The 55,557-nt window shown below is 46.6% G+C and overlaps 2 protein-coding genes across 3 annotated transcripts; one reads left to right on the top strand and one right to left on the bottom strand.

Annotated features, from left to right (window-relative positions):
* Positions 1-9,910: 9,910 nt before the first annotated feature.
* TTYH1 (tweety family member 1) lies at positions 9,911-17,602 on the bottom strand. Of its 2 annotated transcripts, XM_072607507.1 has the most exons (14): positions 17,339-17,602; positions 15,852-16,039; positions 14,708-14,819; positions 14,168-14,388; positions 13,894-13,989; positions 13,273-13,345; positions 13,077-13,152; positions 12,873-12,928; positions 12,317-12,409; positions 12,121-12,213; positions 11,276-11,418; positions 10,923-10,968; positions 10,610-10,687; positions 9,911-10,256 (listed from the first exon to the last, which is right to left on the bottom strand). In XM_072607507.1, the coding sequence occupies exons 1-13, from the start codon at positions 17,465-17,467 to the stop codon at positions 10,649-10,651; spliced, it is 1,365 nt and encodes a 454-aa protein (XP_072463608.1). In that variant the 5' UTR covers positions 17,468-17,602; the 3' UTR covers positions 9,911-10,256; positions 10,610-10,648. The 2 variants fall into 2 exon arrangements, with proteins under 2 accessions (XP_072463608.1, XP_072463607.1); XM_072607506.1 differs by lacking the exon at positions 10,923-10,968.
* A 12,893-nt stretch (positions 17,603-30,495) lies between these two features.
* On the top strand, positions 30,496-46,933 carry LOC140507336 (leukocyte immunoglobulin-like receptor subfamily A member 2). The gene is made up of 16 exons (XM_072615449.1): positions 30,496-30,613; positions 30,986-31,021; positions 31,201-31,473; positions 33,250-33,534; positions 34,550-34,597; positions 34,940-35,059; positions 35,138-35,180; positions 35,274-35,311; positions 35,427-35,479; positions 38,656-38,777; positions 39,715-39,718; positions 44,190-44,295; positions 44,914-44,949; positions 45,133-45,408; positions 45,707-45,991; positions 46,626-46,933. Exons 1-16 carry the CDS (start codon positions 30,580-30,582, stop codon positions 46,814-46,816), a joined length of 1,950 nt encoding a protein of 649 aa, XP_072471550.1. The 5' UTR covers positions 30,496-30,579; the 3' UTR covers positions 46,817-46,933.
* Positions 46,934-55,557: the final 8,624 nt, after the last annotated feature.

The following is a 55,557-nucleotide window of genomic DNA, read 5'->3' as shown; positions in this document are numbered from 1 at the left end:
ACAGACAAGGATTTTGTTGTGGGTTTTTTTTGGGGGGGGAGGGGTATTTACACTACATCAGAAAAAAATTTGAAAAACTTTTGTGTCACTGAGTTAAAAGCAAGACTGCCTTGAGAGGGAGTCAATTGACCATCAGCAGAGGTCTTCAAGTCAAGTCTGGATGAGGTCAGGGCCACCAAGTGTGTTTCAATATCTGAGACTCTCTGACCTCAGTAAGTAATACTACACCTGCATATGCAGGGACAATCTACAGTGGTATCCAGGGAATATCAGCTCCCCATATGCCTGCCAGGACTCTTCCTCTCTGCAGAAACAAAGCAGCTCGTGACTTCTGGCCTTCTTCATTTTCATTTCATCCTTCATGAAGGGAGCAAATTATTGAGGGAGCCTCCATTCTGCTCCAAGTCTCACCACAGTGCAGGAAATGGTCATTGGGTTGGGAAAGATGGGTACTTTTCAGGGAGATGAGTGCTCCTCCTCTTAATTTGTTAGAAAAGGAGAGGAAAGTGAGACAGTCTGAAAGACACCTTTGATTTAGGGAGGAGGTTTTTAGTGGTCCTGGGAAATGATAAGGTCTCCAGAACTAAAACTCATGTGTGGTTAGATTAGCATGGATGGGTGGGAAGGTCTTCAGAATGAAATTCCACCAAGACAAACCATCACAGGGAGGAGGAAAAGGGAGGTATTTTCTAAATATACTAACTAATCTGGCTTCAGAAAGAATTTACTAACCAATGTGGATTTAAAAAAAAATGCATGGAAGGTCAAGGATGGAAGATGAATATAACAGTGGGTAGGGGCTGATAAGAATGTCAGGGTGGTCAAAATTCAGAATGAGGAAAGCTAAGCAGTATAAGAAAAATCAGTCTGGAGTTTTGTCTTTGATTGTCATGGGGTGGGGGAAAAGGGAAATCAAAGGATGGACAGGTGGAAGATAGAGTGAAGGAAGAGCTCCTCAGTTGTTCTTTTTATCTGGGGTTATGTTTCTCCCAAGAAAAAAGATCTGTGGACAAGAAAGGACAGACCTAGAGAGTGCCCTTGTTAACTTCAAGTCATCAGGGCAGATGACATAAATCCTAGGATCCTGAAAGTATTGGTAGCTATTTTTGAAAGATGATAGAGAATGGGGATGATCCTGAAGGAACAAAGAAAAAAATGGTCCAGTTTCCAAGAAAGAAAAAACAAACCTGCGTCTGTAATTGGACTTTGATTTCTGGTCAGATGCTGGAATGGATTATTAGGAAAGAGCCCTTAGTAAGGAAATGGCAACTACAGTGATTCAGGATGGCTTCTCTTCAGAACAGGTCTGACCAGCCTGCCAGACTATCAGGGGAATGCTGAAGAGAGGGTTGGCCTGCATTTGGCAAAGGATCATTCACAGTCTCTCAGCTGTTATTGTGGATAAGATGGAGAGACATGACTTAGCCACTGGTTGATCAGCCAGACTCAGAGTAGCAATAAGGGCTCAATGCCAACTCGGGAAAAGGTCTCTTAGGGTGCCTGGAACCTGGGCTGGTCCATATACTGTTGAGAATTGTGGTCAGTGATTGGGTTAACATGCCTAGCCTGGCACAGTTGCCATGTTTGCTAATCATGTGTAGGAGGGAAAGCCCACTGAATCTGTGAATCCATGTCTGGTGAGAAGGCAGAGCTGAATCTGCTCGGATGAAATGTAAAAGGAATTGATGTAAATTCTGATGCTTTAGTTAAAAATAAAACTTCACCAGAAGGGGGAGGCATGACGAGACAGCATTCTACCCGGTAAACATCTTTGGTGGGCTAGAGGGGACTACAAGCCCATGAGGGGTCAATAGTGTGATATGACAACCCTGAAGCTAGTGTCCTCTTAAGCTGTTAGATGAGGCTTGGAGACATTCCATTATTTATTGTGACAAGGTGTGACAAGGCCTCCTCCGTGGTCCGACTACCTCTGGATTGATATGCCCATGTCCTGGGTACCACACTTCAGGAAGGACATTGATGGTTGGATGAGCTTAGAGGAAAGCCATCAAGACAGTGAGGAAGGGCTCCAGGCTCAAACCGATTAAAAGATCAGACCATAAAAAGATTTGAAGTGTCTGGGAATGGATGACCCAGAAAAGAAAAGGGAGGGGGCAACCTGAGAAATAGGGAGTCAGCTTTTTTGCTTGGCCTCTGGGTTCAAAAGAATCTAAGTAGGTGGAAATGTGGAGACACATTTAGGTTTAGTGTGATGAAATATTTCTTAACTATCTGGGGAGAACTGCCCCAAAGAAGAATGGGCTGCTCCAGGAGGTGGAGACTTCTTTCTTACTGGGAGTCAGCTTATTTCTGGTTCAGATAAAGCCTGGGCCAGGTGCACTGAGGTCCCTTTCAGATGCTAGGACCTAAAGGCATCAGGAGGAAGCCTGATGCTGGCTGTGGATGAGTGAGCAAGGTTATAACTCTCTGGCTCTAGCCTGGAGCTGGGAGGGGAAAAAGACCAGGCCCTTGATGCACTAGCTGCACAATCCAAAGTCTGCTGAACTGGCCAAATTGCTGTTCCCACTAGTTCTTGCCTTCCATCCCTTGCTAGGTGCAATGTGTCTTGAGGAAAGGGTTTTAGGGACCAGACCAAGCATCTTCCATCTGCCCCAAAGCAACCACTTCCATCTCTGCCAGCACAAGGGACCTTCTACCTCCCGCTCCAGTCCAGTCTCTCAAGTGGCATGTGGGGAACCTTCAGCACAAAGAAGAGCAGCCTTCCTTTGTCTCCAATTCTCCCATCTCCTTTGAGGATAGAGAAGCAATACTCTCCATTCAGTGAGGAACATTCTCATACCTGGTCATACCTTTAACATGCCAGTGTCTTTTATCTCCTGTAGATCATCATTGAAACTCCATTCCTCACCCCCTACCAGCTTCCATTCTCATCCTCCTTAATCCTTCCACCCCAAAGTTTCATCCTAACTTCACCCATTGTACACTCTGGAATGCCTGTTCCATAAGCAACAAACTTCCCCTTCATCTTGAATCTGTTTGTCTCCCATTCTTTCCAAGTACTAGCTCTTGCTGAAACTTAGCTCTTCCTCGAAGGCAAAGCCTCCCTAGTCACTCTTAGGCAGGGGAGTTGGAATACTTCTTACCCCTCACTGGCACTTCCAGATTCTTTGCTTTCCTCCTTCATGCAGTAACCTCTCTTCTTTGAGATTCACGCTATTCACACTCAATCAAAATTCTGGTAACTGTTGTCCGACTCCCAGGTCATTCCCCTCCCTTCCTCAATGAATTCAATACCTGGCCTGCAGTTTTTTCTTCCTCCCCAACTCCTTCCCTCATACTAAGGGACTTCAAGACACATAATGATTCTCTTTCAAATACCCTAACCAGTCAACTCCTCAACCTGCTCATTTCGCCTGACCTACCCCTCCACCCCACCTCAGCTGCACATAAAAATAGTCACACCTTTGATCTTGCCATAACCACAAATGTACCAAATCCATGTACAGGAATTCTGAAATCCATTTATCCAAACATCATCTATTTAGCTTTTCACCTCTTCTTTGCTTTCCTATATATAACCCTACTTTTCATCTTCACTGCAACCTCCAATCCCTTGACCCTTCAATTTTCTCCTAGGACATCTTCCCTGTGTTAGTCATTCTCTCTCCTCCCCATCTTGACTTCTTCATGTACCAATTAGACTCTATACCCTTCCCCTTAATTCCCTACCCTTCTTATATTTTGATTATGTCCAGCCTTGGTCACTCTCACCATGCATTGCCTTCACGACTACATACATGCTGCTGAATGTAAGTGAAGAAAATCTGACTGGGTCCACTACAGATTTATGTTGCATAACCTCAAATGAGCCCTCCTTGCTTCCAGGCAATTCTACTATACTGCCCCTATCAACTCACTCTCCCACTCTTCACTGCAGCTCTTAGAAAACTTTCAGATCTTCCACACACTCTCTCAGCTGAGAACTTTGTCTCATATTTTACAGAAGAAAATTGAGACCATTCATCATGAACTCCCTCTTCTCCCTTCTTCCTCATCAATCACTCAGTTACCTTCTACCCCTCTCTCTTCCTTGATCCCTATCTCACATGATAAACTAGCCTTACCCTCTACTTCTTCGAGTAATCCCATTCCATCCCATCTCCACCAGCTTTTCCCTTGTCATACCTATTTTTTTCACTTATTCTCCTTCTCTACTGACTCATTTCCTGCTGCCTAGAAAAATGCCCATCCCCATCCTGAAAAAACCCCTCACTTAATCCTCCCATACCCCCTAACTATTGTACTATATCTCTTCTGCCCTTTGTGGCCAAACTCCTTGAACAGACAGCTAAAATAGGGCCCTCCGCTTTCTCTTCTCTCACTAAACTAACTTGGATCAGAGGAAAAGTGTAATCCTTTGCATGTTTTCAGCATAGCATTTGACCCTGTCTATCCTTCTGAATATGATGGAGATCCAAGCTAAATTACAGTAGAGTTAGGTGGATTTAGATTGGATGAATAATCAAAATCATAGAGTTGTCATTAATTGCCTCCCTTCAGAGTTACTAATGATCCCTTAATTATTAACTCCAATGGCCTTTTCTCAGTCTCATTCTTGACCTCCCTGCAGTCTTTCACATTGCTGATCACTCTCTCCTCATTAATACTTTTCTCTCTAGGTTTTGAGGACATGCCTTTCTCTCCCCTGGTTCTCCTCCTACCTCTCTGACCGCTCCTTTTCTGTCTCCTTCACTGGATCTTCTTCCAGATTACACCTTCTAATCATAGGTGTCCCTTAGGATTCTGTCCTGGGCCCTCTTCTCTTCTCTATACAATACTACTTCACTTGGGAATCTCTTCAGGTCCCATGCATTTTCTTTTTTTTAAAAAAATGTTTATTTATTTTTAATTTTCAACATTTCCACAAATTTTGAGTTCCAAATTTTCTCCCTATCTCTCCCCTCCCTCCACCCCCTAACACTTTACATTCTGATTATCCCTTCCCTCAATATGCCCTCCCTTCTATCACACCCCTCTCTTCCCTTATCCCCATCTTCTCTCTTTTCTTGTAGGGCAAGGTAGATTTTTATATCCCATTACCTGTATTTCTTATTTCCTAATTGCATGCAAAAAACAATTCTCAACATTCGGTGAGTTTCAACTTCTCTCACTTCCTCCCTCCCCACCCATCCCCACTAAGAAGGCAAGCAATTAAACATGAGCTATATATGTGTAGTTTTCAAATGACTTCCATAATAGTCATGTTGTGTAAGACTAACTATATTTTTCTCCATCCTATCCTGCCCCCCATTTGTTCTGTTCTCTCTTTTGACCTTGTCTCTCCCCAAAAGTGTTTACTTCTAATTACTCCCTCCTCCCATTTGCCCTCCCTTCTATCATCCCCTTTTCCCCTACTTTCCTGTAAGCTAGATTTTCATAACAAATTGAGTGAGCATGTTATTCCTTCCTTAAGCCAAATGTGATGAGAGTAAGCTTCACTTTTTCCCTCTCACCTCCTCCCTTTTCTCCTCCATTGAAAAAACTTTTTCTTGCCTCTTTTGTGAGATTTAATTTGCCCCGTCCCATTTCTCCCTTTCTCCTCCCAATGTATTCCTTTCACCCCTTAATTTTATTTTTTTAGATATCATTCCTTCCTATTCAACTCACCCTGTGCTCTCTGTCTATATGTGTGTGTGTGTGTGTGTGTGTGTGTGTGTGTGTGTATAATCCCTTCAAATACAGAAAAAAGTCTCAAGAGTTACAAATATTATCTTTACATGTAGGAATGTAAACAGTTCAACTTTACAAAGTCCCTTATGATTTCTCTTTCCTGTTTACTTTTTCGTGTTTCTCTTGATTCTTGTGCTTGAAAGTCAGATTTTCTCTTCAGTTCTGATCTTTTCATCAAGAATGCTTGAAAGTCCTTTATTTCATTGAATGACCATTTTTTCCCCTGAAGTATTATACTCAGTTTTGCTGGGTAGGTGATTCTTGGTTTTAATCCTAGTTCCTTTGACTTCTGGAATATCCTATTCCAGGCCCTTCGATCCCTTAATGTAGAAGCGCTATATTTTGTGTTATCCTGATTATATTTCCACAGTACTCAAATTGTTTCTTTCTAGCTGCTTCCAATATTTTCTCCTTGACCTGGGAACTCTGGGATTTGACTACAATATTCCGAGGAGTTTCTATTTTTAGATCTCTTCCAGGAGGTGATTGGTGGATTCTTTCAATATTTATTTTGCCCTCTGGTTCTAGAATATTAGGGCAGTTTTCTTTGATAATTTCATGAAAGATGATGTCTAGGCTCTCTTTTTGATCATGTCTTTCAGGTAGTCCCATAATTTTTAAATTGTCTCTCCTGGATCTATTTTCCAGGTCAGTTGTTTTTCCAGTGAGATATTTCACATTATCTTCCATTTTTTCATTCTTTTGGTTCTGTTTTGTAATTTCTTGGTTTCTCATAAAGTCATTAGTTTCCATCTGTTCCATTCTAATTTTGAAAGAACTATTTTCTTCAGTGAGCTTTTGAACCTCCTTTTCCATTTGGCTAATTCTGCTTTTGAAAGCATTCTTCTCCTCGTTGGCTTTTTGGACCTCTCTCTTTTGCTAACTGAGTTAGCCTATTTTTCAAGGTGTTATTTTCTTCAGCATTTTTTTGAGTCTTATTTAGCAAGCTGTTGACTCACTGTTCATGATTTTCTTGCATCATTCTCATTTCTCTTCCCAGTTTTTCCTCCACTTCTCTTACTGGATTTTCAAAATCTTTTGTGAGCTCTTCCATGGCCTGAGACCATTGCATATTTATTTTGAAGGTTTTGGATGCAGAAGCCTTGACTTGCTCTGACAGTCTGCATTGTTCTTCCTCATCTGAAAGGATGGAAGAAAATACCTATTCACCAAGAAAGTAACCTTCTATAGTCTTATTTTTTTCCCCTTTTTTGGGCATTTTCCCAGCCAGTTACTTGACTTTTGAGTCCTTTGTCAAAAGGAAAGTATACTCTGGGGACCTGTAAGTTCTCAGTTCCTCCAAGGTGGCACAATCAAGGGAGAGGAGTTTACTCTCCTCCTGGCCTGCACACTGTTCTGGCAGCAAGCAAAAAACCCAGAATCTGCCAGTAGAATTCCTTCTCCACAACCACCTCCCTCTCTATCATACCAGGGCTCCTCCTCACCCCAGTGCGTCTCTCAGGGCTGAGATTCATATCAGTGGCTCAATTCCCCCAGGGGCTTTAGGTGGAGGTCCCCAAAAATGGATGCTGCCACTGCAGTGGCAGCTGCCAGGGGTCGAGAGCACAGTTCCCTACTCCTGGGTGAAGGAACTTTCTCACTGACCTTTGAAACTGTCTTTGGCATTTGTGGGTTGGGCAGTCTGGGAATTGCTGCTGCTGGTGACTCCCAGAAGTCCTATCCCTGTCCTGCCCCTGGGCTGCAGTCCTCGCCTGGTATGATAGACCATTCCTGTTGGCCCTCCAGGCTGTCTTGGGCTGGAAATCTCTTTCACTCTGTTGTTTTGTGGCTTCTGCTGCTCTAAAATTTGTTTAGTCATTTTTACAGATATTTTATGGGCTATGTGGGGGAGCTTCTACAGGCCCATGTTTCTAGTGCACCATCTTTGCTCTGCCCACTCCCATGGATTTTCATTGCCATCTTTATGCTAATGATTCTAAAATCTATCCCTCCTGCCCCAGTGTCTCTGCTGACTTCCAATCTTGTGTCTCCAACTACCTTTCAGACATCTTGAATTGGATGTCTAATAAACATCATGTCCAAAACAGAGCTTGTTATCTTTCCCCCTAAACCCTTCCTCCCTCCTACATTTCCTGTGACTGTAGAGGGCAACACTATCCTCCCAGTCCCTCAGATTCACAACCTAGGAATCATTCAGAACTCATATTCTCATCCCTCATACCCAATCTTCTGCCAAGGCCTGTAAATTCTATCTTTGTAACAACTCTCTCCTCTGACACTGCCCTGAAGACCCCCATCCCTTCATACTTGATTTTTGCACTAACCTATGCAGGAGTCTTTCCTCCTCAAGTCTCTCTCCACTTCAGTCTATCCTCCATTCAAACCACTAAAGTGTTTTCCCTAAAATGCAGATATGATCATGTCATCCCCCCACCCCCTGAAATAAACTCCAATGGCTTCCTTTTGACTCCAGAAGTAAATATAAAATGCTCTGTATTGTATTCAAGGCCCTTTTCAGTACTTTTGGATCCAGTGACTCTGGCCTATCTTGGTTCCAGGTATTCTCTCTGACTGTCTCCTATGCCTAGAATGTTTTCCCTCTGCTCCGACCACTATCTCCCTGGCTTCCTTTAAGTCCCAATGAAAAACACCACCTTCCCTAGAAAACCATCTCCAAGTCCTCTGAATCCCGGTTCCTTCCCTCGCATCATTTCCTTCTATCCTGCATATACTTTGCATGTTGTCTGCCTCATTAGCCTGGCATACAGTAGGTGCTTAATAAAGGATTGTTGCTTAATTGATTTCATATGTTTCTACCTGCACAGGCTGTTCCCCCCATGCCTTTTGGAACCTTCCTTTCCTCCGAGGCTTGGCTCCTGTGTAAAGTCCCTCCTGGTCCCTCTGGGGGCTCATGCTGTCTTCCTCAAATTTTCCTGAAACACTTAGCCTGGTTATGGGCCGTGTCCCCCAGAAAAAGGTAAGCTCCTTGGGGACAGGGACTGTTTGTCCTGCTGTCTTCAATCCTCAATCATAGTACAGTGCCTTTAAAAGAGTAGATATTTTGAAGTATCCCAATCAGTTAATCAGTAAAACATTAAATACCAATTCTTTGCCAGGCACTGCTCTGAGTGCCGAAAATATTTCCTTTTGATAATATCTCTGGAGCTGGTGGGTGCTACATAGGCCATATTGTCTAACCCCTCATTTTACAAATAAAGAGACTCTGAAGTGAAGTGAAATGACTTCCCAGAGATCACACTAGTAGTGCCAGAATGACTAGAACCTGCGGTTGTACTGACTTCAGAGCCAGAGCTCCAAGCTGCTTCCAAGCCCTGGGCCTCCTTGAGGGGAGAATCAGTCAACAACTGGGCATGTAGGTGCTGAAGACAAATACAAATCTAAAGCACTTCCTGTGGGGAATGGGCAGAAATTCTACTAAGGCCATGCTGGGCCCTTTGTGTCTCCCAATTAGAGCAATGGACCTGATGGGGAACAGCCGAAGGAGACCCAGACCCTGTTTTTTTGTCCTAAGGTGAGGAGGAAATGGATTTGGAGATCTGGATCCAGTCCTGGGCATGAAAAAGACAGAGAAAGAGAACCCAGCACCATGACAGGAACTTAAGAGGGACAGAAAGAAATGAGGCTTGGCCCAATGTGTGCAGTGCAGTGGAGAAGAAGAGAAAGAAAGAGTCAGATTCTTCCCCAGGCACAGAGAGTGGGGTGGGAGAGAAGGAAGGAAATGGAAATCTGCTGGGCTCTGCGGGCACAGAGAGATTCATGCCTGGGGCTGAGCTGGATACCAAAGGGGGAAAGGCTGAGGGACCAAGATTTGCCCCCTTGGGAGCCACCCACAGGGTACAAGCTAGCTGTAGGAGTTGATTTTGAAGACCTAGATGGGGTGAGTAGAAGTGGCCACTGGTGATGACACCTCAAAAGGCCAACACTCTCATTTTACAAGTGGAGAAACTGAGACCTAGTGTATTTCAGTGGTTTGCCTAGGCTCAAAAAATTAGCAGCAGATCCAGCACTGAACCCCATGCCCTCTGCCTCCAAATCCAGTTGTCTTTACCCCAGAGCACACTGAAGAATCCCATTACCTTGTATAGTCCCTGCCAGTGGAGGGCGTGAGAGCCACTTGACGGTGAAACTGCTTCTGGTAGGGACAGTGTTTCTCAATAGATGGGCTCCCTGGAGGAGGGGGAATTGGGGTTGAGCCTTGATGGTTGGACAAAACCCAAAGAATAGCTCCAGACACATGTAAAATAAAGTCTTCTCTTTTATTTCAAATCTGAGTTAGTGGTGCTGGTTCTAAGCACAAGGAGCCCTGGGCCCAGGGGCTGGAAGGAATGGGCCAGGGGGAGGTTCTCCAGGGTAGCTGCTCCCAGGAGGGCCCTGAGCTCCCTGGCTCTCATCCTGGCTGGGATCCCTGGGCTCAAGCCTTGAATGTTGGTTAGGGAGGACAGGGAATTATCTTCTGGTCACTTCCTGGGGCAGAAAGAAGGACTTAGACTCTCCTGAGCCAGGCAGAGTATGGCAGTGTTAGTCATCATAGCTAGAAGAATCCTGGCAAGGAAGGGGAAATTTCTCTGGTGGGTGGGCGGTTCCTAGGGATGAAGAGAGACACAGAGAGGGTAAGAGCTCAGACAATGATAAGGATGGTGGACAGTTAACTCAAGAGACAGAAGAATGGGAGGGAAGGCCAAGATACCGAGCAATGGACAGACAGAGACAGTAATGGAAAGAGAAACTAAGGGTCAGTCAGAATGGCTAGAGAGACAGAGAGAAGAGTGGGTAAGGAAGCTGATGGAGAAAGGAGATGCGGTTTAGGAATGGAAGAGAGAGGCTAAGGGACAGAAGGATGGACAGAGAGACTGGGGCACACAGAGACCCATTAGAAGCAATCCAGGGTGAAATGGGACATGAGGCTTAGGGCAAGGAAAGGAAAGCTGTGGCTCACCAGAGGTGGGGGTAGCAGACCCAGCCCAAGGAGGGAGTCTCAGATGGACGACTGCCACTGGACAAAGCGTTTTGATTCCTGTTGGCCCAGAGAGGGAGAGAAAGAGTAAATAAAGCATTTCAGGAGATGTTCTCCCCTACCCCATAGTAAGAAGTCCAGCCCCTAGCCCCTGCCCCATAGGGACTCAAGCAGGGATGTAGCCCTCAGTCTCTGCCCCCTCAGAAACACAGACATGCATCTGATTTCCATCTTCCCCTTCTCCCCCACAGTGCATGCCCGCCTGGGAACCCAGGTGTCCAAGTGCCCCACATGCCTGAGGGTTGAAGGGATCATCATCTTCTGGGTCGCCATAGTCGTCGCTGGGGGGAGCGGGGCACAGAGCTGGGAAGGTGGCAGGAGGGGAAGTTCCCTCCCCTTCTGATAGATGGGCACCCCCAGAATACTGTGTTTCCTTCCCAGACCCCTGTGCACCCTCCACCTCACTGCCTGGCAATCTGAGGAGTCCTATACACCCCTAATCTCCCCCTCCTGTTTTAGGGGAACCTCCCACAACAGGCCCCTTTAGCACCTTATAGGGAATGGCTGGGGCTCTGTCCATGGTCCTACACTTGGAGACTCTACCCAACTCAGCCACCCTCTCCCAGTCTCCCACTTCCAGCTGCTTACCTGGGTGGGAAGTGGGCCCAGGCACCGGGCAGGCTGCACAAAGCCGTGGCCAGAGCCAGAGCGGAGAGCAGGGAGAAGAGGAGCAGGAAGAGGAGGCCCTCCATGGAGTCCTCACATAAGCCCCGCAATGCAGCCCCATAGTCCTGGGGGCAGGGGGCCAGAGCAAGCATCAGCAGGGTTGATTCCTCCCCACCCCCACCCCCACCCCCACTGTTCAATTAGCTGCTTGATTTCTCCCACCCCAGCAAAGGAGTCAGGCAGAAAAACAGTTCTGGGCTGTTAACTGAGAGACCCACATTTGAGTCCCTATCTGACTCGACTCACTGTTTGACCTTGTTGAGGCCCTGCCCTGCAATTGGCCTCAGTTTCCTCATTTGTACAATGAGGTTCTCCAAGGGTTCATCTGACATTTTAGGATTCCCAGTATTTACTGAGTCCAGGAGAAGTCAGAGTAGGGGAGAGATCACATACATCTCATTGCAGAAGTCCAGGAAGGCTTCCTAGGGAGTGGGTCACCTGAATTGGGCAGGGGAAGATTTGGAGCTGAAGGGAGGGGAGGGAAACAGTCACAAGGAAGTAGAAGGGGTGGCCAATCCAAATGGAGAAGAAGGGGGCTTCATAGAAAAAGATGGAGGGGAAAGCAGGGGCTAGACTGAGGTGACCTCAAAGGATGGGTCAAGGAGGCAGAAGTGATTCCTGTTTGGGGGAGAGGGGAGAGAGATGTAGGAAGCAGCTCTGGGCCTAGGACAAGAGAGATGGGTATGGGGGAGACTGAACCCAGGGGCTTTCAGAGAAGACAGGAGGGGGAGTAACTGGGAAAGAAATGAGGCGGAAGGTTTGGTCACCTTGTGCAGCCCTCGGCAGTGCAGCAGCGCCACCAGCTGGTGGAAGTTCCCCTCTGTCACATTCAGCATCTCTTCCAGGGCCAACAGTGGCTTCTGTTTCCAGTCCAGAAGGAGTTAATGACTAATCTAGAGAACCTTGCCCTCTCCCATAGATCCCTCCCTATTAGGCCCTTTCCCCGGAAGGGTCCCCACTGACCTGGGCTGCTGGGAACTGGGGAACTGCCTCACGTTCCAGCCCTTGGAGCTGGGAGTAGATGCTGGCCAGAGACCGCTGGGACAAGGTCAGCCTCTAGGGGAGGTGGTGAGTGTGGGGAAAGAGAAGGAGGGAGGGAAGCCAACCCCTGGGTCCTCTCACCCACTCAGAAGGCCTCAGTTTCAAGACCCAGAAATTCCAGTCCCAGTCCCCCACTCTCAGAGACAACATTAGGAACTTGGAAATCTGCATCCTTATCCCCTTTACTCTGGGGACCCAGGTGTCCAGGCCCCACTGCCTTATAGCTCTAGACACCCAAAGAAATTATAGACATTTCAGCAATTACAACTTTTATGAGGCCCTGGGGCAGAGGAGCTTCATCCAACTCAGACCCACCATAGCCAAGTCACCTCAGGGGCTTCTAAGGGATTCATTTGTCACTTTCCAAATTGGGGGAGACAGAGGGGAAACACAGGAAGGAAAAGAGAAATGAGGGTCTCCTAATCTTGCTCCTCTTAGAGGCTTCAGACCCCCCACACACTTTGACCTGGAGACTCACCTCTTGGAAGGGATTGGAAACCACCTGGTTGCAGAGGAAGTAATAGTGAAGGATTTCTGTAGAGGAGGAAGAGGAAGAGGGAGGAAGAAGAAAGACAGAGACAAAAACAGAAATAGAGAGGTAGAGACAGAGAACACCCAGTGAGCCTAGGGGCAGGCTGCTCTCAGCAGCTGGCACTCAACCCTAAGGTTGCGCTCTTCTTACCTGGATTTAGGCCAGTTTCTTCCCTAGTCAGATTCAAGACATAAGGATCAGGACTGGAGCAAAAATCACTGAGGCCCTGAAAAGGGGCGGGGAAAGAAGAGAAGGGAATCTCTTGGACTCAAACTCAAGAGGCTTTACTCTGAGCCCCACTCTCTTTCTGGACCCAGAAATCCCAGTCCCCCAGTCTCATACTCACCACAGCAGCAGCTGCCTCTAGCCCCATGGATCCCCAGCTCAGCACGAGAACCAGCAGGCTCATGACAGTCATGCTAGTGCAGAAAGGGAATATTCATCACTATTTTCCTGCCATTCTCCTTCCTTGCCCCAAAGTCCTGGTGAAATTCTCTCCAAAACTAGATCCTCCCCAGTTCACCACCAAGTATCCTCTGAGCTGGACAGCTCCATGGTGCTGAATGCTTTATCCCGTAAGCCCTCCCTCCCTGCAGCAAAGAGCCTTTCCCATCTCAGAAGAGGCAAAAGAACCTCAGTACTGAGTACAGTGTCTGGCACATAGTAGGTGGTTAATAAATGTTTACTGACATTGACTTTAAGGAACCTTTCCCAAGGTCCTTGCCAGTGAGTTCCCTGGACTCAAGCCCTACCTGGGTTAGGGTTAGCTCCCTGGTGCTGAAAGTATTGTTTCAGGGGGTTGGTGAGATATTCCCTAAGGTCCCTCCTGTGTAACATCGGGGATTTAGGGCCCCAGTCTGTGGAGAGCTTAAAGGTGATAAAGGGGTCGGTACCCCTCAGGTAACGGGAGACCCCAAGTTCTGCATCTGGAGATAGCTGATGAAGTGAGGGGACCTGGCAAACTTACACAATCACAAGCCATTTGCTTTGCTTAGCCAGCCCAAGGAGAGTAAAGAGGCAGACAAGGAGATCGAGGAGCAGGAGGAGAATGTAGGCCAACCACCTAAAAAGGAGGACATGGGAGGGAAAAATCAGGACAAGTCTGGGTTTGAATCCCAGATTTGTCCCAACTTCCTGTGTGACTTGGGGTGAATCACTTCCCCTCTCTGGGAATTATGCTTCCCATAAATCTAATGGATGTCTCCCACCTGTGACCCTGCTGACCCCACCTTGGCCCACACCTGTACTCCTCCACAAAGGAGACACTTTCAGCCACCCGAATTGGGCTCAGGGGCACACCCCTCCAGAAAGCCAGTTCCCCAAGCTGCTGGGCCACAGCCTCAGCCTGCCTCCGGGCACCCCGGGCAGCTGCCACCAGCTCTGTCCTTGGGGCCATCACTTCCTCTAGAGTGGTCAGCTCAGATCTAACTGCTGAGCCCAGGCGTTCCACTGTTTCTGAAACCTGGAGCACAGAAAACAAAGTCAGGAGAGAGTATTGGTGTCTGGGTATCAGGAAGAACAGAAAGGACAGCTATTTGTGATAACTGCAGATGTCTGGGGATGAGCAGAGTCCTTGACTAATTTAAATGACCCCTCTAGAAGGCTCTGAGGAGAAGCAGATTGGTCCGATGGCTAGCTTGGGTAGAAACACAGGCTGTGACTGGATATTTCAGCCCCTTTGGCTGGGTCTGGGGAGGAGTTGAGGCCCTGAGTGAGGACAGCCTCTGTGGCTGGTTCTGGGGTCCCCCCCAACACATATGTCAGGATGAGGATGCCCTCACCAGCCGGTCGATAGAGCTGAGCGTATGGTTGGCATGCAGGAGGGAGAAGCTGAGCTGGGACACCCCATCGCTGGTCTCACTGTTGCCATAGAAACCGAGCCCGATACCAGCACTGGGAGGGGAGGGATTGGGTAGAGGACGGTTCAGCTCATCTCCCATGGCCTCCCCATCCTCTCCACCCCCTCTTCTCTAGTTCCAATGGAACAGCCCGTGGGAACCTGCCTCCCTCGGCCTGGGTTGCTGAGGCAACAGGAAGGGCTCACTCCCCCTGCCAGGGCTGTGGAGGAGAGGAAGGAGAGGTGGGAACACGATGAACTCATTGTGATGCAAATGAAGGGGTTAACCCCTTGCAGCCCAGCAAGCCTCCAACAGCTCCTGTCCTGAAGCCCCGCCCCTCAGGGAGCAGGCCTGGCATGACAGCCCTGCCCCCTGCAGACCCAGGCATGACCTCTGCTCCAGCTTCCTCCTTCTAGAGGACCCAGGCTGGGCCTTGCCCAGAGGCCCAGACCCCTTAGGGGACCCAGGCGGCTGGATCCCCCAGTCAGAGAGAGACACAGCCCTCATTGTGAACTGGACTCCTTCCCTCCTTTCCCAGGGTCCAGCCCCCTTCAGTTCCCCAGAGTCCATTGTCCTCGTCCTATTCCATACAAAGGTCCCTTGTTCATTTTCATCCCCCCCACCCCAGGCTGTGCCACTTCCCTCAGGGGTCTTTGTCCCCCTGGTCCCCGCCCCTTCCAAAGGATGGGACTCTGGTATCTGGGGCCCCTAGCACATCCCCTGCCCACCTCTGAGCAGAGGGGGCTGAAGAAGAACTTGAAGACCCTGCCCAGGGACCCTGGGAAGCCCTTCAGTGCTTAATGATGGGCATAGAAGTCTTCAACATTGTCATGGGCCTGGGGGAATCCTCCAAGGCTCTGGTATGGAGGGGGCCAGGAGGTCTTCAAGGCCTTCCTCTAAGGCTCTATTGGGGAGATGAGGAAGGCCCTTGAGACTCTCTTGTGGAGGCTGGCAGACAAAGGCTGTTATAGGGAGAGGAGAAAGCTTCCAAGCTCTGCTGGGGTCAGGGGGCAGGGGGCTGGGAGAGCCCTTTAGGGCCCCATTCTAGGAGTCCTCAGCCCCTCCCCACTCATGGGGTCCCAGGTACCAGCCAAGGAGAAGGGCAGCCACACAGCTCCAGGTGACACAGCCTCCTCCATCTGGAGAGCCTGAGGCCTCAGGGGGACCAGCCTTGGGCCTGCGGCAACGACAGCACGATCGGAGTAGGTACAGTCCCAGAACAAGCAGGTTCACCGCCAAGCCCAGCCCAGCCAAAGCTGCCACCAGCAGCAAGGCCTGAGAAGAGGGAGGAGGGAGGAGAGAGGGTCTACAGAGCTCACTGATGGAGCTATGGCAGACCAGTACACTATCCCCATCTGGGAAATGGGGGCGGTGACTTCATGGAAGTAGGAACCTGAACCTGGATTTTGCGTCTGTGTCCCTGGTACCCTGGGACATCAGGCAGTGAAGAGCCAGGTATGAGAGTGAAAAGCAGCTCCCAAAATAAAGAGAGCCCCAACTCTGCCCCTGAGTGTGTGTGAGCTCCAGGGAGTTTCGGCCAACCTCAGTATCCTCGTCTGTCAAATAGGGTTAGATGTCACTGATCTCCGCTTGGCCAGTTAGTTACAGGGACAGGTGTGGTATCTTCTACTGTGTAACTGAGCTTTAGAATGGGAGGACTGGGGAAAGCACAGGTTTATGTCTGGTTGTTTCAAACTGTGAGTTGCCTTGATTCACTGGCTCTGTGTGTATCTCCATGTGTGAGTGTGAAACTGAGTGTAATCACATATATGACTGTGTGTGTGGCTGGGAGACTATATCTGTGTGTGTCCAGGTGGTGTGTGTGTGTGTGTGTGTGTGTGTGTGTATGTGTGTGTGGCGCTATGATCATGATCATTGCTGGCTGGGAGCCTGTTCCTGTGAAGATCTCTCCGTGTGTGTCCAGGTGTGAAGTGTGTGTGTGTATATGTGTGTGGCTATAATCATGATCACTGCTGGCTGGGAGCTGTCCTTGTGAAGATCTCTCTGTGTGTGGCTGTGTCTATGTGTGTCTGCATGCAAGTAAGTGTGTGACAGCCTGGTGGGGTGGAGGGGGGCCTCCTTCATTTCTTTCACTGTGACCTAAATAGTTCAGCATTTACTGCCTGGCTCCCCCATCCCTCGAGCCCCTGGGGGCCCTTGAGTCAACCAGACTAGCCTCAATCACCCTCCCAATTAGCCTGCACTAATGAACTAGCCTCAGAGGACCCACTAGCCCCTGCTATCATGACCCTCCTCCAGCTCCCCCCAGACACAAATCCAGATCTCCCACATCCACCCAGAAAAATCCCAGTGCTTCCATTTCTACTTTCCCTCCCCCAAGAGACCCAGCTTTTTCTATGCCACGAGGGACCTAGATGCCTGATCTCCCAGTTCCCTTGTCTCAGGGACCAAAATGCCCCCGCCCCTAGCCTCAGCCCCCTCTGGGACTAGGCATGCCCTCCCTCCCTCCCTCCCTCGGGGACCCAGATGTCCCCTCACAGTTCCTCCCCCCTTCACAAAGACCCCACAGGTCCCCCAGTCCTGCCCCCTCCAGGACCCCTGTGTCCTCCACACCTGCTGGTAGTCCTGTTCCTGGGGGGCAAAGGTGCTGGCCACAGGTCGGAGCTGAAAGTTGGTGTGGGGTACCTGGTGGAGCAAGTGTACCCAGCCTGAGGGCCGGAAGCCTGGGGGTGGCCCCCCCATGGCCTCCTGGCCCCCAGAACTGCTCCGGGCGGGATGTGCTGTGGAGCTGAGGAGATGGCCCTGGTGGAGAAGGCAGAGAAGCAGAGGAGGAGGAGGAGGAGGAGGAGAAAACAGCAAGGGTTGGGGGGAGATTTGGGGAGTGGGAGGTGCCAGATCTTGGGTGGGAGGGGCCAGGGCTCCCCCTCGTGGCCATTGGAGGTTTCACACCTAGCTGGAATGACCAACTGGGAACTAGGGACTTCTGGCTCCCCAAAGATTCTAGGGGAGAGATGGAGATTGGGGCAGGGGAAATCATACAAGCAGAGGAGAGATGTGAGGCCTCGGAAGGGACTCTGTCTTGAGGTAGAGGGAGATTAGGCAGAGACAGGTGGTCCCTTCCAACAATACCGCATTTACAGGATGATAGACTCTTGGGGTGGGGTGGGGGTGGGGGGCGTTACTGCCCTTAGTGGAGTGGAGACCGAGCTTCAGGGGGGAACTTCCGCCCCCTGGAGAAGGGAAAAGGGAGAAAGCAGCTAGGGTTTTAGGGGAGATCCCACCCAGGGAGGGTCTGCAAGCCTGGGGGAGACCTTCCAGGCTCTGTTATGGGCCAACTGGGAGAGACTTCCAAGTCCTCCTTCAAGACTCTGTTATGAGGATGGGCAAGGCCTTCAGTGCTCCTGCCCTGGGGAGGACGGCCAGCCCAGTTCCCCGCCAGCCCCCTCCCCTTTTCCCCTTCCTCCACAGACTCCAGATCATTGTTTTTGGGGGGCGGTGAGTGTGTATAACAGAGTACTGAGAAAGAAAGAGGGCCTTTGACACCCCGAGGGCGGAGCTCAGTGGGGGTGGGAGTGGGAGACCCTGGTGGGAGTGGGAGGGCTGGAGCCGCGACTGAGGCAGGAGGATGAGGGGCGGACTAGAGAATTCCTCCTCCTAGCTCCCTTCCCTGCCCACGCCGGAGGATGCGCCCGCCAATGCACGTGGGCATCTCGGTGACGTCATCCATCACCAGGAAGGCTCGCTCGCTGCGCGGAGCGGGGAGGACCAGTTTGATAAAAGTGGGGGGAGGTGTTCCATCCGGACCCTCGCCCTCCCCGTCTTCCCGCTAGCCACCTCTCTCTCCAAGGGTCGGCAATTGAGAGACAGAAAAGACCTCAGAGATAACTAAGGACTGAGAGAGACATAGAGGGAGAGAAAGAAACCAAGACAGAGATAAGGACCCAAAGAGACAGGGGTCTAGAGACACATGGGCGGGGACAGAGAGAATACACCCAGGGGAAAGGGCAGACCCCCCTCCCAGCCCCCAGTCTCCCCCAACACACACACGTGCGCACACACACACACACACACACACACACACACACACACACACACACACACACACACACACACACACTGTCTGCTTAGAGCCTACCCAGGCCATGTTGGGGAGGAGAACCAGGGCTGGGGTTGTGAGGCAGGTCAAGCCCTGGGTTTGCTTTGGCCAGTCCTGATGCCATGAGGGTTTTAAAGAGACTAATTTCCTCCCGTAACACAGAGAAGTTGAGGCCCACAGTAGCGCAGGGTTTCCTGCCAAAGGAATTGGAGCTCAAATTGGGGTCTGAATTGTCCCTCAGGAGCCAGGATACTTGCCTAGTTTGGGTCAATGATTCTCCCCCATGCCCCTCTGCTCACCACCACACTCACCCACCCTCTCTAACTCTCTCCCTCCCCTGAGTGCTGGTGAAATGCAACTGGCTTGGACCCCTCTAGGGAGGCTGAGGCTAATTAGACACATCCCATGCTTCTGATTTTCTGAGTAACCAATCAGCTATCTTCCCCAGGGTCTGGGACCACCATGACTCCCACTCTCAATGCCCTGCTGTACCTTAGTGAATCCTGGGCAGGGGAAAGTTGGCAACACCCTATTTGGGACTCTCAAAGCCGAAATGGACCTTAGAGGCTAGCAAGTTCAGCCCAAGATCCTGGCTCCCCCTCTACTAAGCCCAGTGAAAGGAAATGACCTGTCCAAGGACACAGCCAGACCTTGAACCCTGGTGCTGTGGTGCCTAACCAGCCTTCTCAGATTAAGCTCCAGGTCAGGCCTCTGGGCATTTTGGAATTTGGTGAGGACACAAGGACCTGTATAGCTGTCCAGCCAATGTGGGGGACTGAGGACAGGGGAGCCTAGCCTGGTTTGAGGAGGATGACCCCAGAGTCCACTGAGGCAACAGGTGATAGGGACAGGGGGGAGCTAGGACTTCAGCCTGTGAGTCTTCCAAAACCAGTCCCCAGAATGACCCTCTGGCTCCAGTGTGGGGGTGGGACATACCCACCCAAGGGGGTTAGTGAGGAGAAGTAACAGGGAGAGGTTGAGGGATACATGGCAGACCAAGGAGGTGACACCCTTTCTCACCTCCAAACCTGCCAAAGGGGATTCTCCCCCTTAACACACTCACTGCTCACACTCTTCTTGGAACCTCTCTTCCCTTCACTCATTGTATCCCAGGTAGACAAAAGAGACCTCTGCACAAGAGTGAGGCTCCTCAATCCAGGAACTCAGGGTAACTACAGAATGTCTGCAGCTCCCCTTGGCATGTTTGTCAGACATCCTTACCTGCTCAAACCTGGTCCAAATGGAAAAAGAGACCCAAGAGAGGGGACACATAGAGAGTCCAAGAGACAGGGGAAGGGAGGCTTGGGGGGGGGGGAGTCACTAGAAAAAATATGAGTGGGATGGGAGACAAAACCCCAGCTCTTCAGTTTTCCCAGCTCTTGATTCACAGGGGACCCCGTGAGACCCCTGCCACTCACCAATATAGCCAGTCTAGCTGGCCTGAGCCCCAGGGGGTCTGAATGCCTCTCCCAGGAGTGAACTGAGGGGGTTGTCTCAGCTGTTCTCATCTCAGCTGTGTGACCCTTCCCAAGGAATATTTCTTCTTGCCCCCTAATCCAGCTTCTGACCAAACTTAGTGACTTAGGGCTCTGTCTCCAAGCAAAGAGAGAAACTCAAATCTTGGGCAGCTCTGTGGCACAGTGGAGAGTGTTCCCAGACATGGAGTCAGGAGGACCTGAGTTCAAATCTTAATCCTGGGCAAGTCACTTCACCTGGTTTCCCTCAGTTTCCTCATCTGTAAAATGAGCTGGAGAAGGAAATGGCAAACCCCTCCAGTATCTTCACCAAGAAAACCCCCAAAGTGGTAACAGATACAACTGAAACACCTCAACAGCAAAATGTGCCAAGCACTGTGCTAATCATTTTAATAAATATCCTCTCACAACTCTAGGAAGGATGATCTCCATTTTACAGCTAAGGTTTAAAAGAGCAATTCCCAGTGACTTCTTTCAGGAGGTATGAACACTACTCCGACAAGTCAAGAAAGGAAAGAAATGATCCATAGAGCAAACAAATTAGCCACATCCCCGGGGGCTTGAAAACGTTAAGCTGCAAAGAAATTTGAAGTTGTCAGTAGAAGAAATGCCTTCAGTAACAAGAAGAGATTTCCCTGTCTCCTCCTGCCTCCTCCCAGTCATGTAGCTTTGAAGGGTGGCAGCCATGCACAGAGGGCCAGTAGTAGAATCAGGAAGACTCATCTTCCTGAGTTCAAATCTAGCCTCAGAGACCTAGTAGCTGTGTGACACTAGGCAAGTCACTCTACCCTGTTTGCCTCAGTTTCTTCATCTGTAAAATGAGCTGAAGAAGGAAATGGTAAACCACTCCTGTACCTTTGCCAAGAAAAAGTCACTCATGAAGAGTCAGACATGACTGAACAACAATGCCCTCAGGAAAAGAAGCACATACACTTCTCCACCATTTATCATTCTCCTTTTCTATCATATTAGCCAATGTGATAGGTGAGGTGGTACTTCAGAGTTGTTTTGATTTGCATCTCTCTAATCAATAATGATTTTGAACTTTTTAAATATGACTATAGATAGATTTAATTCCTTCATTTGAAAACCGTTTAGTCATATCTTTTTACCATGTATCAATTGGGGAAGGATTTATATTCTTATAAATTTGATTCAGTTATCTATATTTGAAAGAAATGCTGCCTTTAGCAGCAATACTTGTTGTAAAAATTGTTTCCCAGCTTTCAGCTTTCTTTCTAACTTTGGCTGCATTTGTTTTGTTTGTGCAAAACCTTTTCAATTTAATATAATCAAAATTACCCATTTTGCATTTCATAATGTTCTTTATCTCTTATTTGGTCATGAATTCTTCTTTTCTCTATAGGTCTGACAGGTAAACTATTCCTTGCTCTCCTAATTTGCTTATGGTATCACACTTTATGTCTAAAACATGTACCCATTTTGACTTTACCTTGGTATATGGTGTGAGATGTTGGTCCATGTTTAGTTTCTGCCATCTTATTTTCCAGTTTTCCCAGCAATTTCTGTCAAATAGTGAGTTCTTATCCCAGAAACTGAAGTGTTTGGGTTTATCCAACAGTAGATTACTATAATCATTGAATACTGTCTCGTGTATCTAACCTATTCCACTGATCTACCACTCTATTTCTTAGCACCAAATAGTATTGACGATTGCTGCTTTATAATATAGTTTTATATCTGGTATGGCTAAGCCATCTTCCTTTGCATTTTTTCCTATTAATTCCCATTATATTCTTGATCTTTTGTTCTTCCAGATGAATTCTTTCTGGCTCTGTAAAATAATTTTTGGTAGTTTGGTATGGCACTGAATTAAGTACATTAGTTTGGGTAGAATTGTCATTTTTATTTTATTAGCTCAGCCTACCCATGAGCAGTTAATATTTTTCCAATTGTTTATATCTGACTTTACTTGTGTGAAAAGTAAAAACTTTTCTTTTTATGCAGGATGGCTCTTCAGGAAGGGACACGGGAAGATTTAAGCAGCATAAGAACTCAAGACATCAATTTCTGAAAAATCAAATTGACAGATTTCTAGCCAGAGTTCACCTGGTGGGTCAGCATGCTTCTGTCTGATGTCTAACAAATCTAATCAAAAGGGTGGTTGGGGGTGGGGGGGGAGGGGACACACAGAAGGAGAGAGAACACCTGAGGAGTCCACACATCCCAAGATAAAACCCAAGAAAGGAGTCAGCAGTCAAAGTGTACACAAGTTGTACATGGCCTCAAATGTACACAAATGCCTGATGTTTAGAGAACAGCCAGCCCAGACTAGAGGCTGTAATGCAAAGAGGAAAGTTGGCCCTCCCAAATGGCCCTGAGATCTGGTGGGAGGAAGCCAGTGACCACCCTTGGCTCAGGTGGGTCTACTTTGCTCAAAAGAAACAGGGTTGATGGTTTGGTACATTAGGAAAGCGCACACAGGTGAGGACAGCCAGGGGCCTGAGACAGGTGGAATGATGGGGCATGTTTGGGAGGAAGTCAAAATAAGGGGGCAAAGGAAGTGATGTTATCATTGGATTTTACCTCGGAATACCTGGAGAGAGAAAGGAAATAAATGAGAAAGCAAATCGTAGGCCTGGAACCGAGACTTGTTAGAGTAGTGAAAGCTAGATATTCAGCAGATAGAACCCCAGGGTCTACATCTGAGGTCTAATCCAGCCTCAGGCATTCTCTAGCTGCATGACCTTTGTCTGCCTCAGTGTTCTCATCTGTAAATTGGGAATGATAATAGTACCCCCCTCCCAGGGTTTTTGTGAGGATCAAATATTTGTTAAGTATTTTATAAACCTTAAAGTGCTTTAACAATGATAGCTATTAGTGATGGGGGGGTTTTCAATTCTCCAGGCTTTAGATGGAGTATTCTCTCTCTCTCTCTCTCTCTCTCTCTCTCTCTCTCTCTCTCTCTCTCTCTCTCTCTCTCTCTCCCTCCCTCCCTTCTCACTTTCACCTCTCTTTTTCTTTCATTACCTCTGCCTCCCCCCTCCTCTGTCTCTCTCTTCCTCCCTTCTTTTCTCCCTCTTTCATTTTCACCCCTCCTCTCCCTCCTTCCCCCTTTCCCCTTCTCTTTCTCACTCTCTGTCTTCCATCTCTCTCTGTCTCTCTCTACTCTTCCCTCCTTCCCTCTCTCACTTTCTTCTCTTCCCCTCCCCCTCCCCAAAGCAGAAAAGGTAATAACGTGCTGATTTATTTCAGGGATTATTTTGTCCAAAGATGGAGGAACCAATAAAGGGATACTGTCTGCCTTTTCTCTGGCTATTCTCCATGCCTGGAATGCTCTCCCTCCTCATCTCCATATCTTAGCCTATTCCTTGGCTACCTTCAAGTCCCACATAAAATCCCATCATCTGTGAGAGACATTCCCAAGCCTCTTTATGCTAGTGCCTTTGCTCTGATTGACTATTAAAAGCATCCATCTTATAATAATTAATTTATTTTAAGCCTAGGAGATGACATCAGAGTTCCTAAGATCAACTAGGTTCCCTTCTCTTTGGATTTATGGAGGGTTTTTTAGATAAAAGGTTCTTAATTCAGTCACAATTGCTTTGGGTCCCCAGTTAGAAAAAAAATTCTAACATCTACCCAGTAACCTCACATTTATACCCATCTCACCTGGCCTCTTTGTGGTTGAGGCAAAGTTCAGTTTGCTTGAAATATCTGTATATAAATAGCAGATTATATTATGGGATCTGCTAATAGAAATCAAGAGGGAAAGCTGAGGAAAGAGGTGATCTTTTCTTGGGACTTCTCTCCTCTTGGTCCTACCTTTGAGGTGGGCACCATTGAGCCAAGCACTCCCTCAGATCACCCTTCTTTGCCATGGCTCCGAGCTCCCCTTTCTCCTTGAAAGTGGGCCCGAAATGCTACTGAAACAACCTTCCAGACTTCCTTCTCTCAGAATATCTCCCCTTGGGAAGTGGCTTCTTCCTTTGTACAAATGGCTCCAGGCATGTCCCAGGTCCCAGTCTCTCTCTCTCTCAGTGGTTTTGATTGATTCAAGGAGGTGTATAGGATTTATCCACACTCAGTTCACACCCAGAGTTAACCAAAAAGTACTTTTTGCCTGGTTGAAGTATCAGAGCTGAAATGGGGTAATTTCAACTTCACCTTTACACTGATTCTCACTGAGAGGAATTGGTTTCTGGGGTAAAAAATGATAAGAAATCTGAGTGGAAGTGGCCTAGAGTTTGTGACAGAAGAGAGAAAATCTAGGAATGATCTGACTTGTACCTTCAATTTGGGGAAAATGGATTTCAAAGAGTTCAGATAAAAAAGACTGGTGTTGCATCTGACTCTTCATGACTCCATATGGAGTTTTCATGGCAGAGATACTAGAATGGTTTTCCATTTCCTTCTCCAGCTCATTTTATAGATGAGAAAACTGAAGCCAACAGAGTTCAGTGACTCGCCCAGGGTCATACAAATAATAAGTATCTAAGGCTAGATTTGAATTCAGGTAGATGAGTCTTCCTGACTGAAGGTCCAAGGCTCTATCCACTGCACCACCTAGTCTCCATCCCCATAGCCCCTCCCAAAAAGATAGGTAGGATCCCACAGACTAAAATACTCCAGAGGAAGTCAGTCCAGGAAGTATGGAAGATGATTAGGAATGAAATCTGCAGGCACAAAGAGAAATAGTTCCAGTGAAGAGGAAACATGGGATTTGTCTGAAGAGACCAATGGATACGCAGAGAACTCACCATGTAAACCAATTTTTAAAAGAACCATCCAGAAGAAGGAAACAATAAATGGGGGGAGGGAGGTGAATGGGAGAAAAAGAAGGCAGAACAGCCTTGTTAAAACAATGGCAGGAATGCCAAAGCTCAGAAGGAATTGAGACTGGCCTAGGGAGGAAGGACCAACCAGAACATCCTATCTATGGGGAGGATGAGAAGCATCAGAGGATGATGTTTGTTAGGGGGAGGGGGAGTCAGGACAACGACCAAGGACAACAGAAATGGACAGGGGCTCATTTTTCTTTTTGTTTCCATTTTCTTGACCAAGAACAACAACTGACCTTCTGACTGGAAACACCTGAACAGCTAACAGAAATTTAATAGTCAAGATAAATTTATCTGACTATAAGAGAAACCCTTGATGCCCTGGATGAACTCAAATCACGTAACCCAAATCAGTTCTATCGTTGGATCCTGCAAGAACTTGCTGACTGCAGAGCCCAAGTATGTGGTACTGGAAAGATCCCAGAAAAATGGGAGAGGACCCCACAGAAGACCGGAGAGGGACAAATCGAGTGATTTTCAGCAAAGGAAAGAGAATGGTGCCTGCCAGCACTAGGGCAGTGGAAGGGTTAGTTAGCCTCGACAGAGAGAAGAATCACTTCATTGTCAAGGCCTGAAGGAAAGGGAGGGGAGGAGATAGAGAGATGAGAGAGACAGAGACAGAAATTTAGAGGGGCATAGAGGCGGGTGGGGGAGGATGGTCAGATACGATATTTAGGAAGATTATTTTGACAGCCAACTGGACTATAGGCTAGAATGAGGAGACACTTGAAACAGGCAGACCCAGCAGCAAGTCAATGAAGTAATTAAGGTGTGAGGTGATGACAGCCTGCACCAGAGAGGTGGCAGAGGGCATATAAAAGAAATATTGTGAAGGTAGAATTCACAGGACTTGTCAACAATTGGATGGGGGTGGGGAGAGAGAGAGAGGAGTCAAGGATGACACTGAGTTGTGAGTCCAAGTAACTGGGAAGATGGTGGTGTCGTTGATACGATAATAGAGACATTAGAAAGAGAGAGGGCTTAGGAGGAAAGAGAAAGAATTCAGCCTTCAGCTTGTTCAGTTTCAGATGAGGACAGAACAACCATCTTGAGATAGTAAGGAGAGAAAGATAAGAGACTGGATGTCAACAGACAGTTTAAGGCAGGAAAGGTTGACTTGAGAATCACCAGCCTAGAGATGGTCATTGAATCCATGATGAGATCCCCAAGGGAAGTAGTCTAGAAGGAGAAGACCCAAGACAGACCTTTGGGAGACATCCACCCATCAATAAGAACTTAAATCAGATCCTGCTTCTGAAACACATTGATTGTACCACTTTGGGCAAGTCACTTAAATCCTCAGCACCTCAGGCTACTTTCCAAGAGTGTAAGCTGAAGTAGAGTGTAGAGTGCTTTAGAGCGTAGAGTATAGGTGCTGATTTGTACTGCTGGAAGCAATTTCCTCACTTAGGGAGGTTCTCTATGCCAAAAAAAGAACCCAGGTGTGCTCCTTATATCTGTTGATACAATTATAGAATTTTAAAAATGACTAAGATGGTTAATTATGTTGATAGTTTTCACAGTATTGAAACAATCCTGCATTTCTGGAACAAACCCAACCTGATCAAAGTGCGTAGTCTAAGAATGCTGCTATAGCCTCTTGGCTCACATTGTTTTCAATATTTGTATCAATAGGGACTAGAGATTTCTTTTTCTATTTTATCTCTTCATGGTTTAGATATCAGGATCAAATTTGTCTTCTAGGAAGATTTTAATGGAAACTCTTCTGTGGTAGGAGCAGTATCTGCTATGTAAGGTAAGCCAATTTTATATTTTCAAAGATATCGAAGCCATTATACAATGGATAAGTGGTCAAGGTATATGAAGATGAAGTTTTCAAAGGAAGATATCTGAGATACTTATAGATAGGGGAAAGATACTCTAAATCGTGAATAATTAGAGAAATAAAAATTAAAGCAACCTTGAAGTTCTACCTCCAAAGATCAGCCATGAAAATGGAGGGTCTTCAGGGAAACAGGTACACTAATGCATTATTGGTGGAACTGTATATTGTCTCAATTCTGACCAAAAAGCTACTAAACTATGAATACTCTTTAACTCAGTCAAACCACTACTAGGCTTATTCTCCAAAGAGAGCAAAGAAGGACAGAATGGACCTCTTTGTACAAAACTGTCTTTTCATGGTAGAAAAATATCAGAAATTAAAGAGGTGCACCTAGGTGGCGCCATAATGCACAAAATACTATACTTTGAGTCCGGAAGACCTGAATTCAAATTTGATCTCAGACACTCATTATCTGTGCAACTCTGGGCAAGTCACTGCCTCAGTTCCCTCATTTACAAAATGGGGACAATACTAGCACCAACCTCAGGTAGGTCAGGACCAAATGAGATAACAACCAGTACCTCTTCTTCCTTTCCTCTCTTTATAGTTGGGCTTCTGACATCATCATTCAACCGAAAATACTTTCTCTAAGCTATCAGTGAGTTGACAAATCTAAGGACTTTTCCTCATTCCTCATCCCTCTCTGGGGCCTGTGACACTGTCAATCACCCTTTGACTGATAATTGATCATTTTTCTTTTCTGTTTTCTAGACACTGCTCTCTTCTGGTTCTCCTACCTAGGTGGAATGTTAATTAGAGAGTTAAAAATCTTCCACATCCATTGATGGATCTGCCCATTAAGGGAAGTCTAATTAGGAGAGGTCCACACACCCTCCCCCTGGCTTTGAAAACCCAGATGTTGGTGCTTCTCTCTCTGGTAACTATGTATGTATGATGAGACAGTTGGATCTGTCTCTTGATCTGTGATATATGTATTGCTTATGATCAGGCTACTAGAAGCCCTGTCTGTTGATCTTTATTTCTCTGTATTTTCTTTGAAGTTCAGGTGCTGAATTTTCCCCCTGAACTAAGTGAATAATGTGTATCTGCTTGATTAAAGTGTTTGTTGCCACCTCAAAAGTTGCCTTTATTTTTAAAAAAGTAGATTTAAGAACCTGTACATGAGACTCTCCTGTGTATGTCGGGGTCCTTGCTGATACACTATATGACCTAATCTTCTCAAACTGGTTCTCCATCCAGGTCAGACCCACTCAATGTGGGAGTCCTGAGCCCCTGAGCCTGGGGCCTCCTTTGTCCTAGGCTCTCTTCTCCCTTTAGATTATTTCCCTTTGTGTACATTCTCTTTTATCATCTCTATGCAGGTGACTCAGATCTATTTGGCCAGCCCTAATCTTTCTCTCATCCTGTGTTCTTACATTACCTTCCCCACCTGCCCATCACCCAGATTGGAAATCTAGTGCTCCCACTCTAACTCTCCACCCCACCCCTGTGGATTTTACCTTTATAACATCTCTTAGGTATGCCCTTTCTCTCATTCGAGCTGTGCCCACTCTAGTGCAGGCTGCGTCATTCCCAGCATGGACTATAGCAATGCCTGGGGGTGGCCGAGGATCTGCCTGCCCACTCCCTACTACAGGCAACCTCCATTCAGCTACCAAAAGGATCCTCCCAAATCACATGTTCCTGTGTCCCTCCCAACCCCACCATGTGGTAAATGTATGCAGTAAATTCCAGTGGTTTCCTATTCACTCCAAGATAAAGCCCACTTTTTGACTTACACCAGTCCCATCCTCCCTTTCCAGTCTTGCTCCTTAGTCCCACCAGCCACATGCTCCTTGCTCCAGGGACAATGGCCTCTTTGCTATCCTTTGCCCAAGACACTCCATCTCCCAAAGCCCTTTCATCAGTATCCCACATGCCCTAACAGTCCTCCCTGCTCATCTGTACCCCTTGGATTCCTGGCTCCTTCAAGGTCAGGTTAAAATTCCACCTTCTACAGGATGTCTTTCCTTGCTGACTCCTCTTTGTCCTAGCACCTTCCTTCTCTTCATTAATTGCCAGTTTGGACTCTGGAGCTGGTATGAGCACATTGGTTTGCTGGTTCTCTCCTCCTGAGGGCAGAGGCTGTCTTTTGCCTCTCTCTGTGTCCCAGGCTTAGCATAGTTCCTGACACACAGTAGGTGCTTCATAAATACCTATTGCTCTTGACCTGAGCCTTTGCTAAAGTCTCCTTGGGGCCCCTCCCCCACCCCCACAAACTGCCTTGTTGGATTTGCTCTGTAATCCTTGTTTCTAAGAGTGTTCATTGCCGCCTCCCATAATCTTCCCTCTTCTTCCTCCCTCCCAGTTTTTAGAAAGAAGAAAGTGAGTGAAAGAAAAGACTTTGGGAACACAGATCAATGTTGGCATCTATCTCCTCTCACTGCCCCGTCCCTGTTCTTGGGGTCCCCCTGATTCTTATACTTCTGTCCTTTCTCTCCTTTTAATCAGCCTTAAAGATCAGACCCACTAAGGTCAACTTTATATGGCCTATGACCACTCCTTTCCCAAGGCTAATGAGTGCCATGGGTGCACAGAGAGCTGGGCCTAGAGTCAGGAAGACACATCTTCCTGAGTTCAAATCTGGCCTCCAGCACTTACTAGCTATTCAAGACCCTGGACAAGTCATTTATGCCTCAGTCTGACCTCAGTTTCCTCATCTGTAAAATGAGCTGGAGAAGGAAATGGCAAATTACTCCAGGATCTTTGCCAAGAAAACCTCAAATGGGATCACAGAGAGTCAGAAATGATCCAAATGACTAAACAACGCCTTGCCCAACTCTCCCCTCTCCTCTTAAACTCCCTCGTGCTGACCCCCTTCCTGATCTGCTTCTGCTCATTTGAGCCTCACTAAGGGTCAGAGCCTAAACTAATCAACCAGAAAATAGTTCCTTCTTTGTTGTAATTCCGAGAATGCCTCTTTCTGTGTCAACAAGGCCACATGGAGCTAACTAAGAGCATTTTCCTCTGTTTATAGTCACTAAGGATGAGGCACCTTAACCCAAGACACTATTTTGAATAACGGGATTTTTCTTATCTTAATATTTTATGGACATACACTATGCTATGTCATGTTAATGCTACAGGAGACGCAGAGATTCTGAGTTGTAATTTCAGTTGACGCTTGGTCAACTCTCCTATCTTATTATGTTTACCCTCTATTCAGTTAAGAAAATTCCTTTCTCATTCTATGATTAACATATATGGAGATCATAAATTTGAGTGACATAGAGATCCTGAGTTGGGATTGTTCTAAATTAAGCCTTTACATTCTTTTTATCAGACAGTCAGCTTTTATTTGGCTCCATGTGTTCATGCATTCTGCTAGCTTTAAGGGAATAAAACAATATGAATTTATATATCTCTTAGCCTGTTTACCTCTCTTAACCAAATTTTCAGGTTGACAATTTTGACCCCAGAATCTGTGCACCTGCATGTCCCTGGGCCTCCTTCATACATCTGACTATCCCCTCCCCCAATACTCACCCTCCTTCAAACTGGAGGTCACAAGAAAGAAGAAGCTGCTAGTTCCCTTTCTTAGAATGGTTTGGGATTAGGAAACATTGCTGGGCTGGCCCCAGTAGGATTCTCTGCCGCTGCCTCTGCCTGGCGTTTTCTCCAGAGCTGGAGCCACCATGGGCCCCACAGCCATTGCCCTACTGTGCTTTGGTGAGTCCTGGTGAGGGAGATCCAAGAACTTCAGGGATAGGGGCTCCTGTAGCTTTTACAGTGGTCTTACAGGGAGATCCAAGAAGGCTCCAGGGACAGGAGCTCTTGTAGCTTTTATAGTGTTGTTACAGGTCACAGTGGCCATTCCCCAGTCCATGGACATCTTTTACAAAGGGAGAAACTGAGATTCAGGGGAGAACTGATTTTCCAGAGGTCCCAGTGAGTGGGGGGCAGGATCCAGGTCTCCTACAGTCCCCCTAACCCCCTCAGTCTGGTCTCTGGGTCCCGACTCTGGTTTCCTTTTTCTTTCATCTCTAGAGCTAGATAGGAAGGAAGTGGGAAGCCATATCTAATGGGGGTCTTCTCCAACAGGACTGTGCATGAGCCAAAGGATCAAGGCACAGGAAGGTGAGCCCCTCCCCCCATCCCAAGCCCTTCTGCATTTGATCCCTATTTGGCACAGGCTGGCTGGCTGGGGAGGGAGGATGTGGGAGCCCAGGTGAGGCTAGTGGGGGTGTCTGTGGGAGGAGAGACTGGGGTTAGGGAGGGAGGACCCCCTGGACCTCTGGGCTCTGATTCTCTTCCAGAGACATTCCTCAGACCCATCCTCAAGGCTGACTCAGGTCCTCTGATCCCCAAGGGGACACCTGTTGCCCTCAGGTGCAAGGGACATCCTAGGGCTACTTGGTATAGTCTGTGGAAAGGAGCATCTTGGTTCCAGGATAAGTTTGGAGCTGGGATGGAGGCAGAATTCTTCATCCCCTCTATGACAGAGGCCAGGGCTGGGAGTTACTACTGCCTCTATGAGATCCAGTCTGTCTCGTCAGAGCACAGTGAACCACTGGAGCTGGTGATGACAGGTAAGCCAGGATCCCCCCAGTACCAATCAGTGTGGGGTCTGTGTCCACAGGAGATCCATCAACCCTTCCCCAATCTTCTGTCCTGTCCCCAAGGCCAGCCTAAGAAGGTACCTGTGGGTATGCACATGTGCATGTGTGTGTGCACCCTGTGTATGTGTGTACATGTGCATGTGTACATGTGTATGTGTGTACATGTATGTCTGTGTGTGTGTCTGTATGTGTATTGGGGGAGACGGAGCTGCACAGGAGATTTGGAGGGAGCACTCCAACCAGGAGAGGAGGGTTAGCCATCTAGGGTAATCAGGGAGAGGAAGACTGGGGAGAATATCCCTGGAACTGACTGGGCAGGTGGATTCTGAGGACCCTGGAGCCTTCCTGTGCCCCAGTCTGTGTCCTGGGATGTTATAACCATGCTTCTGCCCTCTCCTTGTCTCTCTCCAGCCCTCTATCCCACTCCCCTCCTCTGGCTCCTTAGCTGAGTCTTTTCTCATGGGTTCGCAGTGAATCCTGGGGCCAGAGAGGAGTCAGAACAGAGATCTGTTGATTCTGTTGAGGATCTCAGCCTGAGCTTCCTAGGGAAGAGTAAATGGAGTGCCTCCCAGTCCACAATCATGGCCTTTATATTGGAGAGGGAGAGGAGGACAGATCCACTGGTCCCCCTGCTACTCACAGAGGAGACCAGAGACAGGAGCAGAGGCTGCTCTATCATTCTTGGTTCTCCTGTCAGTCAACAAGCATTTATTAAGCACCTACTATATGTGTCAGACAAGGTGCTAATCTTTGCAAATACAAAAGAAGGCAAAAGACAGATTCTCCTCTCAGGGAACACCTAGTATAATGCGGAAGACAACAAGCAGACAACTATGTCCAAACAACCCGTGGACAGGTGTAGCAGCAAGGGCCCAGCATACACAGGAGGATCTGCTGTACAGGCTCTTAGATCTGTTTTCTAAAAGGAAAGCAGCTTTTGAGGGGTCAACAATCACTTTAATCAAGTACATATACCTTTCACTAGTTAAGGGGGAAAAGTCAGCATCCTGAACTTCAGAGAAAAATACAAACAGAGAAATAAAGATCAACAGACAGGGCTTCCAACTGTCTGACCATAAGCAATACATACATCGTTACCAGAGAGAGAAGCACCAACCTCTGGGTTTTCAAAATCAGGGGGCTCCTTAGGCTGCCCAGAGTCTTGTCTGGCCAAACAAACACTTCCAATGAGTAAGCCCCAAAATAAAATCTCACCTCAGTGTATTTACATATTTTTCAGAGCTGGAGGGCAGGATCCTCTGACCCAGTGCCCCAGTGTCTGAGGCTGGATTTGAACTCAGGAAGATGAGTCTTTCTGACTCCAGGGCCAGCACTATGGCGCCACCTAGCTGCCCAGAAAGACAATAGCTGTAAGAGAGAAACAGATGCCAAAGAGTATTACCATTTTGATCTCATACATAGTGGCTCAAGTCGTGCCTTTGAGATACACGCAAACGAATACTGGGTAGTAGGTTCTATTATTATCCCCATTTTTTTTTTTTACAGTCTGGAAACTGAGGGCAACAAAGGATAAGTGACTCACCTAGGATCACACAGTTAGTAAGTGAGACCAAATTTGAACTCTGGTCTTCTGGCACCAGAAGTGGTGCTCTATCCACCTGGCTGCAAAATTATAAACCCCACATTAATAATATATGGCTTTTAGTTTATTTCAGCTCCATCCATGCATATCAAAATCCAATGAGAAAATAAGCATGAATTTTAAGCATAAAACCTTGCATCTAGGTCTATTCAGCAAGCCCTCACTGTCAGTGGCACCAAGCCAAGAAGTGGTCCTGGGACAGAACGTGACCCTCCTTTGTCAGGACAAGCAGAGCTATGACAGGTTTGTCTTCTACAAGGAGGGAGCAGTCAACACCTCTCTGCTTCTGAACAAGGTGTCTCAGCCCCACTTCTCCATCCCAGCTGTGACTGCTGCTCATGGGGGCATTTACCGATGCTATGTATTTCACAGTCAACATCCCTATCTGTGGTCCAGTTGCAGCAACCCCTTGGAGCTCAATGTCACAGGTGAGGCAGTCCTCAGTCTGATCCCTTTTTCTTCTCCATGTCTCCCACCCCTCCACACTGGTCCAGCAGCTCGGGGCCCAGGAAGTCTGGGGAAGGGAGATCCTGGGTCCCAGAGGGACCTAAACTTAGAAGAACAAGGCATAGAATTTCTACAATGGGGCTTCTCCTCCCCATCCCTGATGCAGACCATATAACAGTGCAACCAGGAAGCCCCAGCCCCTGCGGTTTCCTGTCCCCTTCCTTGGGGAATTTTTGCTTCAGAATTCTTGTGAAAACTTAAGGGTTGACCTGCAAACAAAAAACAACCAATATTTCACTTACTGGGTGCCAAGCACCATGTTAAAGTTGTGTGGATACGAAGGAAGATAGAACCAGGCCCTGCTCCCGATTCTAATGGGAGAGACCCCCACCCTGACAGAGGCTTGGGGCAGGAGGGAGGGAGAAGTAGAGGGAGCTTAGTCAAAGGCCTGCAAAGGAAAGGGGAGAGGGAAGCCCCTCCCCAGCACCCGCAGAAGTGGAGGCTTCCCACAGAACCCCATTGCTCCACACTGACTGGCCTTTGAAGCTCCCTCCACACCCCTCAAATGCTCCCTTATGGAAGACTGTGAAGAAGGTAGAGAAGGCTTTCAATACCAAGTGACTGTGGTCCCCCATGGTGTTACCTGGCCCTCTTTGCTCTTTTCATGGGGAGCCTGAGGAGGCCCTAAGAAAGGAGGAGGATCTAGCTACCTGGAGGCTGGGGAGGTCCCTAGAGAAAGGAGGGACAGAGCTGAGGTGGCCTTCCTCACTTTCTCCTTGTTCTCCAGAAGCCCAGGCAGAGATAGAGGAAGGAAGTCCTAGGGAACACAGAACCATCTAATGTCAATGGTCAAAGGACATCAACCTAAGTAGGCCCCCATATCTCACAGCCATTGAGTAAAGGCACAGGCAGGTCTTGAACCCAGGCCTCTATGGTCCTATCCCAGGACGTCTCTGAACTTTCCCTGCTCAGTTCCTAATTCTGTTACTTCCCAAGTCCCAGGGACATCTGGTGCAAGGCCGGAACCTCCAGACATGCTATTTGGTAAGTAATGAATGGAACCTCAGTGTTGAAGGGAAGGAGGCAGGGGGTGAGATGCTAAGTGAGGATGGAGTGCTGCCTCCTGCCAGCTCCAAGGTCATCAGTACCCCCACATGTCCCTGCTCTGTCACAACCTCCTGAGCCTTCTCCTTTCCCCACCCCCCACATCTTTCAAACCCTGGACATGCTTTCCAAGGATCTGCATTATCCCTCAGACTGGGGATTCCCTGAGGACAGAGTTTATCCTTCAGCCCCATTCATGCTGGGGGCCCCAAGGACCAGGATGGTGCTGACACAGCCCCTTCAACTTCCCTTTCCCTTGATCTTCCCCCTTGGCTTTTTCAGGTCTTCCCAGGCTTCAAGCAAGCATCCTGATAGGCATCTCAGCACTCCTCACTCTGCTTTTCCTCCTCTTCCTCCTTGCCCTCCTCCTTCGGCACTATCACCAGCATCAGAACAGTCTCCGTGAGTCCTTGGGGTTGAGGGTCACTTGGTCTGAGGTCTTGGTGGGGCACAGAGCCTGATCTCCAGTTATCTTTGCAGGGTCTGGAGGCAAAGAGGCAGGTGTTGAAGAGACCCTCAGGAGGTAAGGCCCCAGAAACACCCATCAGGGTATCTTAATGAACCTCTCCCCGCCAATCTCCCTCCTCTTTCCTCATTTTCCCATCTTCTTCCACAGCTGCAGCCAGACTGAGGATGTTTCTCCAGAGTCCCCATGTAAGTGGCAGGGAATCATGTCAGGGGTAGCATGCCCTGGGGCATTGGAGGGGGATTTCTGGGCCTAAGAAGAGCCAAGATCCTGCTCTTTCATCCCTTCTGCTTTGGCCTCCAGATGCAACTGTGAAGGATTTCCAGATGGATGAGTATAGGAAGCCCAGTGCTCTGGTGAGTCTATTGATCCAACTCAACAACATAGATATGGCCATGGCACTTACTCTACCAGGCCCTGTAGATGCTCATAAGTTAGCACCTTATGTGGAAATCTCCCACAATGCTCACCTCCCTTGTGCAGGTCCTAAACCCCTCTCACCTGGACTATCCCTATCTGCAGTCCCTACCCTGTCCAATCTACTCCAAAATTAATACCACAAAAAGCATGGATTCACCTGTAGGCAGGATGCAGTGAAATCTAGACTGTGACACTTCAGGACTGTTTCTCCACTATCACTTCTATTTAACTTCTGCCTTCACCCTTGTCTTCTAATGTAATTTTAGAAAGAAATATCTTAATGGTCTCTCTGCTATTATTATTGTTTCCTCAGTTGTTGTATTTGTGTGCCATTTTTGCATTTCTGTCGTATGGGATATTTAAGAATCAAATAATTTCTTCAGGTCTGGTTTTCTTTCCAGGAATGTTTTAAGTACCTCTTTTCTATAGAATATTCATCCTTTTTTCATTTGTGGTTAGACTCAGATTTTCAGGGTAGGATACCTTATACTGCATCTTTAACTCCTTTCCTCTTTCGAATACATTATTCCACTGCTTCTTGTGATTTCTGTTGGGTACAGAATAATCTTGTGGTATTTAACTTTATTTTACATTTGAAGGTCTTCTTTTGGTTACTTGCAGAATCCATTTATTTCTCAATGGGATTGTTTAACTTAACTACTATGTGTCATGGAGTTTGCAGTCTCGGTTTTTTTCTGGAAAAGATCTATGAATTTTTTAATTGGCTCTTTATCTTCTGTTTTCAGAAATTCTAGGCAGTTTTCTTGTATATTTCCTTGCATGATGGTGTTTAGGTTTTCTGACTTGTCTTGTTCTTCAGAAAGGTCGGTAATCCTTAAGTTGTCTTTATCCATCCTGTCTTTGAGGTCAATGTGTTTTGATTGTTTGGAGATCTTGCTGTCTTTTAATGTTGCTACTTTTTGCTTCTCCTCTCCCAGATTGTCCTGTACTTCCATTTTTGTCCATTCCCAATCACATTTTCTCTTTTGTTTCTTTGACAACACTTACCACTGTGGATTCAAGCTTTTTCTATTCTGTTTTTTTATTTATCCTCTTCAGGCCATAAATTCTTCTCTCACAATTCTCCTTTCTCTTGTATCCATTCAGCAACACCATTGTGCAGTTCTGGGCTCTCTTGGGAAGCCACAGCGTCCTCTGCCTCATCATTGATTCATTTTGTTTCGTCCCGCAGTATTTATTCATAGATGGTAGAATTCTCTAACTTGACCTGGATGCTATTTCCTCTTCTGCCATCAGTATCTTCGCTGTTGGTTTGTCTTCTTACGCTCAAGGTTATTCCTCCTGAGATCTTTGGTAGTTTCAAGTTTTTTCTCATATATTTTCCCCAATTACTCTGACTCCCTCTCCATTGATGGTGGTTTCCCTAAGGGTTGGATGTCAAAGCATCTCAATCTCATCACATACCAGGCAATTCGTGGCTTACCAACTGATGTCTAGGGGTGACAGAATGGATCCCAGCTGGACTATTTCCCTCAGGCTTAGTAGAGTGCCACATAACCTATCCCCCTCATACATGTCCTGCCTCATTACCTCTACTCCTCAGTTCTCTGGCCTAGTACCCTAAATGCTACCTAAGTATATTTCTGCCATGTGGATCTCCATGGCTCTGGGAGCATGGAGGGGGAGAGGTATGGAGGGGAGTCAGAATGCAGAGTTAAGTTCTGTTGCAAGTGTACAGGTCTGCTACATAGTAGACATTGGAAGAGCTGAGTGAGCTCACATTAGGGATTTCTGCCTTCTCTGCTGTTAGTTCAATGTTTTTACCTTGTTTGGGCTCTTGGTGTTCTAGATCATGGAGACAACTGAAAGTGCTGTATCTTTGGCACATAATTCATATCTTGGAGAAGTCAGAGAGGTCATGAGGTTCAGAGAAAATGTCTAGCCCTAGTCTTCCATCTTGTTGGTCATGCCTAACCCCTTTAACTCATCCTGCCAGACTGATCTTCCTAGAGCATAGATTGGCACCAGACCTCTCCCCCACTCAAGAACTTTCATGGGTTCTCTGTTATCCATAGGATAAAATGCAGATTCCTCACCTGTCTTTCAAAATCAAGGTGCAAACCATTGCTTCATACAAAAGGCCTTTCTTAGCTCTTTCAGATGCCATCTCCTCTCTGAGGTCACCTTCTGTCCATTCTTTTGTATTTGCCCAATTTTTCTCATGCTATCTCATTCACTAGAATTTGACCTCCTGAAGGTCAGGGGCCGACTTCCATTTTTGATGTTCCCAGCTTTTAGCCAATGAACTCAGTAAGTGGTTTAACAAATCTTTGCTGATTGATGGACTGACCAGGGAATGAAGTCCAGGGGAGAGACTTTGGCTAATTATATAGTTCCATAAGTCATCACTGTAGAAATGACAATGAAGACAATGGGAGAGAAAGACAGGGAAGGTTTTTCAAGGATTGGAACAAATATGGGTCTGTTTGAAGACAGCTTGGAAGGAACCAGTAAACAGAGAGGTTGATGATTCTTTGGGGAGGAAGAAAGGATGCTCAAGGATATGATCTGCCAGAGAAAATGGGAAGACATAGAATCAAGGGCAGCTGTGGAAGAGAGCCCCACCAAGTGAAAGGGTCCCCTCTGTGTCAATGACTGGAGAAAGGAGGAGGAGATCCAGGGATTTCAAGGTAAAGAGGATGAGAGAAAGATCTTACAAGGTGAAGTGAGAGGGGAGCTCCACAACTGGGGGTGGGGTGGGGGTAGGGTGAGTAGGGAAGGAGGTGTAGGGGACTTGAGGAAGGGAGAGAAGATCTGAAAGAGCTGCAGAGAGTGAAATCTGGAATCAGCTGAAAGGAATTAAAAGACTGTCTTACTGTAGTGACATCCCAGCTGTGGTTGGATACAGTGAACATATCATGTGTCCAGTCTGCATAACTGTGGAACTTCCTCCAGCTAACTTCAGAAGCACATGAGTGGAAAGGGGTGAATAAGGATGGTGGCAGTAATCCAGGGCTGAGGTCTGGGAGCAGGTGACTGGTCACAGGACAAAGAGCCAGGACAAAGAGTGTAGCAGACATCTGTGCTCTCTTCATTACTATCCTTACTTATTTGGCTTATGTCCCATCTTTTCTCCCTTCCCCTCCAACAGGTGGAAGACCCTCAGGAAGTGACCTATGCCCACCTGATCCACAAGACTTCCAGTCAGCACCTGGAGCACCTTCCTCCATTCCCTCCAGGGGAGTCCATCCTCTATGCCCCTTTGGCCATCCAGTAAGCATCCTAGTGGGTCCCATGTCTCCCCAGCTCTGCCTCTGCTTCCCCTTTGTAGACCATAATTTCAATCACAGGACGGACTCTAAAGTCTCATTGACACTGAACATCAGGCACCAAGAATTTGAACATTGGAGTAGCCTCAGTCCTGATCTCAATGTATCCCAGTTCTGTGGTCAATAGACCAATCAGAAACTCTTTAGTAAGCACCTACTATGTGCCACTTGCACCCTTACCCCCAGCAGCCTAGAAGTGTGCATGGACTGATGTCTTCTCCTCTTCCCATAAATATTTTCTGCCCTTATTCTGAGAAAACAAAGAAACTGGCTGAAAAAGGAAGTAAACAAACAAGCGAATGAATAAGAGAGGAATGTGTTTGCATTATTTACATCTTTTCTCGTTATTTTTCCATGAAATCCTGCCCCAGTCACAACTTCCTCTTACCGGTCACCATCCTCTTATTCACCCAGGCTTCCTTCCTTTCACGAACCTGAAGGCTCCCCCACTTTAAACAATTCCCTTCCTTCCCTTTTATCCAGTCTGACATCATGCTTTCTAGCTCACAGGGGAACAATAGTTCTCTCCTTGTTAGGAAGAGTAGGGCAAGAGACCTTCCTCACATTTAGCTACCTGGTCACTCCTGGAATGCTGGGATGCTGGGACTGACCTGAGAGATTGTCCCCCTTCCCTCTGGGAGAGGCTAGAGAAGAGAGGTCCTGCCAACCTGGTTTGGTCTTGGGCCTTCTGGGCAAACAGAGATGAAAGACAGGTGGAATGAGGGGGCTTCTGAGTGGGGATCTTACTCTTAACTCTCTCAGACCCTGAGCTAGTATTTCTTCAAGCAGCAAGTTGGGAGGTGGAGATTACCAGAGAGGTAGAACCTCAATGCTGCCACCCCCTTCCTGGACCTCCCCTTGGTACCCACCTTCCACCTCAGTATGGTACTTCCCTAGCATCATCACCAGCTCAGGACCACCCTGAAGGAAAGGGCTGCTTCCAGCTCTTCCACCCTGGCCCCACCTTCACCCTGACCACTGGTCCTATAACTCTCTGTTCTGCAACAGTCAATGGGTTAACACAACAATTGTTATTAAATACTTACTGTGTGCTAGTCACTCTGATAAATACTATTATTTAGTCATTTTCAGTCATGTCCAACTTTCCATGACCCCCTTTGGAGTTTTCTTGGTAAAAATATTGGAGTGGTTTTGTCATTTCCTGTTCAGCTCATTTTACAGATGAGGAAACTGAGGCAAACAGTGTTAAGTGACTTGCCCACGATCATACAATTAGGAAGTATCTGAGACCAGATTTGAACTCAAGAAGATGAGTCCGCCTAATTTCAGACCTGGCATTCTATTCACTGCTACCTCACTGCCATACACAAAAGGTAAATACATAGTTCCTGCTCTCAGAGAGCTCATATTCTAATGAGGGAAATAAGAGGCCAAAAACTTGTCCATGCAAGATATATACAGTGTACATGAAAGGTGATCTCGTAGTCAATCAATAAACATTTAGGTTTAACATCTACTATGTGCCAGGTCAGACAGCTAGGTGGCACAGTAGATAGACTGCCCGGCCTGGAGACAGAAAAGCTTACCATCCTGAGTTACAATCTGGCCTCAGACTATTACTATCTGTGTGAACCTGGGCAAGTTACTTAACCTGTTTCCCTCAGTTTCCCCATCTGTAAAATGATCTGGAGAAGGAAATGGCAAAGTACTCCAGTATCTTTGCCACAAAAACCTGAAATGAGGTCATGAAGACAGGACTGAAATATGACTGAATGACAACAATGTGCCAAATACTGAGGAAGCAAAGAAAGGTGAAAACTGTCCTTACCCTCGAGGAGCTCACAATCTAATAGGGGAGACATGCAAACAACTATGTGCAAATGAGACATATGAAGGATAAATTAGAATTAATTGACACAGAGAAGGCACTAGAATTAAGAAGGATTGGATAAACCTTCCCATAGATGATGGGATTTTAGTTGGGATTCTGAGGAAGCCAGGAGGTAGAGATCAGGAGAGAGAGCATTCCAGGCATGGAGGACTGTCAGAGAAAATACCTGGAGTCAAGAGATGGAGTGTCTTGTTCAAAAGAGCCAGGCTCAAAGAGTACAAAGAAGAGAGGAGAGCCTAAGAAAAATGGGAAAGTAGGAAGAGGCCAGATGGCCAAGGGTTGCTCAGTTGATCCAACCCAATGATGGCCTCATGTGAGTGTAGGATGGCCATTATTCTACACAATTCCTCTGATCAAGCTGTAGCTTTCAGTTTTCTTTCCACTTCCCATCCTGGGGTCCCTGAAATCATATATCCAGATGTGTTGTTTTGAGGTGTTTTTTTTCCACTTTTCTCTTACGTATCTAGTTACCATATGGTATCTCATTTTCTCTCACTGTATCTAATTACTTGTGAGCCAGTGTCTAATAGAGACAAGATGTGGTGGTCGTAATCATTATCATGCCAAATTATTAGTAGGGGCAATAGCTTCCAAAATGAAGACCCCCACCTATCGGGGCTTAAATATTAGCTTTAGCCTGATTGACCTATATTTGGGGTCAGAGACTGGAAAGCTCCCTTATTTCTTAGTCTAACAATGATGTTCCTTCTGTCACTGTAATGGGTATCCTCCTGTGTCTCTGGTTAGCCTCTCTTTCCCCTCTCACAGCACCAATTCATTGAGGGGCCTATTTTGCCTTTGATCAATAGTTCCCTATTCCCTAAAGTTATTAATGCTATCATCCCTATCTTGTCCCTGAAGTCATTATCACTTAGCCTTAGGTAGACCCTCTGTTCCAAGGGGAGTGCATATGTAGCTTCTGAGCTAATATCCTCATTTAGTGCTAGGGATGTTATGACATATTCTGCAATCTCTTCTACTCCCAAAAGGGAGATGAACACCGTTTTATCACTGTTTGGGCCTGCCCTAACCAATATCCTCTTCATTTGTGCAATATAGTCTATTATCCTGGTCTTTCTATATCCTTATCCAAATCCAAATATATCCATTCTACCACAGTCATTTTTAATAACATCTTTACTTCTTCAGAAATAGCTTTTCACTTGTATGGGCAGTGGGCTGTGGCTTCCTCCAAGCCTGAAAAATCCCATGGAAAATAATAACTTTGCCATTCTACCTTCTGCTACATTGCCTTAACTGGATGGGCCAGGCTCTCCTCTTCATAAATCATCCCCTGGCTTTTAACTCCATCTTGTTCTACTCTGAGAGACTCACCACCCTTTTGGTAGGTATTATCTGCTTCCCCTTTCATCTTAGCAGCCAAGAATCATCTATTTCCTCTGGTTTGTGTGTGTGTGTGTGTGTGTGTGTGTGTGTGTGTGTGTTTAAAGGAAGTCTATAAATCTGACCTAAATCTGTTCTGTTAACCAGCTCGGGTTTCTAAGCTAGAAATTATTTCTTTTCCTTCTCTAAAGATTGTGTGCTTAGATATGAAGACACAAAGGGCAACTAGGGGGTGCCAAAGTGCACAGAGCTCAGGGGCCTGGAGTCACAAAGACTCATCTTCCTGAATTCAAATCTAGCCTCAGAGATTTACTAGCTATGTGACCCTGGGCAAGTCACTTCACCCTGTTTACCTCAGTTTCCTCATCTGTAAAATGAGCTAGAGAATGAAATGGCAAACTACTCCAGTATATTTGCCCAGGAAACACCAAATGGACAAAAAGTTGGATTGGATATGATTAAAGACCACTGAACCACAGCAACATGGGACATGAAACCCTCCAAGGGTTGGCCATATCCTTGTATCTTCCTGGCAGTAGGACACTTAAGCCACCATCTAGGAGGTCATTTGTCTCTTCTAGTGTTATACTTAAGAGCTACTTGGTTTAGAGCAGGGATGGGGCACCTGTGGCCTCAAAGCCACATGTGGCCCTCTAGGTCCTCAAGAGTGACCATTTGCCTGAATCCAAACTTCACAGAACAAATCCACTTAACAAAAGAATTTGTTCTGAAAAACTTGGAGTCAGATAAAAGACTGCACCCAAGGACCTAGAAGGCCACATTTGGCCTCAAGGCCACAGGTCCCCACCTGTCATCCCTCCACCCACATTTAAGGTTTCTAATTAAACCCTGGTCAACTGTTGATTCAATTAGTTTTCTATTTTTATAGTGAAAAATACACTTGGATCTTCAGAATCAAGTCTGCCCTTTTCCCCAACTTCTTCAGTAAGAATTCCTCTATAACTTACAAGAATATATTTTTCAATTTCTGCTGTGGTGGCTCTAGCCTCAGAAAAATCAGACATTCTCTGATCATTGGGTTGGAATTAGGGTTACATGAAGAACCTTAGAATTGCTGCTGTTAGGGAGTACATGCTATTATTATCAACCTTATTTCACAGATGAGGAAACTGAGGCTGAGAGAGGTTTTGCCCAGGGTTGCCCAGGCCTCTTATGCATCAAAATATTCCCTTGTAGCAAAGAACTGGAAACAAAGTAGGTGCCCATTGATTGGGGAACAGCTGAACAAATTGTGGTATGCGAATGTACTGGAAGATTTCCAACTCTTCATGACCTCATTTTGGGAGTTTTCTTGGCAAAGATATAGGAGTGGTTTGCCATTTCCTGTTCAGCTCATTTTACGGATTAGGAAACTGAGGCAAAGAGGGTGAAGTGACTTGCCCAGGGTCATACAGCTAGTCAGTGTCTGAGGCCAGATTTAAATTCAGTCTTTCTGACTCCAGGCCTGGTGGTGCTCTATCCACTGCAGTGCCACCTACCTGCCCCAGATGGAAAATTATGATGTCATAATGAATTGGATACCTGGTTAGGGAAAACACAGACATAAATGCAAAGAGAAGTAAACAGAGACCAAACACACAATGATTACAACCACATAAATGGAAAAAAACCAGCCAGAATAAAGTAATTGAAATTGAAATTGAATGTTGCTAAATTTTAAAGACAAAGCTTGGGACCAACAAAGACCTATGGGAAGACCTCTCCTCTCACTTTGTGGAACATTGGACAGAATGACAAAATTGTTCAGGGGATGATTAGTTTTGCTAATTTGCTTTTCTCTTTTTCCTATTCTTTTTTATTCTTTATTATAAGAGATGGCCATATCATAAGGGATAGGAAAATTCAATAAAATGAAGTTCTTTTTTTAAAGAGAATTTCAGAATCCTAGAGTTGGTAGGGTGTCAGCTTGTACAAAGAGGGAAAATGAGGCAGAGAGAGACAGACATACAGGGCCTGGGCCAATGCCATGTCCCTGAGTATATCCTCTGCCAGAACATACTGCACACACATGCACACACATACACACACGCACGCACGCACGCACGCATGCACGCACGCACGCACTAGAGACCACATGGAGGAAGAAGCTGTCTCAGAAAGGCTAGGGGATTGGGAAACTCTGGGTGGGGCTGACCCTAGTTGTATCTTGTGTCTCAGTCACCTTGTCTGACCAGTGACTTGCCTTCCCTTTCACCAAAGCCTGGAACCACCATGTCCCCCTCGGTCATCACCTTGTTGGGTTTTGGTAAGTGGGGAAGGGGATGCAAGGCTCAGAAGAGCCAGAAGAGGCATCAGCAGAGATCCTGAGTTCCTCCCTCCCTTTTCTGTTTATGCCATTTACAGAGGAGAAGTCTGAGAGAGAGGAACTGATTTCCTTGAGATCACAAAATAAATGGGGGGCAGGGACAGGACAGGAATCCAAGTTTTCTGCCACCTAGCCAGCCATCCCCAGGCTCTTTTCTCTCTTTCCACTCTTCTGGCATTTACCACTGTGCCTGGAACATTTGTTTCAGTAGTTTTTCAGTAGTGTTTGATTTTTCATGATCCCATTTTGGGGTTTTCTTGGCAAGGATACTGGAGTAGATTACCATTTCCTTCTCTAGCTCATTTGACAGAAGAGGAAACTGAGGTAAACAGGATTAAGTGACTTGCCCAGATCATGCAGCTTCTGTCTGACACCAGAATCGAACTCAGGAAGATGAGGCTTCCTGACTCCAGGCCTGGAACTCTATTCATTTTTCCACCTAGCTGTCCACCTGGCACATAATAGGCACTTAATTTTTATTGACTGAATGACTGCCTCCCCAAAGTTTTAGTGGGAAAGATGTGTTGATCTATGTCTGACAGAGATCTTCTCTGGCAGGATTATGGCTGAACCAGTGTATCAGAGCTCAAGAGGGTGAGTGCTTCCCCCCGCATATGCTCCAGCCCAAACTCCTCCTGACCCTTATCCAAACTCAGCACACACTAGGCAGGTGGGAAGGGAGGACATAGGAGCTGGTACTGGGCTGATCTGGGAGGAGAGCCTGGAGACAACAATGACAGAGGACCCCCTGGACCTCTGGGCTCTGATCTCTTCCAGGGACACTCCCCAGACCCATCCTCCAGGCTGAGCCGGGCCCTCTGATCCCTGAAAAGAAATCTGTCACCCTCTGGTGTCGGGGATTTCCTGGAGCTGATATGTACCGTCTAAGGAAAAAAGGAAACTCCCAGTACAGAGATGTGCTTACAGCTGGGAGGGAGGCTTCATTCCTCATCTCCTCTGTAACACCGAACACAACTGGGAGCTACTACTGCCTCTACAAGAACAAATCCCACTGGTCCAAGCCCAGTGAGCCCCTGGAGCTAGTGATGACAGGTTGGGAGAGTATCCCCAAGCCTTCCTTTCACCCCTTAACAGGGGCTGGTCCTTCCTTAGGGAGTCAGAGCCAGTCTTGGGAATGGAGAGGAGAGAGATACTCAGCTCCAATCTCAGGAGACAGAAATAGAGTGAGGGGTTTGACCTGGGCTGTCTGGGGTGGGGATGAGGGATTCCACCAAAGCTGGGAGAATGAGGAGGGACCCATAGCTGCTCTTGTCCCTTTCCTAGTTCAGTCCGGGGAACAGACAAAGAAAGGAACATCTCCCCCTTTCATTGAAGTCTCCTTCTCCCACAGGCTGGTACGATAAACCCTCACTCTCAGCCCTGCCCAGCCCAGATGTGTTCTCAGGACAGAATGTCACCCTCCAGTGTTGGTCCAAGCAATGGTTTGAAAAATACGTGCTCCAAAAGGAAGGAGGGGCCAACCTTTCCCAGAGCCAGGGAAGCTGGTACCATGCAGATTTCCACATCCCTGAGGTGACTGCTGCTCACAGAGGCTCTTACAGATGCTACAGCCTTCACAGCGATGGCCCCTATGAATGGTCAGACCCCAGTGACCCCCTGGAGCTCATGGTCAGAGGTGAGGGAGCTCTAGCCTGGGGCCTTTTTTGCCCATCAGCCAAAAATACAATGCTGTAGCCAAATGAACTCTGTCCTGGGGAGCCTAGAAGCCAGGAGCATTTGGGTAAATGAGACCCCAGGGCTCCCTGGGGAGGGGGGCTTCTCAACATGAGTCAGAGGGCAAGATGATGGAGATCAGGCTCTAACCACTCTTGAACATGGATGGAAAGATTATGAAGCTCCCAAAGACTGGTCTGGAGCAAGGAGGGGAAGAAATTAAGTGGGTGGGGAGGAAAGGGAGCAGACAGGAAAGCCAACCCCAGCCCCTTTCTCCTATCTTCACTTTTCACACTTCCAGTAAGTCCCAGGGTTCACTGAACTCAGCTGCTAGTAAGTAACCAGAGACTCTCCACACAAGGCAGATGTCTGAGCCCTCCCCAAACCCTGCCTGATGGGAGAGGAAGTCATGGGCATTGACTCAGGTTAAGAAAGAGGAACAACTGTGGGAAAGAGAGAAGGAAGAGGCAGGTTCATCCTCTTAGCCACACCACCAGCCCCCTCCCCCCCCCCCAACACCAGGAGGGCAGCAGGAGGATCTGTAGGAATCAGAAGACTTATTCCTAAGTCAATGACAACCTCCATTCCCTCACCAGATGCTTCCCCCTTGAATTACACTGTGGGAAATATCATCCGCCTGAGTCTGGCTGGACTGGTCCTCATCATCCTAGGGGTCCTGCTGGTGGAAGCCTGGCACAGCAGAAGGAGGCATCGAAAAGCAGCCCAAAAGCCCCAACCTGAGCTGTCAGACAAAGTCAAAGAGCAAGGCAGAGTTGAGATCCAGTGAATTTGTAACAAAACTTACAAACTGTTTCTCTCTTTGACCACCTTGGAAGCGGACTGGAATGCTTAATTTTCATTCTTTGCACAGATTCAATAAAAGGAGCACTTTGATACATTGCAATCAGCCCTCTTTCCTCGTCTCCAAATGTTATCTACCCTGGTGATGGTGACTAGGAGGGGAGATGAGCATTCTCTAATGTTTGTCCATTGGGTGTCCTGTCTCTGGCAGGGACTTCCAAACGTTCCTCCCTGTGGCTGACTGTCCCTAGTGGAGCAGGGGCAGTGGACTCAAAGGTGGGACCCACTAGGAAGGCCTACTCCTATTCTACCCTTCCCATCCCTGGATTTGGGACACCATCCACTTGCCTGGTCTTTCTGCCTCATTTTATTGTCCTTACTACTTAGGTACCCCCACCCCCACCCAGAGTATTACGTAGTGTGGTGGAGCAAAAGCCAGAGACACAGGACCAGTGTGGACCCCAGGCTAGTTATTGAGTCTCTGAGAAAGTTCTGCTACATGGAGACAGAGCAAGGGGGCCTGGTTAAGCCCTGCTTGCCCCCTGGAACCTCCTCTGAGTCCCTTCTTTGCGTTTTTCCCCTGCCTTATATGTCTTTGAATTGTGCTGTTGGGCTCTCTGAGAGATGTGTGATGCGACAGATTCTTCTCAGTTTACTGTATGGTGACAGAAAGGTTGCTGAGACAGCACTGAGGGTGATATAGAATGCCTAGTCCAATGAAACCTTTTTGCCCGTCCCTGGTGACAAACAAGGCAAGAGCTGTAGTGGGTCTCTAGACCCCTCTCACCCCATGTAGGTGAGAGAGCATGGAACTGTCTTTGTGTTTACTCTTTTCTGAATTGAGATGAGTATCAAGGTGGGAATGGACCAGGTAATGAATTGAGGAACTTCAAAGGTCCCAGCTTTGAAAAAGTCATCAGACACCCCGCTACAAGAATTGGGTAGCAGAGTCTTCCAAAGGACACCACAGCTTGGCCTGATGAGGAGCCAGCTCTGAAAAGTATCAGCCTCATCATGAATCAATATCCCAGCTGAGATCAGTGGGTACAAGCAAGAGATTGCCTCATTCACGACACACCCCAGGGTGAACTCAGAACTGTTTTATAGCACTTACTTTAAGTGTTAGTCACTTGTCCCCATCAAAAGATGAGGTAGCTGGGTGGTACAGTAACTGGAGTGTTGGACTCAGAGTCAGGAAGACCTGAGTTCAAATCCTACCTCAGATGCTTGCTAGTTGTGTAACCTTGGGTAAGTCACTTAATCTCTATTTCCTCATCTGTAAAATGGGGGTGATAATAGCATCTCCCTCCCAGAGTTGTTGCAAGGATCCAATGAGATCATCTCTGTAAAGTACTATGCAAGCCTTTCAAATGGTATCTGAATGTTATCTATGATTATCACATGGAAGTGGATTCATGGATCACATGGATTATCACACATGAATGAGTCAAGAATTATTCAAGATTTATGAACTGAGGTCATTGGAGAAGTGGTGGGGCCTTGGATGGAAAGAGAGAATTGTGGAGGAGAGATGGGATGGGGGGCAGTGGTGGAATGTAGCGAAGAAGTGAATTATTACCAGTTGGGATTGAATGACTTTGCAATGTCGATGGGACATTCCTTTGGAGAAGTCCTATAGACAACAGAGGATGAATTATTGTTGTTGTTGGTGGACCTTTGTTTTCTTTTTTTAAAAATATATAACATTTATTTTTCAGTTCTTAATATTCACTTTCACAAGAATTTGAATTCAAAATTTTCTCTCCTTCTCTCCCCACTCCCAACCTCAGGACAGCATGAACCCCATCCATCCCTTCCTCCAGTCTGTCCTCCCTTTTATTATTCACCCTTCTTCCGTTCCCCCTTCCCTTCTATTTTCCTGAAGGGCAAAATAAATTTCTGTACTCCATTGTGTGTATGGTTTAATTTCCAGTTTCATGCTAACACAATTTTTAACATTCATTCTTAAAGCTTTGAGTTCCATATTCTCTCCCTCCCTCCTCAACCACCCTCCTTGAAAAAACAAACAATTCAATATAGGTCATACATGTGTAACAATGCAAAGCACTTCCATAATAGTTATGTTGTAAGAGGCTAAACACATTTCCTTCTGTCTTATCGTTCCCTCAATTTATTCCATTTTTTCCCTTGACCTGTTCTCTCACAATTGTATTTGCTTCTGATTATCCCTTTCCCCAATTTGCTGTCCCTTCTATGATTATCCTTCTCCCATCCCCTTCCCCTTTGCCTTCCTGCAGGGTGAAATAGATTTCCATATTCAGTGGAGTGTATGTTTTTCTCTCCTTAAGCCAAATCCCATGAGAGTAAGGCTCAATTATTTCCTTTCATCTCCCTCCTCTTTCCCTCCATTGCAGAAGCTCTTTTTCCTCTTGTATGTGAGATGATTTGCTACATTCTACCTCTCCCTTTCTCTTACTCCTAGTACATTGCATTCAACAGTAAATATTTTTTTTTAGGTATTCTCCCTTCATATTCAGCTTACCCCGTTCCATATGTGTGTGTGTGTGTATGTATACACACACATGCATATATACATATACACACATACACACATGTACATATACATAACTACACATACATAAGATACACATGTATACGTCCCTATACACATCTACATATATATATATATATATATATATATATATATATATATATATATATATATATATATATATATATATATATTCTCTCTAACTACCCTAAGACTGAAAAAAGTCTCATGAGTTACAAGTAACATCTTTCCATGTAGGAATGTAAACAGTTCAACTTTAATGAGTTCCTTAAGGCTTCTATTTCTAGTTTACCTTTTCATGTTTCTCTTGATTCTTGTATTTGAAAGTCAAATTTTCTACTCAACTCTGGTCTTTTCCACAAGAATGTTTGGAAGTCCTCTATTTCAATGAAATTCCATCTCTCTCCTGAAGTATTATACTCAATTTTTCTGAGTAGGTGATTCTTGGTTTTAATCCTATCTTCTTTGACCTCTGAAATACCATATTTCAAGCTCTTTGATCCCTTAGTGTAGAAGCTGCTAAATCCTGTGTTATCCTGATTGTATTTCCACAATACTTGAATTGCTTCTTTCTGACTGCTTGTAATATTTTCTCCTTGACCTGGGAACTCTGGAATTTGGCTACAATATTCCTAGGAACTTTCCTTTGGGGATCTCTTTCAGGAGGTGATTGGTGAATTCTTTCCATTTCCATTTTACCCTTTGGTTCTAGAAAATCAGGGCAGTTTTCCTTGATATTTTCTTGGAAGATGATGTCTAGGCTCTTTTTTTGATCATGGCTTTCAGGTAGACCAATAAGTTTTAAATTATTTCTTCTGGATCATTTTCCAGGTCAGTTATTTTTCTAATGAGATATTTCACATTGTCTTCTATCTTTCCATTCTTTTGACTTTGTTTTACAATTTTTTGGTTGCTCATAAAGTCATTAGCTTCCATCTGCTCCCTTCTAATTTTTAAAGAACGATTTTCTTCAGTGAGTGTTTGAACCTCCTTTTCCATTTGGCTCATTCTGCTTTTTAAAGCATTCATCTTCTCATTGACTTTTTGAACTTCTTTTGCCATTTGGGTTAGTCTGTTTTTAAAGGTGTTATTTTCTTCAGCATTTTTGGGATCTCCCTTAGCTGTTGACTCACTTTTTATGATTTTCTTCCATTGTTCTCATTTCTCTTCCCAATTTTTCCTCTACCTCTCTTACTTGATCTTCAAAATTCTTTTTGAGCTCTTCCATGACCTGAGACCATTGCATATTTTTTTGGAGGTTTTGGGTGTAGAAGTCTTGACTTTGATGTCTTCCTCTAATGGTATGCTTTGTTCTTTCTCATCTGAAAGGATGGAAGAAAATACCTTTTCATCAAGAAAGTAACCTTCTATAGACTTATTTTTTCCCCTTTAGGGGGCATTTTCCCAGCCAGTTACTTGACTTTTGAGTCCTTTGTCTGTTTGGCCTTGAGGTCAATGGGCTACCCGAGTCTTACCTTTCACCTTCGCAGGTCTTTGGTGGCCAAACCGGATAAACGTATTGAGAGAAGAGACTTTCCAGAGTCGAACAAGGCTTAGGCTTTATTCAGGGTCTTCGTTACATGTGCAGGGTGAATTCTTCCTCAGGAGAGAGGAATCCTCTTCCTCCCAAGGGGCAAAGATCGTACAGCAAGAGGATGGGAGCGGGAGAGGGGAGGGACCTTCTGCCCTCTAAGGGCCCCTCAGTGCGAAGAGCGCCTTCAGGCTTTCCTGACCCTACTTAAGCTCTCCTGCCGCATAGTTTGCACGTGAATACCGTGCCTGCTCTCAGCCTTTACCTAGTCAACAACAGGTGGGCTCAGACCATGGGTTAATCTCAAGGGTGGGATGCTCTCCCCAGCACGTATCCCATGGAGAAGAGGTGGAGATGCACGAGATAGCCCGTGTCTCACGCCTCAATCCCCAGCTCTTCCCTGGGGGGCCTCATGAGAACTCTGAGGTTTAGAAGTCCTCACCTTTACCTGCCTGAGACTGTCCACATGAAACTGAGCTTACACCCCCAACATTTATCAAGTTGAGAGTATCCTCTAGGGACCTGTAAGTTCTCAGTTCCTCCAAGATGGCACAATCAAGGGAGAAGAGCTTACTCCTCTCCTGGCTTGTGCTCTGGTCTGGGAGCAACCACAAGCACCCTTCTGCCCAGGATCTGTGAGTAAGATTTCCTCTCCAGAGTCCCCACCAACTTCACCATGCCAGTGTTCTTCCTCACCCCAGGACCACCACTTAGGACTGAGACCCAGATCAGGCCACTAGATTCCCCCAGGGTCTTTAGGCTGAGGGTTCCAAAAGTGGATGCTGCTGCCACAGTGACTGCTGCCCTGGGGTCAGACTGCACACCCCTCTCACCCAGGTGAAAGAGCTTTCTCCTTGACCTTTGAAGGTGTCTTTGACATTTGTGGGTTGAGAAATCTGGGAACCACAGCTACTACCTGTGATTCAACACCCTAAAGCCTGCTCCAGTCCTGTCCATGCTGTACAGCCAAGGCTGGACTGTGCTCTGCTCCACTCTGAGCCCATTGTGATAGACCTTTCCTGTCGGCCTTCCAGGCTGTCTTGGCCTGGAAATCTCTTTCACTCTGTCATTTTGTGGCTTCTGCTGCTCTAGAATTTATTTAGAGTCATTTTTACAGGATTTTATGGGCTATTGGGGGAGAGCTAGAATAGGTCTGTTTTTCTACTCCTCCATATTGGCTCTGCCCTGTGGTCCTTTGTTTTCAAAGAGGACCAGTGATATCACAGGGTGATGTCTTAGCTTGCACATGAATTGGATTTAACTGGAGGCAGAGGTGCACAAAGTCCTTAACCACACTCTTGCTTGCAGAGAGCTCAAAGTCTGGTGGTAAGATGAATGGAATTGGTCCAAGGTGCAATAGATGACTATGGTGTCTTTGATGTCTGACCAAGCTCTAAGTTCTCCCCTGCATCTTCTTTAGTTGTCTTCATGGCTGTTGGAACAAATTGTCTTCATTCACCCATTCCACCAGGTGGAAGTTTTCACATGCTTAGAGGAGACATCTCCTTAACTCACCAATGGGTTTGAGACCCATCCGTTACTCTCAGCCTGGTTCAGCCCATCTGAGGAGATGGTTTTACTGGAGTGTGGCCACTGTGTGTACTGCAGCTCTTTGGAGCCACAGGTAAGAGTTGCATGAAGGTGTACACTAAAGGTGGATGAGCAGCTTTGAAAAGGGCTTGGTAAGCCCTCACACCAGATGTGTTAGTCCTTCACAGAAATAAAAATGTAATCTCTGGTAGCTGATGAAATCCCAAAGAAAGGAGGTATAGAGAAAGAAAAACTGGGCAAGAATCACCAGTTAGTGGGCAGGATGTGATGATCCAGGGAAAGAGACTGAGGGGTGGCAGTCAGAGAAGGAGGAGGAGAATGGGGAGAGAGCAGTGTTTCCAAAGTCTAGGGAGGAGGATGCTGGGGATGGAAGCTCAATTCCAGGTGGACAGTCTCGGGCGGGTAAAGGTGGGAACTTCTAAATCTTAGAGTTCTCACGAGACCCCCCCAGGAAACGATTGGGAATCGAGGTGAACCGAGCTATCTCGTGTATTTCCGCCTCTTCCCGTGAGAAACGTGATGGGAGAGAGCTCTCCCCACCCTCGAGATTGTCCCGGATCTGGGCACACTATTGTTATCTAACAGCACGGTATTCAGATGCAAACTATGCTGCTGGAGAGTTTAAGTAGGATCAGAAAAGCCTGAAAGTTCTCTTGGGCAGAGGGGTGCGGAGCGGACAGGACACTAGGCTCCGCTTTTCCTCTCTCCTCTCTCCCCTCCCCCTCTCTCCCCGCTTATACTTCTACTTCCAATCTCTTATTGTAAGATCTTTGCCTCCTTGGGAGATTCTTCGCTCCCTCCTAAGGAAGAATTCCCCTGCACTTGTAACTAGACCCTGAAATAAAGCTCAACCCTTGTTCGACTCTGGAACGTCCTTTCTCTCATACGAGCATCCGGTTTGGCCAACCGAAGACCTCAGGAAGTGAGGTAAGAAGACTCGGGTAGCCCACAGGCCTCTAGGCCTGGCAGGAGAGAACTTTCAAGAAGAGAAAGTCTCAATGTCAAAAGTCACACAGAAGAGAAGAATGATTAGGGTTCAGAAAGGATTATGGAACATAGAAATCAAAGGATTTCTTATAACCTTGCAGAGAATCATTTTTGTTCAGTGATGGCATCTGAAACCAGATTGTGAAGAGCTGAAAAGTGAGTGGGTGAGACAACTGAGGCCCAGGTGTAGACAGTTTTTTATAGCTTCTACTTAACACATTTGCTAATTTAGTGCTAGTTAGGCCATCATGGCCCATCCCAGAATGGTGGGTGTGGGCTGAGAGATCCCAGACACACAGCCTTCTCCAGCTAACTCTCCAGTTAACTCTCACAACCCCCACCCCTATCCCAGAGATTCCAGATATACTCAGCTCTCCCTCTTCTTGCTTATGGATGCTGATCTTGCTCCAGATCGTGCCCACTAACCACTGGACTCATGATTGAGACCAGGGTCTTCTTTCCATGCTTTAGTCTAAACTTCCTCTCATGATAACTTCATCTGCTTCCATGGATCCAAATATCATCTCTACACAGGCGACTCCCAGATCCCAACATCCATAAGTCTCTCTCTTGAGTTCCAGTCTTGAACATCTAAATATCTTTAGGACATCTCACAGCGGGTGTTGCAAACTTGAGATATCTAAAAGAGAAATCATTCTCTGCCTCACCTCCCAAACTCACAGCAACACTGGGAGGTGGTGCTATATTATTGTTGTCATCATCATCATCATCCTCATTTTGCAGATGAGGAAACTGAGCTAGCTACTATGTGCCTGAAGCCAGATTTGAACTCAGGTCTTCCTGACTCCATTCTCAGTACTCTGGGTACTGAAGCACCATCTAACTGGCTATTTTCCATCTGCAGCTCTGCTTGATTTCAGCTCTACAGGAAAATGATGCCCCTCCCAGGATAAGATGACCACTCCAAATCTCAACCACCAAGTTGTTAATTCAGCCTTGGAGACTCAAATTCCTTCCCAACTCCCTCAGCCTCCTCTCCCCTCTGATTAGAGGGCTGGAGGGTGGAATACTAACTGCCTTCCAGTGCCTTCCTTTATAAAGGGTGAACTTTGGGCTTTCCAAGCTAATTTCAGTTCTCATGTGCAACTCTGCTTGTTTTTAACTCCAGGGAATAAGAAGCCTCCAGTTTCCGTGTGTGTGTCATCTTTTCCTATCAGATAGTTGAAAGTAGGGATTATCTTTCTTTTTATGTCTATCCCGAGCACTTAGCACAGCAAATGAAATATAGTAGGCATCATAGTAGGCATCCATAATAAATGTTTATTGAATTGAATTATTGTTGAATAAGAAGGCAAGGTATGTGAGAGAAGAGAATGGTGTAGAGTTGGAATGATCTCTCAAGTGTCAAGATGGGGAAGGGAGGAGAATGTAGCCAGGGAAAAGATAATAGCCTGAAAAAGAATTGAGGGGTGGAGGGATTAGAGGTCATGGTGAGAATGAGGAACAGAGCCAAAGGAAAGAGAAAATGAGAAAAGATTATGATCATGTAAGGGAAATTCATAGTTTATGAACATAGAATTGGTACATTATTGGCCAATGGCAAAGTCAATGGTATGACCATGTCTGTATGTAGCTGGTATGGAGTGGAGGAGTCATTCATAGGGAATGAATTAATAGTGGAAATGGGAAATTGGGGTACTTACTGGCATATAAACATATATGTTGAAATCTCCTAACATGAGGGCAGAGTTGGGGAAGAGAGAAAGACTATGAACTAGACATTGACCTCACTGAGGAAGGAAGGTAGGTGGGGGCTGAGGGCAGTAGATAACAACTACCAGAATCTTGATTGGGTGATAAATTGGATTCAATTAACCTCAAAGGAAGGGGTTTTATTGAGTAATAGATTGAGGGAGAACCTGAAAGTATCAATGGTAGGCAAAGAGCATTCTGACACCCCCACCAAGATGATCAGTGAGTGGGGGGTGGGAGGCATAAATAATAGTGCAACCAGTGCTGGAAAATGTGGCCAAGAAGGCCATGCCATCAGGAGGGAACCAGACAATGTGGGGAGAAGGTAAGTAAAAAATTTAAGATCAAAGCAATTGATTATCAATGGAGCAGGCATTCCAGTGGGCACAATGGAAATGACAAGTAGATATGG

This window comes from Notamacropus eugenii, chromosome 5, assembly GCF_028372415.1.
Source record: "Notamacropus eugenii isolate mMacEug1 chromosome 5, mMacEug1.pri_v2, whole genome shotgun sequence".
Classification (NCBI taxonomy): Eukaryota; Metazoa; Chordata; class Mammalia; order Diprotodontia; family Macropodidae; genus Notamacropus; species Notamacropus eugenii.
The sequence above is the reverse complement of the archived record's forward strand: the minus strand, read 5'-3'. Positions and strand labels throughout refer to the sequence as shown.

What these genes read in the sequence shown, in the direction of transcription:
- LOC140507336 (XM_072615449.1), top strand. Translation starts at nt 30,580, where the DNA reads ATGGGCCCCACAGCCATTGCCCTACTGTGCTTTG. An exon ending in AAGGATCAAGGCACAGGAAG is followed by an intron (nt 31,022 to 31,200) that starts GTGAGCCCCTCC and finishes ATTCTCTTCCAG; the next exon opens with AGACATTCCTCAGACCCATC. An exon ending in CCAGCATCAGAACAGTCTCC is followed by an intron (nt 35,060 to 35,137) that starts GTGAGTCCTTGG and finishes TTATCTTTGCAG; the next exon opens with GGTCTGGAGGCAAAGAGGCA.
- TTYH1 (XM_072607506.1), bottom strand. Translation starts at nt 17,467, where the DNA reads ATGGGGGGGCCACCCCCAGGCTTCCGGCCCTCAGGCTGGGTACACTTG. An exon ending in TCAGCTCTATCGACCGGCTG is followed by an intron (nt 14,389 to 14,707) that starts GTGAGGGCATCC and finishes TCTGTGCTCCAG; the next exon opens with GTTTCAGAAACAGTGGAACG. An exon ending in CCCAGTTCCCAGCAGCCCAG is followed by an intron (nt 12,214 to 12,316) that starts GTCAGTGGGGAC and finishes GACTGGAAACAG; the next exon opens with AAGCCACTGTTGGCCCTGGA.